Source organism: Argopecten irradians, chromosome 14, assembly GCF_041381155.1.
Source record: "Argopecten irradians isolate NY chromosome 14, Ai_NY, whole genome shotgun sequence".
Taxonomy (NCBI): domain Eukaryota; kingdom Metazoa; phylum Mollusca; class Bivalvia; order Pectinida; family Pectinidae; genus Argopecten; species Argopecten irradians.
This window is the reverse complement of record NC_091147.1, coordinates 6,540,508-6,607,414: the sequence shown is the minus strand read 5'-3', so window position 1 is coordinate 6,607,414 and position 66,907 is coordinate 6,540,508. Positions and strand designations below refer to the sequence as shown.

General features: G+C 35.3%; 2 protein-coding genes across 2 annotated transcripts; one reads left to right on the top strand and one right to left on the bottom strand.

The window, feature by feature from the left end:
• Window positions 1-23,642: 23,642 nt before the first annotated feature.
• Window positions 23,643-46,297, top strand: LOC138307485 (uncharacterized). The gene is made up of 28 exons (XM_069248261.1): window positions 23,643-24,622; window positions 29,712-29,997; window positions 30,307-30,324; window positions 30,684-30,802; window positions 30,989-31,056; window positions 31,260-31,304; window positions 31,667-31,830; window positions 32,032-32,145; window positions 32,377-32,490; window positions 32,839-32,952; window positions 33,621-33,734; window positions 33,987-34,100; window positions 34,574-34,687; window positions 34,885-34,998; window positions 36,088-36,203; window positions 36,489-36,559; window positions 36,684-36,957; window positions 37,162-37,232; window positions 37,498-37,777; window positions 38,138-38,205; window positions 38,469-38,653; window positions 39,128-39,240; window positions 39,748-39,815; window positions 40,042-40,274; window positions 40,941-41,053; window positions 41,628-41,695; window positions 44,009-44,203; window positions 44,581-46,297. Exons 1-27 carry the CDS (start codon window positions 24,521-24,523, stop codon window positions 44,187-44,189), a joined length of 3,441 nt encoding a protein of 1,146 aa, XP_069104362.1. The 5' UTR covers window positions 23,643-24,520; the 3' UTR covers window positions 44,190-44,203; window positions 44,581-46,297.
• A 3,172-nt stretch (window positions 46,298-49,469) lies between these two features.
• Window positions 49,470-65,013, bottom strand: LOC138307486 (uncharacterized). Its single transcript, XM_069248262.1, has 8 exons — window positions 64,484-65,013; window positions 55,773-56,490; window positions 55,502-55,522; window positions 52,381-52,493; window positions 51,771-51,838; window positions 51,095-51,471; window positions 50,500-50,841; window positions 49,470-50,225 (listed from the first exon to the last, which is right to left on the bottom strand). The coding sequence occupies exons 1-8, from the start codon at window positions 64,610-64,612 to the stop codon at window positions 49,843-49,845; spliced, it is 2,151 nt and encodes a 716-aa protein (XP_069104363.1). The 5' UTR covers window positions 64,613-65,013; the 3' UTR covers window positions 49,470-49,842.
• Between the last annotated feature and the right edge of the window lie 1,894 nt (window positions 65,014-66,907).

The window sequence follows — 66,907 nt, the reverse complement described above, 5'->3', positions numbered from 1 at the left end:
TTATACAGATACAAAGTAAGTACAAGAGAAAAAAACAAGTTAAAACAGTAATGTGATAATATTTTGAAATTTCAATTGTTTTTCAATCAGAAAACAAAAAAATAGTTATATACATTTCTTTGTTTGTTTGATTAATTAACGCCTTTTAACAGTTAAAGTCATGTAAGGACGGCCTCCTATGTATATGGTGTGTAATGTATATGTAGTGTGTGCTGCTTGTTTTGGGAGACTGCAGTATATTCGAAGTGGAAGTCTTGTTCCTTTTATATAGTGTTATATTACTGATCCATGCCGCCGTAGACACCAAGCAACACACTCCACCAGGTCACATTATACTGACAACGGGCGAACCAGTCGTGTTCACTCACTTAATACTGAGCGCTCAATAAGCAGAAACTTCTACTGTTTTAATATACTGTGTCAGATGTGTCAGAACAGAACCTAGAGCTACCTCACAGGGGCAAACACTCAACAAAAGGCCAAAAGTGAGGCTGTGGCAAGGGAGACGTTTGGAAGAATAAAGTTAGTTAGGAAGGAGAGAACAGCTAGATATCCTAAATTTAGTTGTCTTTAATTGTCATGCAATAGGGCAGAAGGAATGCGGAATGAGATTTTGAAGAGTGAGAATAATACGTAACCCGCCTTATTATGAGGTAATTCCATGGCTTCATGGCTCTAATCTTGACGGAAAGATGCTTTATCCATAGTGTTTTTGTCAGTTTTATATTTAAATTACTGTCACATTCTACAGGTCTATCCTACTACAATGATACTAAATATACCAAAGAGCACACTCCACCGGCCACTTTACACTGGCGACGTGTAACAATGAATATTTTCGCCGCTTTTCCGCTGACGCGGTGATAGGCAACTAATGCGCGGTTATTTTGACGACGGCAGGGGAAAAAGACGACTCACGTTATGAAAGTATAACTTGTAATTTATTGTGAATAAATTATTTCAGAAGATGCTGATAAGTGTAACATTAATGTTATGCTAATATACTTTGCTTCTCTTCAAAATAAACGTAGTCCAGCGGATTCGTGCAGAAATTTGGTCAAATTGTGCACTTTTTGATAAAAGCATGAAACTTGGCACATATCAAGAACACAATCAAAGGAAACTTTTTAGCACCCGGGCCATTTCCCAAAATAGCCTATGACGTCATGGCGGCCATTTTCCAATATGGCCGCCACACATATTACTTATATTCCATAAACATCATGTCATAGTTATCAAATTTTATTTCAGATTGAAAAATAATTTATTTGATTTGACATCAAGAACGAAATCAAAGAAATTTTTTAAGGACTCGTGTCATTTCCAAAAATAGCCTATGACGTCATGGCGGCCATTTTCAACATGGCCGCCACACACATTTTCACTTATTGCATATGTTCATATTAAGTTAAAGTAATCAAAATTCATTAAGATTTAAATATAATTAATTTGATTCTTTATTCATGCGACATATTGGTGAAATTGGAAGATCTCTGCTCTTGCTTAGAACACAGCATAAAGTGAATTGGACGACTGGTTTGCCCATTTGCAGTTTATGGGTCTTTGGCAGCATATTTCAGTGAAGAAAATCTCAGACAAGAAAATTTAGAATGAAGAATGAGTGATATGTGGTATGGATAATCCATTTTCAGGTTTCCAATGTCCTGTATGAATTTCGTAATGGTAAGATGTATCGGCAGAGGGATCAAAGGTGGATACCAGATACCAGTTCAAATAGGAACACAAAGAAGATTTAGGTACCTTATCAGTGGTGAAGCTTCTTACCAAAGGAATTATTATAAGTAGTTTCAGTACATACGACGACGCAGACATGGCCCTGCAGGTAGGGCGCTAGAATTGTACCTGCTGCCCCTATTGCATGACCGTAAAAGGCGACTCAATTTAGGATCTTATCTTTTTTCTTCCTAACGTCTCCCTTGACACTGCCTCACTTTTGGCCTTCTGTTGAGCGCCCGCCCCTATGAGGTAGGCTATGGGTTCTGTCCCCTGGCCGAGACACGCCAAAATCTATAAACGTGGTAGTTTCTACTCCTGCTTAGCACTCAGCATTAAGGGAGTGAGACGACTTGTTCGTCCTTTGTCAGTATAATAAGGAGTACCTGTGCCGTCCTACATACACGCAACACACTACATACATGGAAGGCCGTCCTTATATGACCATAGCTGTTCATAGGATGTTAATTAATCAAACAAACAAATAAACGACGCAGACACAAGCATACTAGACAGCGCTATTGTCCTTAACATACTCTGTACTGGCCAACTATGCAGAAATGGTTTCCCATCCCTTTGTATCATTTTGAAGCATCAAACACCGAACAATGGTGATGAGGCAGACACAAGGATGCTTTATCGAAGAACAAAATTGATGTCATTCAATACAAGAATTATGGATGGCATTTTGTATAGAGGGATATTTTAACCATTGTCAAGGTCTGTTGTTCTGAAAGATTACCATTAAATGGGGAGTGTGGTAGAACGTTGGTCACACCCTCGGAATTTTGTGTCCCCGAGTTAAAATTAGAAGCTATGGAGCCAAAGATGGCTCTAGTTGAATGGCTTGTTACAATTGCATATTGGTTTAAAAGAGATTTATAGTGGTTAAATCTGCTTATATAGAAAAACTGCTAGCTCAGAAAATCCATGTTAATCTAGAAGGTTCGATCGATGGAGACTTCCTGATACATTAACCTTAAACACATAGCGAATTGCGTTTCATGTGGGATATTGCTGGGACAACAGACAGACGAGAACTTGATGGCTACACCCTCCATTAGATAACTCTGACAGAGGCCTCAAAATCTTGAAGAATAACTTTTAAAATGTGGTGGCAAGAGGGAGTCAGAGATCAGTACAAAGCTCAGCCTTTGAAGACTTTAAAAATTTAAATCACGCATTACATGTACAGTTTTGCTCGTGAAATAATATGTTTTATTCCTAAAATGATTGCCAATATTAAGAACAACATATAATGTAATCCTAAGACCCTATACCAATGCAGATATCAATGTCAGTTGGTGAGTACAGATTTGCCCCATGAGCATCTTGAAATTCTGGAAATTCCTCTTTACCTATAAATATTTACCCATACCAAAATCAATACTTATAATCCAATATCTGTGTTGAAATCCATTGTTTAGATAATGCATGTAGCATTTCACAACATGCAACAACACCGGGGTACCTTAAAGGTGATAAAAACAGAAGGGACATGGAAAATGAGATAATACGCTAGAAACATTTGTATGTCCTATTAAAACATATATTAGTTTGATATTTGCTTATATTTTGTCTCTAAATAGTAAAATTAATGAAATCAATCTTCACATCTTTTTGACGACAGATGTTTTTCAATGACTTACCTCCCTTGAGTTCCGATGAGTTGTGACGTCATCTGAGACAATCAACTACCGGAAGCCGGTGTGCCGATCGCGGAACTGTCAACATGCATATGGATTTTAGCCACAGGTCTTAGGTCTTACACACGGAGAAAATATGTTATATTCCGACTTATTGGGTAGCATGTTTATCCCCTACATAATGACACATTATTGACGTCATAACCTATAAAATGACGTCACTATATGTAAATGATGATGTCATTAATGTCGAGTACATATATCATGTAGAGTATCATGTGGGGGTTAAACATAAGGTCATTTTTCACGAATGAATAAGTATTACTTTCCTATTCAGTCCATCCTGGAGTAATACGACTGTGCATGTATGTAATTTATAGTTTACACATAAAATTAACCGGGGAGTTTTAATATACATACTGGTCATTTTATGTGCAAAATAAGATTGTAGTGAAAATGGACAATTATTGCGGCCCACCTCCTTAGACCTACGTTTTGATCATCCGTTACAAACATACGCACATGATTAAAAGAAAAAAACAAAGGGTCCTCCTGCACAGTTTTCATACTTCCTTTTAGAGATTCTACTACATGTATTTAAAAAAAATGTGTATAAGTCTTAGCAAGACAATAAATTCATTATTAGATTTCTTTGTACATGTACTTTGAGTTACACAACAATGTGCTGATGGTGTGAAGCCGGTATGTTCAGATCGAGCAGGGTTGCATAATGATATGACGACATTCACAATGTTATCATTATATAAATGCAGGTAATATAAAATCGAAAAATTACAATGTTAAGAACGCTTTAAAATCATCATAATACATCGTAAAAACTCGTCACAGCCATTGTAAATAGTATGCTCGCCAATTTCGCCCGCAATTTGCGTGCTCATTAATTTCCTGTTATATTCTTCATAGTATACTTGCGTATATGTAGAATACGATTTTTACCGATTTTTTTTATCTAGACCCCTAAATCGTCTCATAATGGTCAATAGGCTATCTAGCGTGTCCATATTGATACAAACTAATTCTCAAATCCCTGTGGTCTGTTCGTATACTTTTGAAATTTTACAAAACTGCGCACGGTTAGATAATACAATGAAGCGGTCTTGTAAATGATTTGTCTTTTATAAGAAATAGGTTGTTTCATGACCCTGTGTTAGTTGAACTATTAAACGTGCATATCTTGTCCACGAGTACATGTCATGCATATTTGGCCATTGTATCTAGTATCTATGTTTTGTCCCGTCTTTTTTTATCGGTCGTGCGTGCATTATTACTACTGTACATGTTATTCTATTTTTCGTACACGGAAAGCCCCCGAAATTTTGTCGAATAAATCCGTAAAAATTATTACAGAACTTTAAAAAATAAATAAGCCTAATCCTTTCTGTGCGGTGTTCTGAAGGATTTCCAAATAGGAAATCGAGGTATGTAGTACATACATACATGAGGCGGGAAAGGGGTAGTCCGCTAAACCTGCCTATATCATTAGGCTTTTCCGGCATTGCATGGACGTTATATTAGAAATATACCGCTGACGTAGCGTAGGCCAAATCTGTCCTAAGATTTCACATTTTTAAGAGGTACCGCAAGCTGACTATATATTAGGCAAAAAAAATTAAAAAAAAAAAAAAAGCGTAATAATATAGGCAGGTTTAGCGGACTAGGAAAGGGGCACGTTTGTCGCGGTATGATAGGGTTTTAGAAGGGGTATGAAGGATGTCGGGGTCTACTTTTATAAATATCCATTATATGTATGTACATGTAGCATATGTAGTGTCATTTTTGTTTTGGTCCATTTTCTTGTAAACTTTTATTTCTTCTTGTTGATATTAACTTTAAAGTGTATGTTTAGAGTTTTAATTTACAGACAAAAGTCAACCGCAACCTCCTCGAACCTGAGTTGACACACACGGACACGATGTCAAATGACTTCTGACCTAAAGAACATAACAATTTTATAGCCCAGAATATAACGATTAGAATGAGTAAACGATCGTTTTTATTATATCAGGGTATGTTATAGATTGTATACTATATATATACGGATACATTTCCACTTATCAATATAGCAACTACACGTAGCGCGACTGTTTTATATATTTATAATCGCCAATACCGCAACACGTGCACTGTCCCATTGAATTTCCCGGCTCTTGTCACAGCTGTTGGTCTCAGATGACGTCACGAATCTACGGCCACCTGGTGATATCAGGGGCGATAAGCGATGCGATCGTTCTAGACAAGGGTGTTTATGGACTTCGTTTCAAGCGCCAGTATATTGGTAGTAAATTCCGGATCCGCATTATCCGGAATTGGTTCCTTATATTACTCTCGCCTTGATGACGTCATTACAAGCTTTACAGTCTGCGTTTGTGTTGTGATTTGTCTTCCAACGTTTAGCCTAATATTGGCGTGGTGGCAGCGAGATTCTTACTCACACCTTTTCATCAGCAAACGGATGAACTTTTGAACTGTAAGAGACATTTAATCACAGCGTATAAACATTATACCCGGGTCGCAAGCGTGGTGTGTAACTGTGTAAGTCAATTCGCCCAACAAAAATGGCGAACCAAAATAGAGCACCAAAACAGTGGTGTCTGAGTAAAGTGGAGACAATAAACTCTTTTGGAAAATTGGAGGCAAAACCTGGTGTACACGTTGTCACTGGATTCTAATTTTGCCCCATTTCTTGTTGAAGGCGTGCAATGGGAGAAAAAGACCAGAGACACTCATCATAGAGGTTTTGTTGACGACGATAATAATGTCCCCCAGGCACGGAGGAAAACACGTGCACAGAAAGTCAGTGCACTTGAAATGATGTTGGGTCAAATCGCGAATTTTTGTCCTATAATTTCACGAAGTACCATAGTGAAGAACTCAATTTCTCTCCCGTCAATCTGGCAGACAATTCGCTTGCACTTCGGATTTCAATCGACCGGGGCTCACTTTATCGATTTCGCGTCAATAACACTCGAAGCTAATGAAAGGCCGGAAGACCTGTTTCAGAGAATAACGGCGTTTATTGAGGATAATTTACTTCGTCGCGACATGGGAATCACTCATCACGGACAAGAAATCGCTGACGATGAAGAACTGTCTCCCACCATTGAAAACATGGCAGTCTTAACATGGCTTCGCCTAATAAACCCTGAACTTCCTCGTCTTGTTAAACAGCGGTACGGTACCGAATTGAGAACACGAACTCTTGCATCAATTAAGCCGGAAATATCGCAGGCTTTAGATTCATTGTTAGATGAAATAAGAGCTAGCGACGATGCCAAAGTGATGAGAGCAGCGATATCGAACACTCGATCTCAAGGTCTCGCGTTTCCGCCCAAGCCCACCTCGCGTCCACGCGCTACCGTTTCATCGAAATCGTGCCCCCTCTGTAAGGAAACAGGCCGGCCAAGCACACACTTCCTCAGTAAATGTACATTTTTACCCTTGAATGATCGAAAATATCTCGCTAAAGCGCGATGTGTTATGAATTCGGATGCTGCACCCAGTGATGAAGAAGACTCCGATTCTTCCAATACCGCGCGTGTCGAAGTTAGTGTGAATAGGGTACAAATCCGCCAATCACCGTATCTCGACGCCTTTTATGGACATCACACAGTTCGTTTAACGATTGACAGCGGCGCGACAGGCAACATGATTCATTCGTCAATAACTGCTAAGTTAGGCGTACATGTAAACAAGTCATCACATGTCGTGAGTCAGGCTGACGGTATCTCCGCATTACACGTTATCGGTGAAACGCGCTTCTCATTTCATCACAATGGTCATGATTTGTTTTTCGAAGGTCTTGTTGTGGACAATATCGCGACAGATGTTCTCGCGGGTATCCCGTTTATGGAGAAAAACGACATCTCTATCCGACCATCTCGACATGAAGTAGTCATAGGCGATAACTACGCGTACACGTATGGTTCCCAGCTACGAGGATCAAACCAACACATCGTACAGCGTGCACAAGTTCTTCGTGCTCCGGTCGCCACAACAACCACTGTATGGCCGGGCGAATTCCTTGAAGTGAAACTCCCTGACGATGTTGCGCCTTCTGATGAAACTTTCTCTATAGAGCCTCACCCCACGACTGATGAACCGTTTTCCTGGCCGCCACCGTCTCTTGTATCTAGCGTGGCAGGGACAATCAGAATACCCAACCTTACTACTGAACCTCAAACTGTTAAACGAAACGAGCACCTGTGCAAAATCCGATCAACATTTTGCCCCGAACCGCTCCCACCGTTAAGTAATATGAACATGTCAACCAAAACTCAAACTCAAAAAGCCGGAAACGTTAGGTATTCTGACAGTGTAAACCTAGACCCTGATAATATTCTGTCTGGAGATGTGAAATCCCGCTTTCAAGACTTGTTAGGTCAACACGATAGTGTCTTCAACCCTACCTCTCTGGTTATAACGGCGCTGTTGGTCCATTGAAGGCTACGGTAAATATGGGCCCGGTACAACCCCCTCAGAGGAAGGGAAGACTGCCCCAATATAGTAAACACCAGTTGGATGAACTTCAAAATAAGTTTGACGAGCTCGAGGGTCTGGGCGTTTTTCGTCGCCCCGAGGATGTGAGCGTAAATGTAGAGTATGTGAATCTATCCTTCCTCGTAAAAAAGCCTAACAGTGGCTTTCGGTTAGTTACCGCGTTCGCCGACGTAGGACGGTACAGTAAACCCTAACCATCGCTCATGCCCGATGTGGACTCCACGTTGAGACAGATCGCACAATGGAATTACATCGCCGTCACAGATCTGACAAAATCGTTTTACCAGATCCCGCTTGATAAAAACTCTATGAAGTACTGTGGTGTAGTGACTCCGTTTCGAGGCGTCCGCGTTTATGCCCGGTCTGCCATGGGTATGCCCGGTTCTGAAACGGCTTTGGAGGAATTGACATGCCGTGTTCTCGGTCATCTCGTTCAGGAAGGAATCGTTGCGAAAGTAGCAGCAGACGATCTCTATTGCGGGGGAAACTCGGAAGAGGAATTGCTATCAAACTTCGGTCGATTACTGGATGCCTTAAAAAAGTCTGGCTTGAATCTCTCCTCGACCAAAACCGTAATTGCACCAAAGGAAGTCACAATCCTCGGATGGATTTGGCGTCAAGGAACGCTCAGAGCATCGGCACACCGAATCGCCGCACTCGCCTCGTGTGAACCACCGACAACAGTCACTGGTCTGCGTTCTTTCGTTGGAGCCTATAAGGTACTCGCACGCGTCATAAAAAGCTGTTCGTCTTTAATATCGCCACTCGATAGCGCTACTGCTGGAAGGGAGTCGAAAGACAAAATATTATGGTCCGATGAACTGTTGTCGTCTTTCCGTAAAGCTCAGACCGCTTTGAGCACCAACAAGTCCATAACATTACCGCGATCAAACGACCAATTGTGGATAGTCACCGACGGTGCAGTCAAGTGTAAAGGTCTGGGAGCGACTTTGTACATCGCGCGCGGTAATAAACTACTGCTTGCCGGCTTCTTCAGTGCCAAACTGCGACAGAATCAGAGTCCATGGATTCCCTGTGAAATTGAAGCCCTTTCGATTGCTTCCGCTATAAAACACTTCAGCCCTTACATTATCCAGTCTACGGCTTCGGCTTGCGTGTTAACAGACAGTAAACCATGTGTGGAAGCTTACGAAAAACTGTGTAGGGGCGAGTTCTCGGCTAGCCCGCGTGTCTCCACATTTTTGGCTACCGCTAGTCGATATCAAATTTCTATCAGACATGTCGCCGGTGCTGCTATCTTACCGTCGGACTTTTCTAGCCGGAATGCCGCAGAGTGTGAAGAGCCCAACTGTCAAGTTTGTTCGTTCATTCGGTACACCGAAAGCTCTGTGGTACGCCACATTACCACAGAAGATGTGTTGAACGACTCGGTGAAGCTGCCGTACATAAGCAGACCTGCGTGGATATCTATTCAGAGTGAATGCTCTGACCTGCGTCGCACACATGCCCACTTGAAACAAGGGACACGGCCGTCGAAAAAACTCACAAATATCAAGGACGTCAAACGTTATCTACAATCTGCCTCAGTTGCACAAGACGGACTTTTGGTTGTGAAGAAAGATATCCCGTTTGAACCACAGCGTGAACGAATAATCATTCCGCGCAACGTATTGGAAGGTCTTCTGACGTCGCTCCATATCAAATTGGACCACCCGTCAACTCATCAACTCAAACCGTTGTACATCGCTATTTCTTCGCCCTAGACATGGACAAGGCAGTTGATCGAACAACATCCGGATGTCATCAATGTGCGTCACTCAGCAAAATTCAGCGTCACACTCGGGTGCAAAGCACTGGGGATCCCCCAGCAAAAATCGGTCTGATGTTTGCGGCGGATGTTATGAAACGCGAACGCCAACTTATTCTCGTGGTTCGCGAGTACGTCACATCGTTCACTGCCGCGATAATATTGGAAAACGAACGACGCGAATCTCTTCGTGACGGTCTGATCTACTTGTGCTCGGAAATGCATCCGTTAGACGGCCCATTCTCCGTTATTCGAACAGATGGCGCGCCTGGGTTTTCCGCTCTCGTGAACGACAAGGACTTGTCTAAACACCGATTGAGGATTGAAATCGGCCGTGTCAAAAACCCAAACAAAAATCCTGTTGCCGAACGCGCGATCCAGGAATTGGAGGACGAAATCCTACGACAAGACCCTACGTGCAGAGCAGTAACACCTCTCCTCTTAGGACTCGCTGTGTCCCGGATGAACACACGCTTTCGAAACCGAGGGTTGTCCGCTCGTGAAATGTGGACTCAACGAGATCAGTTCACTCACCATCAAATCCCAGTTGACGACCAGCAATTGATTTCGCGTCAACACGATCTCAAAACCGCAAACCATCCTTATAGTGAGAAGTCGAAATCACCGTCCAACTGTCTGCCTACGCCTCCGCAAAGTCGCGTTGGAGACATCGTGTACGTGAACGACGACCGTAATAAGTTCTACGGAAGGGACAGATATATCGTTGTATCTTGTGACGGTCAGTGGCGTAACATTTGTAAGTTTGCAGGATCTCAACTCCGTAAATCGTCATACCGCGTGAAGGATTCTGACTTGTTTAAGGTTCCTTCCACCACTTCGACAAGAACGGAAAGAGAAACTCTCGCGTCTGACAATTCTGTACTCAACGATGAGGACGAGTCGGACTCGTGTAATGAAACATTGCCAACTAGTATTGGAAACAGACCGATGACATTTCGCGAAAATGAGCAACCGCTAGAAACTCCTTAACCACAACCACTACCCGAAATTCCTAGCGTCATATCGGAGATACCAGCGCATGAATTCAACCCTCAGTCGACCCTTAACGATGGACAAGAAACTTTCACAACCCCGATCGTAACCAACAGGCCTCGCTGGGAAATCCAACGTCCCAAGTATCTGGATGACTATGTGACTGATTAATAAGTGAACCTTTTTGATTGAACGTGTTAGTTATGGAGTGACTAGTGACCATGTACCAGTAATGTTTTTCCAACGCCTTTTAATTGTTTCTTATTTTTCTAAGTGCCAAATAGGTAGCTTTGTAATAACTTTTCCTTGTCCAATTATCGGATGTAACTTTGAACTCTAATGATCTTTTGAATATGTTAAGTGTGTATTTTTTGTGAAAATAACCGGGGCAGAATAATCCCTTTACACGCACGAGGGCAGTCTACCCAATGAGTGTGTTCATGTTTAAAAGTATATACTATAATTGATGTTCTCTCTTTGAAAGAAAAAAGCGGTAGCGCCAGTATATTGGTAGTAAATTCCGGATCCGCATTATCCGGAATTGGTTCCTTATATTACTCTCGCCTTGATGACGTCATTACAAGCTTTACAGTCTGCGTTTGTGTTGTGATTTGTCTTCCAACGTTTAGCCTAATATTGGCGAAGCACATTTTATTGAAATTACGTCAAATACAACCTGTATTTTTTGTTGGAAATCATAAAGTGCATCACAATAAACAAATATCAACACAAAAAAAGCATATTTAAAATCTGTTTTTATCACCTTTAACCTGGTAATTTCGTCCCATTGGGCATCTTGAAGTTATCAAAATTCAGCATTTTCTTCCTACCCATCACAACACTTAATAACACTGTGTTAATGTAGAAATCAATGTCAAATGTTACAGATAACTACTACCCCCCTCCTCAGTAGGCTAGTTAAAAGATTGAAATATATTCATATCGTTCATGAAAATCTTACTTCCGAAGTTTTGCAAATATCTATTCCTAAGTTTTGGATATTAACTTTAAATTAGTATTTGTCCCGTATTTATCATTTGAAGTAATTCTGTTAATATTACTTCTTTGAACCTTTAGTATATATATACATAACAGTTTCAGATTTTTTTTTTATTAACTAGTGGCCATCTTGAAAAATGTCTATTAGAGACTGCCATGTCAACCTAAGTTAAAAGTATAATTTTCGTACTTAAATAAATGCGTATGTTCATCAAATTAATACAAAATGTGTTAAGGTAAAATACACATATTTTCAATTACAGACGATATAATGATGTTTCCTTATTCATTATAAATTGGCGGCCATCTTGGAAAATGTCTATTATAATGCCATAAGTCAACTTATTGGGATGAAAATCATGATTTTATTTTCTATCAAAAATTACTGAAATGCTTCAGTAAAAATACCACTAAATATGTCAAAGTCCGACAAAAAATAGTCATATATAGCAGATATACTGATTTTTCTTATAAATTGGCGGCCATCTTGGAAAATGTCTTTTATAATGCAATAAGTCAATTTAAGGTGATTAAATCATCAAGTTATGATCTAATTCAAATTGCTAAAACACTCCAGTAAAAAATACCACTCAATATGTCATAGTCCAACAAAAAATAGTCATATATTGGAGAGATATTGATTTTTCTAATAAATTGGCGGCCATCTTGGAAAATGGCCGCCTTTCTATATTTTGAAAAATCTGAGGTGGCCCGGGTTCTTATTTTGTTTCCTATATGCTTAAGTGTATTTGTGCCAAGTATCATGCTTTTATCAAAATGTGCACAATTTTTTCACGAATCCGCTGGACTAACGAACTCGTTTTACGTTCCCATTCTAAACATTGAAATAAGGCATGTACATTAGATGTTAAATACCGTTAAATAGTCCATGTGTACGAGCTACAACATTATAGCTTTAAAGACTTCCAGGCAACTTGAAGGGTGGTGGTAGAGAATGAAACGTAATGAAGGACGTTTTAACGGAAGTGACTGATAAGACTCCATATTTAGTCGCCTTTAACATGATGAAGTAATGCAGTATATTCATGCGCGTCAATTTGTATATGTTGATTGAGTTAATGACAATGAAAATAGACTTTCTGAAACATGTTAAGATTTGCAATTTTTGCAGAAGTAAGATTAAATTTCACACACTACCTAGATTTCCCGGAATTATTAAATTAATGATTCAAATAGCCTTAATATTATAATTCAAGGGTCCTTCCTTCCTTCCTTCATTTTCAATGCTTACCTAAATATCATACATAAAGGGGTAGGAAACCAGCATTAACTTTTTGTATTTTTTGTTTGTTCTTATATCTATAATACAGAATTGCACTGCACGCAAATAAACAAAAATTGATAATTAATTTAATTACGCTAAAATCTGTAATTCGATTATTGTGATATTTTTGGTATTAGGATACGTATTACGAGCAGCATTATATACGTGCATACGTCGAAAAATAATGCGTTCTTTATTAAGCATAGGAGGCTACTGGTTGATGTGTTATGAATTAAATTGTTTATTTTGAGTGATTGTTAATATTTAGGTTGTCAAACCATTTGAGAAAGGAATTTTTAGTGTTGAGCCTAAACTTTTAACTCATACCGCATACACAATGCACTGGCTCCAGGCGATGGTCAGGGTATGGCAGCTGTCTTCAGTCAGTCAGTTATATAACAATACACCAGACAACAGGTAAAATAAATATTTACTTACCTGGATAATATATCATATAGTTTTGTATTATGTATGTTGTTAATTGTATGCTTGACAAAGTCTGAGATAGCTTAGAATCTCTACAGACAACAGGTAAATTAAATATTTACTTACCTGAATAATATACCATCTAGTTTTGTATTATGTATGTTGTTAATTGTATGCTTGACAAAGTCTGAAATAGCTTAGAATCTCTATGATGTTTTTAATCAGAAACCAACTAACTTCATTTGAAGACACAACATAAATATACCGCAGTCTCCCAAAACACGCACCTCGCACAACATACACCCAACACACCGCATGCATGGGAGGCCGTCCTTACATGACCATAGCTGTTAATAGGACGTTAATTAATCAAACAAACAAACAAACAAACTTCATTTGATTAAAACAGTCACGTGTCCCAATATAAAATTAAAAAAAACAGTGGAAAGTTGGCGATTAACTATCAAATAATGTTAATGACGCTCAACTCAACAGAATTGAAATAACAAAATTAGCAATAAAGTTGTGTTTATTTTTGTGTTCTGACATAAAATATTTTTTCTGCTCTGACATACAATGACAATGATCGAGTGTGTTGTAGTAATTTACGCCTTTAGATATTAGAATGATCGTAAAAAGGCGACTAAATTTAGGATCTTATATTTTCTCTTTATCCTTACTGACTTTATCTTTCCTAATGCCTTCCTTGGCACCGCCTCACTTTTGGCCTTCTGCACTCAGCATACAGGGGGTTGGACGAATGGTTCGCCCTTTGGCAGTACAATGTGACCATGTGGGGTGTGTTGCTTGGTGTCTTCGGCGGCATACTTCAGTGATATAGCACAATAAAAAGGGCAATAGTTCCACCACACAAGAAGACACAACATGAGTATAGCGCATTCTCCCAAAACACGCTCCTCGCACAACATACATGACCATAGCTGTTAATAGGACGTTAATAAAACAAACAAACAAACAAACAAACAACATACACGCAACACACCACATACATGGGATGCCGTCCTTATAAGACCATAGCTGTTAATAGGACGTTAGTTAATCAAACAAACTAAAATCCTTGGATGTCAACATACCAGCAGCACCATTTTGGAAACTGAAACCGCTACTGGCATTGTACATCGGTGTAAGGTGGAAATTTTACGATAATTTAATGTGTTTGCATACAGACGAACACGGAAATATGTGATGTCCGAGTAAACCTCGGGCTATAACCTTAACGTTTGAATTGTTTTCATTTCTTTTATTGCTTTATTGATTTAACCACAGTGATGATGACCAGCAAGCTTTTTATTTGTTGATTTGACATTCTACCCGACATTTAAGAGTACAACATGTTAACATAAATGCTGCTTGTACAAAATAGCATTTACATATATAACTATTAGACAATTAACGGAAACGATTAGTCTTGTTACTGTGAGCAGAAAGTATAATATACGTGACTAATGGTTTGCCTTTTATCAGTAAAATGTTACTTGGTGGTGTGTACTTCTTTGATGTCTTGGGCAACATGCTTTAGTGGAAGAACACTATAAAAGAACAACCGCTCCTTTTTTTACAAAATCCACAAGACGAATATACCGCACTCTCCAAACCATTCAATTCATACTTTATTTACGCAACGCATCGCATACATGGAAAGCCGCCTCAAACAAGACTTCGTCTGTATTTTAATGTCTATTTAGTAACAGATAACAATCTCCCAATAGGACATTGATTTTTCCTCTGCAGGGTAGTTGGGTAAATCAAATTAACATTTATTGTCTTATAGTGCAATACATAAAGAATAATTAATTCTCAGATTAGATTTCATAGGTAAGGATTTTTGTTTGCGACTTAAAATGTAATCTATTTAATTTGAGTATTGGAGTAAACAAATATCAACAAGTTAACAGATTATAATTGTTCATAAACAAAATGTTTTAGCTCCCATTGAAGGCATGTGCATTTTTTTTTTTTTTTTTTTTTTTTTTTTTTTTGCAAATGCATAAAATTTATCCATTTCATTATTGTCTGGTTAATATATTAGTTTTGTTTTGATAATGTCGAGCATCCTTATAAGATCTCGGAACTCGATATTTTTATGTTAACACAATCATCATGTACTAGCCGACATCAAAACAAAACGCACTTCCACTATTTGATAGTTTTCCACGACGTTTGTTCATTAATACATGATACATATTGAACAGTTCAGCCACCGATATACATATGCCATTACCTTGTCAAATTAAGGTTCGAAAACAATGGTGTTTCGTTGAGAAATTTGTGCAGGAAAATGCAAACAACGCTTTTAAGAGCTTAGGATCTGTATCTTCAAATCGTGAAGCGAAAAAAGAAGGAACATACTTCTCAACAAATTGTTCATATTAAGGATACTAGAGTCCAGAAAAGACGAGATATAAACTGACCGATTTCTGTTACCCTATTAGTAGTTGGAGCAATCAACAATGACCAGTTATGACCCGCTGCGAGAGGTTTGTTTATCTGACTGTCGATAAATAGATATATTGCCAGACTAACGTCAGAGAAGTGGTCAAAACAACGGATTTTTTATGTTTACAACACGATATTTCCCCCTAATGTTGTTGATGTCGCCTCGCTTTCAATTGATATCGTTATGTACTCAATATTAAAGTGGTATATTGTTATGATGGACAAAAGGAAATCAGAGAAAACATTGTAAGACTTAAGGCAATAACATAAGTATGACACATACTTATAAAGTCGTCGATGATTGTGCGCAGTATTCAACTACTTTATTTCCATTTTTTTATTTTTTTTTTTTGTGTTTTTTTTTCTCTAAATGAATGTGGAATTGATGCTTAACTCTGCAGATACTGCATGTAAGTCAACAACATTTCTTCAACAAATTAAGGTATTTTAAGTATTTTCCGAATGTAAAAATCCCCTTCCGTATCCAAAGGCAATGCCGATATCGACATTGGAATGTCATCTTTGGAACTGAAATTATTACAACCTGGACCCGATCAGACATCTCCAGCATGTGTAGTTTATTTAAAGAGAATCTGTAAACGAGTCCCAGTTTATATATATATATATGTCTCGGGACCAAGTGCTTATCTATAAATAGCGTGATTTATGTCGTGCATGTATGATCTTTATTGATTGAGATACATCTGCAGTAACCAATCACTATCAGTCGTAGTTATGATTTGGTATACACAAACATATTAGCTAATAACGTTATATACATCATATATCTTAGATATACAATTCATGAAATTACAAACATATGAGCTAATGACGTTTTATAGATCAAGTATCTTAGATATACAATACGTAAAATATTACAAACACATTCGCTAAATATGTGTTATACACCAAAACTCTAGATATACAATACATAAAATTACAAACAAATGAGTTAATTACGTTATCTACATCAAATACTTTAGATATATAATATACAAAATTGTTATTTTACCATTAGGCAACGCATGCCGATTAATTTGCCATAAAAACTTCATGTACTTAATAAAAACTAGTAGAAACGTAATAGAAAAAATTGCTCAAAATGAATCCTAAAAGGACGTTCAGAATATTGATTGTCATCCGCTTTACAGGCCATAACTTTTTTATCGATACCGAAATCACCTTAAAACCGCAGAACAAGCCAATTTGAATATGTCTCTTAAGCGTCCTTTCGTTTAGCGGTAAGTTTAATATAGTTTTTGACATGTTAAAGTAGAGTTTCATTATTCTTTGTATTATATAACATAAACTGACGTATTGACATTTACATTCGTTGATAATGCAAAGAACACTGATGTATTTTCACTGGAGCATATGCTTTTGCGAAAAATATTCAATATTGCAGAAAAACCTGTTACATTTAATTAAGGTCTCCATCTGTGTGTTTTTTTATCTATATTTATCCATGATTTCTTCTCGATGCTGTTAAGGAAAATCCTTTGTTTTTCTAATTGATTTAATTAGTTGTAATGCCTTAGTCACTACAGATATTTCATCCTGAATGTAAGCTTTTAATTTGTCACTCTCTAGGTTTGAACTCTCTAATTAAAAATTCTTAATCTCGATTACGAGATTAAAAAAAAATTCAAAAGTAAAAATCGTTTTAACTATCACTGAAACTAACATACTTAAATTAGCAATCACTCGTAAACATTATCCAGTGGACAAGTGATAGGCAATGGCGGTCAATTTAGACGAAATAGCCCGAGGTGTTTCATGTTAATGGGTTCATTCATTCGTGAATCTCGGGAGCCATCAGTCACTATCGAGAGACAATATTGTTGGTACATAAATATCTGCCTAAAGGGAAGGAAATCAACAAAAACAAACGACTGGAAAGTTGAATCAAGAGGTATCACCATATCATATCAAATTCCAGCTACCATTTGTTGTGGTCAGGTTAAAGACGGAAAAAATATCGTATATGCCGGAGAACAAATTATTTGGTCCCTTAGCTATTTTAATATAATATTTCCTGTCAAGGTGATCACAAGTATATATGAAAACAGGGATACACGATCCCATGTGTAGTTCTTCTTTGTATGATAGTCAACACCAAAAACGATTAGTCTGTCTATGTAAAACAGAGCTAATGAGATACTAACCAAATACATAGACTTAAGCTTTATCGATATTATTTTGGTGATTGAGTGAGACAGTGGTTTATAAATGGCCTTTCACTACGGCGGCATGGGTTCGATTCCTCGATAGTGTATACACTAGACAAATTTAATCTTAATTGGAAATACTTTATAATTGTGTTAATTTGATAATGAATAACAATGACATTTGTTACTTTTGTATGATGTAAGCAAACACGACCGAATTATTATCGGTAATGTAATTGCAGAGACCGACGACAATGAAATTTAGCAGTTAGCAACTTAGCACGCTTAAACAGCCATAACACAACACTGGTTAGGTTTATTGCACTTGACGACCTAGCAACAGTTAAGGCCATTATATTACCTTCTCCTGCATCCAATGTGTTGCATGTTTGTATATTTTAGGAGGCTGCGGAATAAATATGATGTGTCGTCATGTGGAACCCGTGTCCTTTCTCATTTACGCATACTGCTGAAGACACCGAAAAAACACACCTCACATTATACCGACAACGGATGAACCAGTCGTTCCACTCCCTTTATGTTGAGCGCTCAGCATAAGCAGAATAACTTATACTGGGCTGTGTCTCGGTCAGGTTTGGTTTGGTTTGTTTATTACATTTATGTCCTATTAACAGCCAAGGGAGGCATTAGGAAAAATAAAGTCAGCTAGGAGGAATAGAAAAGATAAAATCCTAAATTTAGTCGCCTTTTACTATCATGCAATAGGGGCAGCAGGTACAAATCTAACGCCCTACATGCAGGGAAGAAGGAAATACCCGCTCCTTTTACACATGATTGTAAAAGAAGACGAAATTTATGATATTATATTGTTCTCATCTTCCTAATGCCAGCCCTGCAGGTAGGGCGTTAGAATTGTACCTGCTGCCCCTATTGCATGATCGTAAAAGGCGACTAAATTTAGGATCTTATCTTTTCTTTTCTTCCTAACTGACTTTATCTTTCCTAATGCCTTCCTTGGCACCGCCTCACTTTTGGCCTTGCGTCGAGCGTTCGCCCCTGTGAGGAAGGCTCTGGGTTCTGTCCCCTGGCCGAGACACACCAAAGTCTATAAAAGTGGTAGTTTCTGCTCCTGCTTAGCGTTCAGCATACAGGGAGTGGGACGACTGGTTCGCCCGTTGTCAGTATAATGTGACCGGGTGGGGTGTGTTGCTTGGTGTCTTCGGCGGCATGCTTCAGTGATATAGCACTATAAAAAGGGCAACAGTTCCACTATACAAGAAGACACAACACGAACATACCGCAGTCTCCCAGTACACTCACCTCGCACAACATACACGCAACACACCGCATACATGGGAGGCCGTCCTTGCATGACCATAGCTGTTAATAGGACGTTAATAAATCAAACAAACAAACAAAATCTTCCTAATGCTTCCTTGAGACCACTTTACTTTTGGACTTCAGTTGAGCGCTCGCCCCTGCAAGTCTAAAACGTCTGTCCCTAGCCAAGATACACCATAGTCTAAAAATTGATAGTTTCTACTCTTGCCTAGTGTCAGTATTAAGGGATCAGGACGACTGGCTCGTCCGGTGTATTCGTGCGCATGATTCAGTGATATAGTACTGTAAAAAGCTCAATAAAATACGCTCTACAAGAAGATACAACACGAATATACTACAACAACACGCATCACACACTCCATACACGTCATTTCCTGGCACATCTGCCTCTTCACAAAGCGAAAAATAACTTGTTTCATTGTGCAGTGGATAGATCGAGTCCATTCGAAGAAATCAGCGGCGTCCTGAAGGATGAATTTGCCAGATGATGAATTTGCCAGATTGTACAGCCTCGTCAGCCATTCGTTTAGTTGATCCACCGAGTCCATCACACTTTTCCGTGGCCTGCTCCGAAGAAGTTCCATCTTGCAGGCATTCCAAATGTTGCCTGATGATTGTTCCTGGGACGTAGGACTATCAGTCCAGTATTGTATGCAGTTCACGTCTGGGTCACCACTATTTACATCATTCACTATCTCTTTCAGCAATGTAACTACAGTGGTGGCGTTGTGACTCTTGTCATCTGATATAATGACATAACTCTGGTGTTGTATATCGGACATTTCATTTTATATCTTTTGATGAAGAATTAATGAAAAATCAAGCAGAATCATACTCATTTCACAATTTGATTTTCTCTTGAATGTTCGCCCGTTGTCAGTATAATGTGACCGGATGGGGTGTGTTGCTTCAGTGATATAGCACTTTAAAAAGGTCAACGGTTCCACTATACAAAAAGACAGTTCACGAACATACCGCAGTCTCCCAAAACACGCACCTAGCACTTCACACACGCTACACACTTCATACATGGGATGCCGTCCTTACATGACCGTGGCTGTTAATAGGACGTAAAAATAATCAAACAAACAAACAATTTATTTCCTCTTTGTGTATCCTTGTAATTATTTAACTTTTTCCTATCTCACTGAAACTTCAAACATATCGAACTGCACACCTAATACCATTGTGGTGATTAGCGTTCGTCTAAACTAACACTAGCTAGTCGTTTTGTCCATTTTTCAGGAGACTTTCTCATAGGTGCGAAAGCCTACGTCGAGGCGGTGTTACGGGAGATGTTACGAAGACGAAAGTCAGTTAAAAAAAAATACAAGGTAATATGCTAAATTTAGTCGCCTTTACAATCATGCAAGAAGGCCAGCAGGTACAATTCTAATACCTTTATAACTGCAGGACAGAGCTGTTAACAGGACGTAAATAAATCAAACAAACAAACAAATAATAAGATACGTGTGTAGATGTCTGCATGTGTGGAGATGCTGGAGTAAATTCGTTTTTAAACACGTATAGACACTCGTCCCACAAGAGTATAGAAACTATCAATTTGTTGTCTTGTTTAAGGGACAAATTATTACGCTCGACGTGTGGTCAAAAGCACGGTTTTAAGATGAATTGGAATTTGGAAGGAATAAAAGAAAAATATCCAGTATCCCAAATTTAGTTGCCTTTTACGATCACTAGGGTAGAAGGTACAATTATAACGCTTTGACCTAGCACCGCGTGCGTCCCGTGCATTCAAATTCACGTGTACATATTCAATGTCGTACAATACAAAATGTACAGACTCAGACAGTATGATTGACAGCTGACGATCAAATATCTGCAGTGAATGATAAATAATTAGATATGATAATTACAAAATAATGGATAACCACATATTGTTTCCTTTCTACCCTAACTCGTGATAAGAATGGCGTTGTGATGGTCTCTGTCTAAATCTTGTCATCCCGTACGTTTCGTAAACACAGATTGATAGTATCATACACGTCAATTGATATCTAACCGTAATTCCTTTTATTAGTTATTCTGTTTGTAAACAAATATTTATTTACTTTGTATATCAATAGATCGTGTTTGCCGTAAGGAGAGCGCGTCTGTTTGGCCTACGCACACGTGTGATAGTATCTCGTGGATAGTTGGTCACGGTTCGCTGATTACTGACCATGTATGGTCAGCTTTAGGCATGGACAGACACGAAAGACAAACTAAGAAGTTGATCAGTAATAAAATATTTTGACATTAAATCTTTTATTTTTTTCAGGGTCTTAGTGCTCAAGACGATATAGAAATTTAAGTTTCCATTTTTTGTTCTTTGGAGAAACAAGTAATTTATATACTCGAGAGCACCATATCAATATGTCAGAATATCTAAAGGAATGTCTAACTGATAAGAGACTATTTCCCGGAAATGGTAATTAAATTTAACGATTTGTAATAGGTCGATTGGGTACAGATGACAGAACTTTCGTTTTTTCTTTTTTGTTAAGAGTTATGCTTGATTATTATTTTAACGTGAAAAGCAAACTAAAGTAATGCTTTTTATAAAAGAAAACAAAAACAGAAAATTAAAAAACAACACTTACGCTCTTTACACTCCGTATGTTATTTTATTTTCGCTTTCAAAATAGTCGACAACTGCATTATATTGTAGTCTTAACAAAAGTACGCTGTAGTGTTTTTTTTAAAAAGCGCATAGTGAACAGCACCATCATTGTCATCATTAATATGATATGGACAAGCGTAAGGTGGCGGAGGGCAAACAGTTAATATGTAAAATAAAAGAGCTTCATATGTAAGACGTGATCACTACAGAAACAACATTGAAACTTATGACAAATAACCATATATAGATGATAACTAAAGCAAATACATAATTTGGCTTCATGGGAGCAGGGCCCTTGTTTCTCTTCTCTGTAGCACGAAACCATATTCAAAACATTTTAATAGTGAATGATTCTACATACTTATGCTCATTTGGTCGACGATAACAAAAAGGTATACAAAGATAACACTTAATCCTGCGCTTTTCTTGATACAGTAGGTAGCATATGCATTTTGAAATGAATGAGCGATGCATGTAAAAATTAGGATGAACATTTCACGAATGGGCATTTTAAAGAAAATTCGGTAGTATTTCCCTAAAGATATATGTATATATATATCTATGATCTTTGTATGGAACAATTAGCCTAATTAACCATTAATTTAAATATTACTGTTATTTACATGGATATAGTACAAATAACCTAATAATAAAAGGGGCATATGATAAATGTTTCCTTTGTGCTTACCAAACATATATTTAAAGTTTGTTTCTAATTTTCAGGTGAGAATTTATCAAATCATGCCAATCAGTAAAAGGTTTTTTTTAAACCAAGTAAAATAAAGAAATCGATGCTTGATGTATGGAAACTTTAAATTTTCACTTAAAATTATGAACACAATTGATAATGATTTTAAGCATTTGTAAAGTGGCGAAATGATGATAGTTTGAACACTTCTTCTTTAATGATTTTTTATTGTATAGATGAGAAATAAAACTGCAAACAGATACATATGTTAACATGTTTTTTCAAATACCTAGCGATGTATCCAAAACTGCAATAAATGCAAATCGCTTCAACCAGTTGCTGAATAAAGAACAATGAAACCTGATAGATCAAATACGAATAGGCGTAACTCGTCCACATCGTTAAATTTGGAGTATTACGGTGATCATTGCTATATTCAGGTTATATGCAAAATGAATTATATTCCATTGTACGGTTAGTTTTAATGATCTGATCAATTGTACGGTTAGTTTTAATGATCTGATCAATGTCGACTAATGGGGTTTTAGGTTTTTGACTTCAAATCACAAATACATTGTATGGCGAGTATATGGGATAGATGGGAACATCAATTTGATGTATTGATATGTAAAATAAAACTACTTTTAAACAACCGGCTTATCTCTTAAATCATACCAAACTCACGTTAAAACTAAATAAGCAATTAAATAGTTCAATTGCAGACAGATCAATGTGACGCTACGTTTTTCTATTTATGTAAAAAAAGAACCTGTCAAACTTCTACCACGGTATCATACATAGACAATCTGTTAGTCACAGGACCTACAGTACATCTAACCACGCAGACGCGAGGTCAATCCTTTTGTCCATTTTGACCCGCGGTCATTCAAAATGTGATTTTATCACTACAGGAGCGACAGACAATGTCGTAAATATGTTCATTTCGTCCAGCATTGATGACCGAAAATAAAAACATCTCGCGCCGGACACGGTCAGTGCTATAGTCATTCGACCCACATCTGTCACGCTGTATGACTGGACATACCACGATGTCCAACAGGAAACTGTCCATATTTTAACTTGGAATACCCGGACCTATTACCATCACCAACGAATTCTAATAAGTAAGAATAGGTACAAGGAACAAATTGACCATTGTTTAGTTTCGATTGGTAGTATTAGTTGTGGAAGCTGTTATGCGTGTCTTCTCGTTCCTTTGTGTATTGGCGTGATATTGACGGCTCCCAAAAAACTGTATTGACCGATTTATTGACGTGTATTGAGTGATTAGCATCTGTATGTTCTGGTGTTATACTGCAGGTGTCCGGTAGTGTACATTGTACCACAGCACTGATGTATACGGTGGTCAGTTGGTTGTATATAGAATCGTGTGGTCATAAAGTCTTACCTATGTGGTTCAACATTGTCCGCATTGTGTGAAAGATCTGCGGAGAAAGGATAGTGGTGAAATTCATCAAATAACGAAGGACTTTGTTTTAGAGAGTTAGAAGAATAAATGTGTTGATCAAATCCAAAGCAGCTGACGGAAATGGATAAATGACGACAGGTTTTTTTTCGAAATTGTAAAGCAAAATTGGAAATGTCAGTCACACAAGCAAATCCACAAGGATTTGTAATTTAATTCGATGACTCCGAGTTGAACTATTGAAAGTGGTTAAATACATATTGAAACGTTTGGTGTGGTAGATCAATGTATATGATTTGTTCCGTCCTGATTTATGTCATTGACTAACAAGTTGGATTTATTTTCTGGGTGTTACTTTCGTTTTTGAAACAAAGGAAAACTGATAAGAAGCACTACTGATACCACAACGAGAAAGATTCCGTACGGTTTATGTCCTCATAAACGAGATTAATATCAATTTCACTTCACTGAAATATCAATTCCAACTATGAAGGAATTTGACGAGACAACTGAAGGTAGACTAGATGTGGATGCTGGGTCAGACTGGACAAAAACTATGAAAGATGACATCATATTCAAGTCTGATATGGTACGTATACGTATTACTATGTGATGTAATGCAAACTAAAAAAAATATATTGGGTTGGTCAAAACATAACGGTTACTGTTATTTATTTCTTCGCAAGTATGTTTTCGCAAAATTTCATTTTGAAGTGTACTTTCTCGTATTCCCTTTTGTATGTGTAAGCGGGGTTATCATTGACATAAGAAAGAAAAACCTATTTGAAGACAGGAAAACCTGGCCAATTAAGCCGGTTGCCAAATCGATGTGACTGGGGTTGATAAGACCAACGCTGAAATTTGACTATCGGTAGGATTATTGATAAGACTATTAGTGAGAAAACAAGAAAGAGAGAATCAAGCATCACTATACCAAATGTAAACGAAGCGATAAGAATACGTTTTTACAGTGGTAAGTATTAATACTAATGCCTAAATCATGCAAGTCATTATTCATCTTCTTCACTATCAAGTTTTTTTGTTTAGTTTTTTTTTATCTACAAAACACGGTTTTCGACTATCAATTAGATATCGGAAAAATTTAGGGCTTAATATCACATATTCGTCCTAATTCTGTGAAGTAAATTATAGTATTCCCCAATTTTAATTTGTTTTTTCTATACATAAGCAGTTCGGATTTAATCTCGATTTTTAGCGAACCCAGATTATTTGATCTGGAATCCCTTGTTTTAGGAAATAAAAGGCGTTGGGAAAACAGGGGATGTATTAATTTACTGAAAAATGAAATATTAGTCATGCCTGTATTAAACATAAAATAAGTATAATTATAAACCAAAATAAAAAATAAGTGTCCGCTAATGCCTTACTTATGAATGTTTCTTGTTACGAACAAATTTGTTTGCGTAAAAACGCTGGAATCATCTTAAAGCATTACGTAATCATCTTAAATCGTCAATAGTTAGCTGATACAACGACGTAAGGAGATCATCAAAAAAATCAAATTTATATGTTACTATCAGTATTGATTTAATGATATCGTTAAAGCATAGTTCCTCGACGTATAGTGATAATACATACAGATTTTGTGTTATAACATTACAACATACAATACATTCATGTTAATCCTCATATGGTGCCTTTATTACGATTCTTATACACAATTCATGTTAATGAAATCACTTTCAAAATGGAAAATGAATATTTGGCGCAAAATTGGTGTCTGGTTGACTGAAATAGACAAATATAAAATCGAATATCAGTAGAGGTGTATTGTAGTTTACATGTGTTTGTTACAGTCTTTTTCCATTTCAGGTTTATTGTTGATGGAAAGCAAGGCCAAAATTTGTTTGCGTTTCTGAACTAAAAACTGCTGTAAGGTTAATACAATCCACATTTGATACAACTATTAGGGATAGTAACGCCATGTCAATACCCTGGATATGCTTCGTTTCCTTCTCATTTCCGTTACGTCACGTGACATTTAAAGATCAAAGATGGAGAAATTTACTATACAACTTAAAAGGGTAACTTCGTATCAGTGAATCATACTTTAGAGTTCAGTGTTTTATGTTCTATATATAGATTATGTATCCGTCGTATCAAACATATCAATTGTCCTAAGGCATTATGCATTGATTTACAATTAAAATAAATATGTGTTCAGAGTTATAAATGTCGATAAAACGTATGGCCTAGAAATTCCAATCGTGGTCTGACACTAATGTTAATTTCTTCATTACTTTTTACAAATATTAGAAATCATTAGACACTGACGCAAATTATACATGTCTCCTAATAGATTTACAATTTTGAAATGTTATTGTAGACAATTAACCCAAATCTGTTTATCGTGGTCAAAAGTCTAGCTCTTGTATAACAAAATATCCATAAAAGTTGTTATTGAGTCAAACTTTTACCAGGGTGGCATTTTTTAAATAAGGCGCAATCTGTAGTGAAATATCCAAACATTTACTGTTTCTATTTGTTTTTTTTTAATTTATTATTTCGATCTTGAATTGATATCAATATTACTTATGTATGATTATCTTTCAACATTTTTAATATTGGAAGGATTTCATCATTACCTGAACAATCAGTGATGCCCATAATATTATAACTTTAGCATATCTTAAGTACAATAGGTCCATTTCAAAAGTATAATTTGAAATGGGTTCAATATCTCCTATAATACTATGTACATCCGCAGTAATTTATGCTGGTTTTTTTTCTATTTTCAAGATAAAGTTATCATTTTATGTACATAATACCTTAAAATAAGAGAACTCTAATTTGCTTCATAATCATCAATATATTGTATCCTTTCTCATTTAATTCAATACGTAAACTGAGTAGCATATAACTAAATTGTTGTTCCAAGATAAATCATATTTTTGTTTTGATAATTCCTTTTGTTTTAATTAATTTACTTTCTTTTTCAAAAGTGCATTGTGCATTTTCACTTTCAATAACACAATCACTTTCATCCTCATTCATCCTCATCTTCATCATCGTTTTGATAATAAATGGTATCGGTCGCCTGCTGTTTCCTGAGGTTTTAAAATACATTAAACACTCGGATATCACGGCAGATTGTGAGACTAGGTTGACGGTTATAAACTGTGATCTGACGGACGATATGGAAATCAATAATCAATGTCACAACCACCACTATTACAGAAGATTTTGTATTACTATGGGGAGTTAACTCTACATTAAATGAACCGTGACAATATGACGTAAATATTGCTTGGGGTCAAAGTTCGATTTACACCTGTGATACCTGGAATGTCTGTCACTTATTGAATAACTCTACACATAAAATAGGTATTCGATAGATAGGCTACATGTACACCTAAGGCAGGTCTAATTTTATTGTATTTGATCACTGATTACAGAATGTTAACAAATGATGGCCGTTTTTCCGCTGTCCATACCATAATGTGATAACAAACATTACCATTGAACACAAGGACTGGTTTAGTTTTGATGTAAGAGGGGGTTACATAGTTCGTATAATTCTAATCTGGGTTTTTTTCAAATCCATAATCAATACCACTTACTTACTTATAATGCCAATTACGTCCCAAATTTGGTATTTACGCAAAGCCAAAAGCCTAATCCGCTAAGGGATAATGTTTTATTTTAAATAAGCTGGAAGGGGGACAAAAAGTGATGAACCCATATTTCAAAATTAACTGCCCGTTTTGGTCACCGTTGATTGACAAACCTACGATCCATCCTGTGTAGACACACCGTTATGGACAGGACTGGTGACTGTAAAGTATCAGACGGTACTAAACGAACTAATGTTACCGTTACATTATCACGAATAACTCTTTTTTGTTCGTCCGGAATGTCAAGAGCGACATTTTACATGCGCTAGCAGATTCGGACAGGTAACGGTGCTGTTCCCACGGTAATGACAGTACGGCGTATCACTATCATATCTCTCACTGACTATAACATACCTGTATTGGTAGGGGATTCCTGTTAAACTGGGACGCGTCCGCTAATAAAACAATGCCAACGTCAGATACATATACGGAAGTAGAACAACTTCCTTAATTAGTAGTATAATATCAAACAATGAAAATATACAATTGTTACAATCAACAGTGAAAAATATAAATAAATTATATCCATTATACCTGAAGAGATTTTTAGGCAGATAACATTATCTGAGTTCTACTATATGAATAATATATTCCTATAATTATCCTAAATTGATCATAATGCAGGTGTTAATTCTATACTATCTTTTGATGCAAAAAGTCAAAAAATATAGGATAAAACCAATTACGTATAAAATGATTCATAATTGACAAATATAAATAAAAGAAATTATTCAGATAATTGAATCCTCTGTTTAAAGCGTCAATCAATCTGAAACCGTGCATGCAATAAAACTATATAATAAATAATTGCGAAACATTAATACTTCAGTATATTCAATTTATGTTCTTTGAAGCTTATGTATTGTGGACAGGTTGGTATGGTGATTAGCCAGCGACAATAGGGCAGATTTATTAGCCGTATACGTGACCGCTAGGATGATATATGTACATGTCGTATGGCATGTTCAGTTATGTTTGTCTGTCACGTCGTTGCGGAATAAGATGATGTATTATCTTTTCGTCAAATTGTTTTGCATAATTCAGAAGCATTTCAATTTTCGAAGGTTTGATAACTTTTGAAATTTTTGAAAATAGGTTTGATTTAGTTTCTTCACAGCGTGATGTGTTTGGATTTAAGTATTTCGATTGATCAATTGTTTTTTCTAGATAATGAATATCAGTCAACTCCAAGAAACGTAGATCAATATTACAGTAATAAATGTTAGGACATGAGTATTAAAACAAGTAAATTGGAAATTAGGGACATGAATTCTAAAATAAGTAAATTGGAAATTAGGGACATGAATTCTAAAACAAGTAAATTGGAAATTAGGGACATGAATTCTAAAACAAGTAAATTGGAAATTAGGGACATGAATTTTAAAGCAAGTAAATTGGAAATTAAATATATTAATGTTGACAAGCGATCCGTTCGATATGCGATGACTTGCACATATCTTGTGCATTGCATATGAGCGTTTAACCAAGATATAAGTAACTGAGCGCATGTTTTTTACTCCCGGTGATATTGAAGATTAATCTCATTTGATTCTATTTGTCCTATTTACAAAGAATTTAGAAAAAATAATAAAGATATAGTATTGAAAAAAGTCAGAATTTTACATACTACAAATATAAAAGAGTTGCATGTAAATATGCTGAGTAATTTAGTGTATAATGCAACCTTCTTTGAGTAAATCATTAATGTAATGATGTTATGTTGTTCCAGTCTTCATTGCATAAGTGCGTGGCCCTTTATGTACATATGTATACAAAATTGTAATATTTATTTTGAATTTGACTCAAACATATAGCTATGACAATATAACACGAAAATTGACACACAGATGAGCTAGGTTCGTGAGTTGTTGATACAAACCAACATATTGATAAATGGCATCTACAAAACAAATTGGCAACACAGCGAAGCAAGTTTTCGAATACATCTTTTAAAATGCTTAAAAACGAAACTGATTAGATCTTTATAAATACTGTAATATAAATTGTATAAAAATATGTACTAAAGCTACCATCTATTTCCAGTCCCATCGTCGATTTGAGGATGACCTTGGAGAATTTACTCTAACTCCTGTCATTCTGAGGGAGAAAATATACGACCATAACAGCATCCATGATTCGGAACTTTACGACCGTTTTTCCGGTTCCGGATACGGACTCTCCACGAGTAGTTCCCGGTCCTTTCTCGGACGGCCCCGGAAAGACAGAAGAACTCAGGGCCGAGTCGGACTCATCCTGGTCCTGTTACTTGGCGCTCTGCTCATTGCATTCGGCGTGGGTCTTCTTGTCCACTACTGGCTCATGATGCAAGGTATGGCTAACGTCATATATTATGTGTGTATTGTTATATGTATATCAGCCAATCAGAAATTTTCATAACAGTTAGAACATAATTGATTTTTAAAACTGACTTTCATATATTGCAAATATATACCATTTGCTGATAAACGGAGTCGAACACCCATTACTGAGACATTTCGATCAGTCCTTATCTAAGTCTACTGCAGCAATGTTTAAAATACAGACGCTGTGTAAAGATTGGTAACCTGAAACAGAAAAGTAACCCATGTATGTAAATGTCTGATCACATATTGACTATTGTGGGTTTTTCATGTTACAGAAGAGAATGCGAGACCAGGTAAGTAATAAACTTGTCTCAATACAAATATATGGAGCTAAGGTGATCCTTGAACTTCGACCAGGATATTTTGCTGACTGAATTTTGATATATATTCTTTGGCCGTTTTATACAAGATCAAAAACAAATGTTTTAAACAATTAGATATTCTAAAGAAAAATAAAAGAGAAATATCAATGCCCCATGCATTCAGTTGTTCTCGCACAGTTCCTTCTTTCAGCATAATCACAAATCAAATACTTTCATTTTTGTTTTCAAACAATATAATGCGATGTGTAATATTGAAAAGTAGTTTTTTTATTGTTTTACATACCTTAGATTTTTAAAGCTATCAATAATAATTTGTTTCTGTCCTACAGCAGTAGAAGCGTACTCAGCCAAACTTTCAGTCCCAGTACTCAACCAGACTTACACGCGCAAGTTCCAGGACGCTTCCTCCCCGGAGTTCAAGGCGATCGCTCTCCCTTTCTGTAGAGAGGTATTGCACCTAATATTGCTAATAATAACACATTAAAGACAACTGGAAATGTAGCAGTAATTATAATCATAATATATTTATGAACATTAATTCTATATTGGTAGTTTCTATAAAAATAAATATTCGAAAAATAGAATACCTAGATGATACATTATATTATCTTTACTCTGTGCTGTTAAATTTCAGCTGGATAAATACTTTAAAAGCAGTGGTTTGTCACCTGATTATCATGGCTGTCAAGTGCGGTCTATTAGGTAAGAACGCTGGGAACAGTACAAATGGAACTCGGAAACATTAATAGTTTAGACAGCATAACGAATATGATGATTTGTCTGAACAAGCATGTAAATCCATATCACAAGGAGATACAATAGATTCCTTATCAATTTAATTTTTAACATGGTGTCCATAGCTTGTGTCGGGAAACCGATGATGATATTTTAACTTTCTGTTTTAGACCTGAAGATCGTCCGAAGACGTGTCAATGTGCAGGCAAAGTAAGGTTAGTTAGGTACATCTACAACTACAGATGGACACATATCAAACTCTTATGTTAACTTAACACAATTAGTTTTTTCAGGGGATTAATCATACCAACTATTAACGAAATAAGATATTCATTAATTGTACTCACATCGATACTGTCCAATTACTTGTTATTGTTCTGATCACTCACGTTTTCAATCTAGTTTGATATGTGGAATATATAAACCTTCTTCAGATCAGTTTATTGGACAATTTATAGAAACACAATGCAACATTATGCACTGTTTTATGTTCCTGCTTAACGTCTTACTAAGCGTAATTTGTAAACAAAATTTTATAACATGTTTTATTCCTTTCTTGTGATTGCTTCATCTACAGTGTGAGTGATTCGGCCTTGACCCTAGACATTGACCTTTCTATGACTGACCCCACACACAGAGCCCGGATACTGGACGTCCTCAGGTCTAATGCTGTCAAGGTCGACGTTTCTGGACTACGATTGGCCTTTATAAATAACTTCCTTGTGGAAATATCCAAATTTGGTAGGTAAAATAAAGAGTATTGGAATGATTAATTTGGCATCCATTGGAAATACCTCCGTTATTTAAGTACTACATATTATCGCTTTTGTAATAACAAACAAACTATTCATATATACATGTAAACTGTAACGGCGGACGATATTTATATGATACTTGTGTTTACAGCAGTGACGTCATTACCCCTTTATTGTGTAATTACAGATGGTGATGAATGTCTGTCCGATCCCTGTTATAATGGCGGCACGTGTATCGATAGAGTCCAATCGTTTAGCTGTATCTGTGGTGACGGCTGGACAGGGCCAACGTGTCAATTAGGTAGTGTGTTTTTACTTCTCTATTTTAAATTTAATGGGTATCGTAATTTGATCGGGAATTTGCTCTCTCCAACGAAATCAATATTATGTTTGTGTACAAATCTATATCTTAATGACATTATATAACGATTTTTTTCTATAACCTTAGCCGAATATTCTAACGAAAAACACGACAGGATTATAACATCGTTCCTTGTACAGCTATATCTACATTAACATGATTCTCATTTAGATAAGAATGAGTGCGAGGATGTACCCTGCGCTAACGGTGGGAGGTGTAACAATACTCTGGGATCATACACCTGTAGCTGTAGGGCAGGCTGGTCAGGGCTGGACTGTAAGACAGGTAATCATTGATATCAATACAATCATTAGTCATGGCAGCTCATTAATCCGCTTAATATTTAGATATTAATGAAAAAACTTATTATCTCAAAATTAAAACAAAAATCATAATAACGTTTGATTTTGATGTAAATATTGTTTCTGTTCTGATTAATTAGGTTTTCTTCCTAATGTAATGGTCAAGGACATATGTTTAACAATCTTCATTTTCATCTGTGAATTAAATATTGTGTACATTTAACTTAAACCTAAAACATCTAAAATTATATGGGATTATTCTAAAGACTATTACGATGGTTATATCGCTATACAGTGATTATCTCCCCTATATTGTGATGTTTCTCTACAGATGTGGATGAGTGTGTGATCCTCCAGCCCTGTGCCCACGGGACCTGTATAAATAGACAGGGCTCCTTCCAATGTGTCTGCCCTACTACGTGGAAGGGTGACCTTTGTGATAAAGGTAGATTCGATAAGTCTATGTTTAGGTTGAGGCCTTAATAATCTTACATCTACGTATTATTGAATTTATTTTAAAATATTCCTGGTTTCCTAGCTATGAGATATACAGGTATTTCTATCATACCTTTGGGTGTAATACTTTTTAATCCATACAATCATGCCGTTAGAGGCTATATTATATGTCTATTCATGTAATGCAACCTTGTGACGTTAGTACGTTAACAAAATTAAATGTTTATTTTCTAGGTAACGTTATTTTAATAAAATGTTGATCTTAATATAAAGAACACTAACAACGGAATTAGCATAATTCCATGTATGGCGAATTGATTCGCAGTAGTGGTTTTCTTCTAACTTTATTCGAAATGGCGGAATATCTTGCGTTTTACAACATTGTGTAACCATCACATAGGATATCCTTATCCTTCATAACCACATATGAAAGAGACTACACTAGGAGTTCTTGATGGAGATTTGAATCAATTTGGGTTACATATATCCATCACGTAACGTCTTGTCAAGATTTTCAAGATATTTCATAGATATCTTAGTTCGAGTTAATACCATGTTTGCTCTCAAACAATATTCTACGAATCTATCATCTTGTTCAGAATCTGTTTCCGGTAAGTATGACCATATGACCATGAACATAATCTGCTATATTTGCAGATGTGGACGAATGTAAACTTGATCCATGTCGGAACAATGGAACATGTACCAATCTTGACGGTACTTTCGAGTGTACCTGTCCCAACGGCTGGGCCGGAAATGTATGTAATGAAGGTAAGGTGATAAACAAATTTGTAAATCAGATTTACGTAAGGCAGAGTTTCATTAAACGCTCACGAAACTTCTGAAATCAATAAGTTTATAGATAGTTGTAAAGTCAAATTATCTTTATTAAGGCTACATCTAACAAATGCAAGATTCCCTTCACAAAGCGAAGACTACGTAAGTTAGACTTAGGTGGGCTCATCAATGTTTCTTCCATTACTTTTTTACACATACATTAATGGTACTGCTACGCCATTACAGATATTGACGAATGCTACTTTACTCCCTGTCAACATGGAGGTACATGTCATAACATTGCCGGTACCTATGCCTGCCGCTGTAGTCCGGGGTGGTATGGACTCAACTGTGAGAACAGTAAGTTGTTGATACCACACGTTACCTGTGATGATAGAGTTTACTATATTAGATATGCTCCGATTTTCCACTATTCTCATTGGTCAATCCATAGTCATGCTAAACATCGATTCCTTTGTGAACTTCTTTGCCCAACATTGAGTTCTGAAGGTTGGCGTTCTATGGCCAACGTTTCTCTGGTAATTAACATGCACATCCGATAGTTTTAAGACATTTATCAAAGAAATAACACATCTGATGTAAACCTTTATGAATATTTACTTGAACAGAACAATGCCCCAAATGTAAAATTTAGATCTTATCAACTTCTATCTGGACTCGTCATTAATGTCTATTTCCCACAAGCTTTTGCCTGTTTTCGAGATTTACCGTATCAATTGTCCTTCAATATAACCAGTAATAAACCTGGTTATCAATTAAATAAGACACACATCAGAACTTTTTATGAAATGATAGATCATCTATCTTTGTAGACTGGAACGAGTGTTCGCTGTACCCTTGTGTTAACAATGGGACGTGTGTTGATACTGTGGGTTCCTTTCAGTGTCGGTGTGAGAGTGGCTGGGCAGGACAGACATGTGCAGACAGTAAGTATATATACTGAAGAGCAGTGGTAGCTGCGAAAGCGCTAGGGACTACAGATTTGTTTAGTTTTTTTTCGTATATATATATATATATTCAATAGATAGAAATTGATTGTTATAGTCTGAGAAATGCTCTGTAAGTATTACTCAAAGATCTGGAAGAATGAGTATTTGTAACTCAATTCCTCATGTCGTTGCAGATATTGACGAGTGCCAGAGGAGTCCCTGTATGAACGGAGCGACATGTGTGGATACCCCGGGGTCGTATACCTGTCAATGCCCGCCGGATTACACCGGGCCGGACTGTGGTAACGGTATGTTAGAATAACTAGTAGGGGAGATAACTCGTACAGACATGTCCACTTGATTCTAACGGGCCGGTGTGTGTGTGTGTAGAATAACTAGTAGGGGAGATAACTCGTACAGACATGTCCTCTTGATTCTAACGGGCCGGACTGTGGTAACGGTATGTTAGAATAACTAGTTGGGGAGATAACTCGTACAGACATGTCCACTTGATTCTAACGGGCCGGACTGTGGTAACGGCATGTTAGAATAACTAGTAGGGGAGATAACTCGTACAGACATGTCCACTTGATTCTAACGGGCCGGACTGTGGTAACGGTATGTTAGAATCACTAGGAGGGGAGATAACTCATACAGACATGTCCACTTGACTCCAACGGGCCGGACTGTGGTAACGGTATGTTAGAATAACTAGTAGGAGAGATAGCTCGTACAGACATGTCCACTTGATTCTAACGGGCCGGGCTGTGGTAACGGTATGTTAGAATCACTAGTAGGGGAGATAACTCGTACAGACATGTCCGTTTGATTATAACGGGCCGGACTGTGGTAACGGTATGTTAGAATCACTAGTAGGGGAGATAACTCGTACAGACATGTCCACTTGATTATAACGGGCCGGACTGTGGTAATGGTAAATTCATACAAACACACATACAACAGCATAGTACAATTACGATGTCCCATTTACTTCAGCGAGCAAGACTGTGGTATTGATACGTCAGAATCACTAGTAGGGGAGATGATCCATACATAAATGTCCCACCTATTATACTGGCCCAGATTGTGGTAATGTTTGGGAGATATTACATACAGAAATGTCTCACTTATTATACCGGGCCGGACTGTGGTAATGATACGATAGAATATCTGGTAGGGGAGATAATTAGTACAGAAATCTCCTCCTCATGGTACCTCTTCAATTGTGGTTATCACCATGCCTTATGTTTAAATAACCATACTCTGGAATCGGCTGACAACCATGCATGCAAGATATTATTACAGGGAATTACCGTTAAATGAGTTTAAACTGTCATTTTTGTCGTGAAGATTGATTCCGCGTTGCTTATCGTTATTCTGAAATGTATTGATTTCAGATTTCGTAGTTGCCTTCCAATACACGTCATTAGTTCTCAATAGAACCTTCACAGATCCCCTCCTTGACACAGACTCCCTGGACTTTCAGAAACTCGCCAAACCTTTCATTTTCCAGGTAAGTCATATTTCAAGATATGCATATATGTATCACGTATATATATTTTGTGTCTACTTATTTTCTCCCTCTTTTGTTTATAAAGAAAACGCATGAGCATGGAATTCAATTTATTGTAGCATTTGTATGTAGCCGTAAAATATTTTTTTTATGTTAAGATCAACTTTCCTGTACTTTAACGTACTTTTATAACTTATATTAAGGTTACATCCATCGATGTTTCACAATGCTAAAATATTGAACTCGAGAACAATTTGTGTCATTCTGCTTCTATTCTTCATCAAGGCGACAGTGTCTCTCCTGGAGAATCCTGGACTTTTCCCCAGATTTAAGGAAGTAACTGTATCATCATTTAGGTAAGTGCCAACTCTTGAACTTTAATACAAACCAGCGTATTATACAAATGTATTTATAACGAATTAATATCGCCTTCCTCAATTGTACTTTACAATCATTATATTTTAATTTTTAAATTTGCAGAGATAAACCATTTTCAATCGACTGGGATATACATTTCTACGGAAATGTGTCCTATCCTGTCCGACAGGAGGCGCTGAACGCCATTATGACCGGAAGTCCACCAGTGATATACAAGAACACTATAAGTACCCGGATCGGTGACCTGTTAGTGTTCCTCGATAATTACACTGCTACAGAAATCAGACTTGATCTGCGGGTGTTAAACATGACCACAGATGTATCTGACCCCTCCTCTATCGAGTTTAAGTGGTATGCCCAGGAAGTCTGTGAGGACGTAAGTATAGGAACACAGATATTGTCGATTACATCCATAATTGTATAAACATCTGGCCACAATTCGAAACTGGAGCTCCGGAGTGATAGACCAAGAGCTCTTCCGACAGAGGTTAAATTATGTAAAAATCACATCGACTCGCTAATTTCACAGATGTTCAAATACGAGTCTTTTTTATATACTTTTCTCATTCTTTCATTGCAGATAACGAATATACTGAAGAAGAATTTAACTGCATATCCCGAATTCAGAAAATGTGAACTAGTTCGAATCATGTAAGTCACTGAAGATAGTTTCTACCCTAAACGTATATAGTTCCCATCTTCCATAAAAGCTATGCTACTCTCATTCCTGATAATGATATGATATAAAAAAGCATGTATACATTAGTATAACTGCTGATGCAATTCAGAGCTCAGAAAAATTTTAATTTGGAATGGTTCTTTTGGAAATTAAAACCCTTTTGGAATCTGAAAGTATTTTAACACAAAATACAGTCATCGCCTTGTAAACATATAATTGAACATTATCTTTATACAGAAACGACTCAGCTACAATGGACGTAAAGCTCACTTTCGAAGGCGAGTTTCCAGTAGAGGAGCTCCGAAGGGAGATTAAAGAGTTTATAGTGGGATCCTCACAGCTCGTGGAATACCAGTATTCTATTGTGTATTCTCTCGGGCCTCTTCTTATCCATTACAAGGACGTGACGTCACAAATATACATGACCTTCCAGGTTATGAATCTAACCTGGTCCTCCGACCTTCTGGATGTGACGTCACAGACGTTTAAGCATCATGCTGATCTATTTGGATTCGATGTAAGTCTTGATGCCATAGGTAATGATAAATTAAACCAAGAATACATTGTTATAATGATGCGATTGTATATGCTAATTCAGTTGACTTTCACTATTTTACTTTTATTTTTCAAATGTATTTAATTGAATTATGCAATAATATATTTATGATATCATAATATATACTTTCTGGTATTCTAAGAAATTATCTTTACTTAAAGAACAAAAAATATTTTAGGCTGTTAAAAAAATTTAAATTTGAAAACCTGCTCACGAACTAATTTAATAAAATATTATATCCAGGACAATTGTTTATTCATGAATATCAATATAAATAATAATATGTTTTGTATCATACAATTTGATTATAATCACCTTCAGATGACGAGACTACTTGTGTCACCCTCAGGATCTTATCCCTTCAAACAAGTAGAAAGTCTATTCTTCCTGTAAGTATTATATTGGCTCGATTAGCCAGAAGGTAACAACTACACTAACTAGATGAAGACGAACATCAAATGTTCAAAAGCATACGACTTATAGAAAAGTTTGAAAATGTCCACACAAGGAAAATGATTAAATCGGAAAGAAAGAAAAAAAAACAACGTTTCGGAACGTAACAGTGCCTTTTCACAACTTGGCCTATATTATCTTTACTTGTATACATAATTACAACACACATGATATATAAATGAAGATATATTTATTTCAGCAATAACCCAGTTAGTATAACCAGCGTGTTGACATTCAAAGGAAACCATTCCGAGGCAGAACTATTGGCCAATACTTCGGACGTGATATTCCAGAACACTCCCCAGTATTCCTACAACGGCAAGATAGTGAATTTGATTGGAGATTTACTCGTTTTCTTTTCAACGTGGGACAACATTCTTCATGGTATTTATACACAAAACATCTTGAGAGGCAGAAACGGGAAACCCACATTCCCACATATTAAATCAATGTCCTAATCTCAAAGGATAACCCAATAACTGAATCGGGCATCAAAATGTGAAGATTATGCCATGGGAGTTTTTCCCAACACAAATTTATCTCAAATATAGCATGTGTCAGAACAAAAGTTACAAACATGTTTTATGAAAGGCACGAATTAGAGATTGAAAACCATAAAAATAAAGTATTCGATTTAAGCAGCTTTGGAATATAAAATATATGACAAGATGAAGATACCAAAAGGGCGACAACACGTACGTGTGCTATACCAATACAATTGCTTTTTGAAAATATGGAACATGGTTCCCACCTAGGCGATTAAGGATATCAATACCACTAGAAACATCATAACAATGTTTATATCTTATCTGATGACTTGTGCTTGACGATTAATAAACATATTTACTCCATTTACAGACGCTTGGCTATCGAATATGACATTGTCTGTCCACGACTTTATGTATGATCCAGACCTTGCTGATACCACGTCTCAAAAATTTAAGGAGTTGCAGAGTGTGCTTTGTAACGATGTACGTATTCCCTGTTAGTTACGTTGTCTGGTCAATGTACTGTATAACTTACATTATATAATCTTGACCCTGTGTCTTACAGCATATCTATATGTCATTTTCCTTCTTCATATATAGTAAATAAAACTTTAATGTATTATCCGGAGACTTGATCCGTTGTGTATGTTTTATATTTTCATGATCATCAGTGGCGTAGAAAGTTTTACAATATTATCAATCATATTACTCGTTATAATGTAATATATAAAATGATGTTTCGAATAATTTTCGATAAGAATATTGTGCATACAATGTATGTGTTTATAGGACACCTTAGGTAAAAACACTTAAAATACTTTACCATTTGATATTTTGAGGTTTTCCTGTTTTATTACAAACAAATTAATGCAGACTTTCATGTATATGCGTGATAGCCTAATACTTTTTTATAACTGAAACCTCGTGTTCAGACTGATTCTCATATAAGAAATGTCTCAAAGTATCACTTTGTATGACCTATTCTTACAGATTGACGCGTTTATGAAAGCCAGCGAGTTCGGAGATCGATACTACCGATGTTTTGTCACAGATATTGGGTAAGCTTCAACAACTTATAACACAGATTCTATAATTTGTATAGACTGTTTTGATATATAATAAATATTGATTTACAGGAAAAGAATCAATGGTACAAAACGTTTTAGTAATTTTAGAAAAAAAACTTTCGGTGCATGGAAAGACGTTGAAATCTATTTTCATGGTTACAGGCAAGTTAAAAACATATTTTATCAAATATTCATGTTTGACTTTTAACACTATTAGGAATACAAACCCGGCAACCTTGAACTTTAAGATGGTCTTTAATGGTACTGATGGTATCCCTGACAACTCCCTAAGGACTACCCTAAACAATAGTGCCCAGCATGTCACTATAGCAGGACTGGACACCCTGTATATCGGCAGTAACGTTTTCACATTCGGGGATGTAGAGAGGGTGGCTGTTAACATATCCGATTTCACCACCACCACACTCCCTACCACTACCATGTTATCTGGTAAGTATAGCTACCACTACCGTGTTATCTGGTAAGTATAACTACCACTACCGTGTTATCTGGTAAGTATAGCTACCACTACCGTGTTATCTGGTAAGTATAACTACCACTACCGTGTTATCTGGTAAGTATAACTACCACTACCGTGTTATCTGGTAAGTATAACTACCACTACCGTGTTATCTGGTAAGTATAACTACCACTACCGTGTTATCTAGTAAGTATAACCACCACTACCGTGTTATCTGATAATTATAACTACCACTACCGTGTTATCTGGTAAGTACATTGTCTGCACTCTGTCGCTGAAAGATAAAATGTCAATTTTCTATTATACCATACTAGTATAGAATCATTAAATATTGAAAAATCTCAAAATCTATATACAAACAGTAATTTCCTGACATGAATGAGGGATGTTAAATGAATGCCTTCCTGTGAGAGGGCATAGTTAGACATATAGGTAGTTGGATATATCGTATAGATTGGTTTGTCTGGATTATTTAGGAGATAAAAACTACTGTAATTATACGCACCACAATTGTTTCACTTTTCATGTAAAATAAATGAGCACAATACTATATTTTTATTTCAATTTCGGTTATTGTCATCATACTTATTACAATATCATTATCTCTATTTCTGACTTAATGTGGTTTATTACAGTGGACATCTTGTTGAATGTCTCCTTCACTGTGTTGAACTTGAACTACAGCAGCGAGCTGGCTGATCCCACATCACCTGCCTTCCTCAACATACAGAAACCTTTCTGTGACTTTGTAAGTTACATTAAAACTAGTAAATAGTTCAAAAATAATGTTTAAACTGATAACCGCAGCTATAACAATAGCCGGAATAGCGTAAGATTAAACGTTCATTAAATGCCAATTGCAATCATTTACTTACATATGATGAATGATAATCCAATTACAGAATGTATTTACTAAGTTTGTGATGTTTAACATTTTTTCCACGAAATTCATTTTATAGTTTTAATGGATATATATCTATATTTGTTTACTTTTTATTCAATATACATATAAATATTGAAATATTGAATTAATAAACAATTATAATAATTAATTTTTACCACTATTACATGAATCTAATGCAATTATGCGTGTAAAGAAACTTTAAGTTTATGCCTATAAAGGGCGCAATGATTTCATAGAAATGTACCCCCAAAATGAATTTGGAATTTTGAAAAAAACACATTAATGTAGATTGAATAAACAAACTAATTTGAATATTTTTTCGTGTCTTTGAGATGTAAGTCAAAACATTCATTCAACTTAGTCCTTAAATGAAATGAACCACTTACTTCCTTTCATTGTTATTTTACTTTAATTGTAGTTCGACAAGTTATGTCAAGACAGATACCCCGATCAAAGATATGATGGTTGTAAGATCAATTATTTTACGTAAGTATTATCTCACAGTATGTTAAATGCTTTTACATAGACTACAGTGTTAAATTGTATTAAAACAGCTGAACAATATTTAGTTAATGTGTTCTATAACGAAAGTCTTGGGTCTCATATAACACTATATAGAAAAAGATGGGGTTATTCAGCTTAAACACCAGCAAGGGTATCCATTATGAAATATGCACTGAAAATTCCATCAATTCTAAATGTTTTTACCTATTCTTTTTTAGAATTGATATTTTTGAAATACAATTATAATCTAGATTTCCAAATCCATATCATTGTTACCTAGTTATAATTGTCTGTCAAACAACATTACTACTTTTGGAATTAATAATTAAAAAGTCATCAAGTGTCCGTGTCAAAGTTCTACATAGTGCTTATTTTTATACACTGAGGTCATTTCTGAGGTTTTTCACTTAATTGGTTGTTAGCTATCCCATGAGCAACGAGCATGGTGTGCAGCAAAGCACTAATATTTCTTGTTGCAAATAATGTTCAATAGCAGCAAGTACAATGAATAACAATTATATTACAATACTACCCACAAAGTATAACACATGTAGTAAAATGTTGTGAAAAAACTAAACTTTAACAAACATGAAAGAAATTAAAATATGCATGAGATATCGAGATTACTTGAACGTCATACTTTCTATACGAGTTACCTCCCTTCGGAAAACGTTAGGCATACGTTTGATGATACAATTGACTATATGCAAATGAGCAGCACCATTCTCATGCAACACAGTTATTTTATAAGAAGAATTACACGGCTGGTGGGTAGGGTGGGAAGTCAGATACAAACACTTCTTACTCCACTATTTGGTGTTATGATCTGCTGAGAACATTACTCTGGATGGCACTGCAATATATGGAGTTTAGAGTTTCTTACAATCTATTATTATACGAAACATAAGTTGTTAATATTGTTCATGTGACCAATGTATATCGTATGCTTGCTAAAAATATTGTTCACAAACCAACTACTTCAAATAAATACTATTACAAAACAAGGTACTACGTATTGTATATACATAATGTATGACATTGATTTTAAAAAAAACTACCAACACATCAAACATGAAAGAAATTGAAAATATCACAGGTCGACATTAATTACATATGGAGAAAGCGAGAACGAAATCAAAAATTAAAAACAAATCAGTGTGATATTTCTGTACGAGTTACCTCCCTTCAGAAAACGTTGGGTAAACGTTTGATGATTTATAATATGCAGATGGGCTTTTACACTTTCATTCAATAAATCGGCAGGTTAGGATGGTGGGATGACAGATAGAAATAGCCGTCAACCAATTCCAAATTCTTTGTCAATGAGCTAAGTACTGGTGCTACAGTAGAATCTTTTGGGAACACTTGTCTGGTAATCATTGCACTACCACTAAAACACCACGGCCATGTAATCCGAATTGGTCTTCCAAAGTGATTGTTTTTGGAATCAAAAGTGGTAGCAAGATATTTACTAATGCATTAATAATTGATACATTACAAAGACCAACGAACTATATCTTAACATAGACCAAAGTGTTAAAGTGTGTATCCTCCAACCAGGGTAGCTAGTTTGAAACAAAATGTGCATTTTGCACTGAAATATCCTGAATTTTGAATTTTTCTGTTCACTTTTTATTCATTATCTAAATTGGTATTTTTAACCCAAATTTCAATCTAAATTTTCAAAATATATGCCATTGTTACTACTAGGAATAATCATCTGTCCAAACACAGAGCCCATTTTAATGATCACCATTTTCGTTAAGTTGATCGTTTTCTACAATATTACAATGACATTGTTTGTGAAATTTCATACATACTTTTACAAAGAAGTCGCTATTTTCTTTCAAATATATAGAATGCGCTATTTGTTTTCCTTCTATTAAATATCAATATAAACGATATTTCAATTTCTCATTTATTTTTGTCTTTTATCAGCAAAGTTTATAAAAAATCAATAAGATCATCGTTGTTCTGATAATAGAGGAAAGGAATGATATTGATTTTGGATGGGAATATAGCCATTCGAATCTCGGTCCACGTGCTTTTGTTTTGTTATTATATAAAGGCATGCCGATCATATATGCACGTACAAGAACTGTGATTGTACGTATAATTAGAAATACAAAGATTCATTCAATAACAGTACATGCAGGTGATATAAAATTGAGGCTAAAATGATGAAATGGCTTGAAATAAATGTCATTAAAATAGTCATATAATAACATAAAACTAGCCATAAACTTAACGTTGCCTTATCGATGGTTTATCATAATCGTATCCTTATTTTCTCAGACACAACCCCGATATGGTGAACTTTGACCTGTCCTTTAATGGAGTACCTGACCCCGAGTTACGGAACAACACGTTGATGGCCTTGGTTGAGAACGCGCCCAGACGGGATGTGAGTACCCAGATAGCCATCATGCTTGGTCCTTTAGCTATCTACGAGAAGACACTGATCACCGGAGGCTGATGGAGACCATCGAGGTAAATAGAAAGGCTTTACTTACATATTATATATGATGAATTAGCTAGTTGTTTGGTGACATTTTCAGTAGTGCAAATTTATCAATTATATTGCCAAATTACATTAGATTGGGTTTTTTCAATAAATATTTTATCTGATTTTTCCTTAATATATCGAAAGTGTCGATATCACGCTTTCAATTTGGGGCCCAATATCTCATGGTTTCCTATAAAAATCGGGGATTAACATTCCTAGAATTCAAGAGTCTATACAATGTTGTTTTCTTAGGTATAAATTATCTTGGCACTCGCTTCTTTTCCGTCGTTTCTTCTCCATACCTTCCGGATGTTGTATCTATGATTAATTTTAATGATTTTTTTTTTACTTTTTATTTCAGGGATATGACACAAACTCCATCCCATCATTCATAATAACACGCCCCTGTGTTTTTGTTGATGTCGCATTTTGTGGACAGATTGCAATCATTGTGACGAGTTCAGTGTTCTGTTGGGTTTTTTTTCTGTGGTTGACAGTGGATGTTGTTACAACATCGTTGTGGTTACATAGTCAAGGGAGATAACTTTGTCTATACACTGGTATTTGACACCAGTTACATTTCAAAATGCCATTAATGGACGTGGTTGGTCGTACAACTATAAATAGACTAAGGTGATATTTGTATGTGGAATTTATGACTCATCATTTGTTGATTATTATTTATTTCATCTTTCTGAAAAGTTGCATCGTGTAACATATGCGCCTTTGAATGTTTACTATATTTAAATTGTCAATTGTTTGCAAAATGTATACAGAGTGTAAGTTATAGGAACTTTATAGAAATATATTATTTATATTAAGCAATTCTACGAAGATAAAATTAGTAGCATACACAAAGAGAAGTGTTCCGTCTATTGTATCGTTTTACCTACATCCGTATTCATATTGTATCCATTCTTCATTATAAATTTTATATCCATTGATTAATGTTTTGCTTGTTTTCACCTTCATGATATTTTGTGTATTTGTAAGTATATAAATGATTTCATCATTAAGTTTCACCTTTATCATCCGCGAATTAAGATATGAATATAATTACACCATATAGATGAAATAAAACCATATAAATAAAATAAAACCATATAAATAAAATTGCACCATATAAATTGTATTCACACTTAGTTATAGTAATACATGAAGACATTATTCGTACGGGCGTCGTACGTGTATCCGGTTATAAATTACGCGGAGATGATATTTTTGCTGTTTCGGGGGACAATGATTTCACCGCGAAAATTTGATTTGCGAAATATTGAGAAATAGTTGGTTTATATATACCTTAAGACTAGATTAGGAAAAGTTTTGTTAGATAAAAGCAAGTTTTCTCGTTTTTACTTAAATCGCAAACACTTTGACGCGCGTAGAAACTTCACTATACGGTATATATAACACTGGACTCGCGTAGAAACCTCACTATACGGTATATATAACACTTGACTCGCGTAGAAACCTCACTATACGGTATATATTACACTTGACTCGCGTAGAAACCTCACTATACGGTATATATAACACTTGACTCGCGTAGAAACCTCACTATACGGTATATATAACACTTGACTCACGTAGAAACCTCACTATACGGTATATATAACACGTTGCATCAATATTGTTATGAAGATAGAAATATGTAAGAATAAGTACGTTTAACTAGTCGTAAATCTAGGAAATGATTTAACTTATGAGACTGATTGTTGTCTATTTAAATGCTAAAATAGATATTTATTTGTGACACCATTTCCATACATTGACTACGTGTATTGTTGTTTATGGTTATAATATTTATTATGATCATGCTTCCCCATTAATTATTATTCCGACACAAATATGTATGTTTGATTGTACCTAAATTATATCGACGTGTCCATCATGTCACGACCTTTGATGTAAATCTTGTGTATATCTGTGTGTGCATCAAGTGCTAATACATATGTCGGTGACATACGTAGTGCTATCACTCCGACAGTTGCATGTGTAATATATCATTTTTATTCACCATCACTGACACTTGTATATGTGGAAACAAGTAAATAAACAGCCATTGTATTAAAGTGAAATATATTTTTTTTATTTTTCGGTTTATTAATTAATATATATTGTGACATATTCACTGTGGAATATATGATTCGGCACCCGCTGTATAATACACAACTAGTTTGACTCTCTATTTGCCTATTTGAACAAAAACGTAATTACATGTTTTGCGATAATAAAACAATGGAATATTATATTATGAAAACAATTTTCTTTATGATGAATTTATTAGGTTTTTTTTTTTAATATACCAATATGTAGAAAACAAGTTTTATTCACCATTTACTGTACAATTTTACTGGTGATAGAACTAACGGAATGTAATAGGTAGTGACAAGCACGTAAACAATGTATTTCCTTCACACATTTTAATTACGATGTGGTGAGCCTTTCATTTCCTTTACATCGTGAATTATATTGAAACTAAGAAACCGCGATTGTGTGGTAAATAATGAGACTGTTCCTAATCTGTCTACATATGAAGATGTGTATTAACAAACCACATTATTAAGTTAATAAAAATGTTTCAGTTGTTATATCAAATAAAAGCATTTCTTACAGCGAATATAAACGCCTACTTCCCAATATCAATGGCTAACATAATACTGATGTTGCAGCGACTGAAAGGAAGACTAACACAATATGAAATTTGTATTTAATTTATTACCTAATACACAGCACCGTCTGTAAATCTTTCACAACGTTGCTCCTGCGATCGTTCTACTTTTCAGCTTTTATTGTTTTCTTTTCAGACCTCAAAAATGTTTAGTTAGAAAAACATGGTTGTTTATCACAAATAATCTAATATATGGTATCCATTTCTATTTCTCGCCTATCTATAACCTCCAACACAAAACATATGTCGTGATTAATTCACTAAAATTTCATGTTAAAGTTCGTAATGTTGAAAAATAAGTTTGTTATGAAGAGATATCATTGAAAGACATCATAAAATTATCTACAAAACTTAAGTATGCAAAATTAGAAGTAGCATTTTTACCTTTAGGAAACAAATTACAATAATATTGCTATCGAGTGCTTGAAGGATATACAGACATGGTTAAGAGTGATTAAATACTCATTAATGAGGTATTGATAAAGCATATAGCATTCTGATATAGAGAATTGATGGAGCGTGATCACAACCGTCATAACACTAGTCAAATGATTGAAGAGGATGTTCAAAATTGTATAATATAATTAAAATTACATCCATCGCGAGCCGCCGTGTCATAATACATTTGTCTAGCTCAATTAGAGTCTTTTTTAAATCATAAACTTCAACATTTATTTTGATAGATCTTTGTCACAGGTATTTTTTTTCATTTGAAGATAAATTTCATTACCTCAAGAAAACATTATGAGTTACGCATTGATCACTTTATTGTGCTGTATACTGTCACTACAGTGGATTTGTGTGTTAGAGCGCCGTGGGCGTCTCCCTTAGTTGGCTTCTTGTGCTATGACATACCGTGTCACAAGGCATCACGAACGCCACAAGTATAGCACTTTTTATACAAACTAATTCCATTCATATATTCACAGATAAGACCTGTCCTCTTTGCTAGGACAGTTACTTGTAATAAAGACACCGATATGTCTTAAAACACGTAAATCAATTTTTAAATAATATACGATATAAATGAGGTGTTTTTAAGCTGCAATTATTAGTATCATTTAGCTAATGTAAAGAGTATTTAGGGTATAAATGTATTTTTACAGTGCCTTTACAGTTAACTATATTCCTGATATATATTTACTATGATAATAATTCCATTTCAGAACACAACTGATAATAAATGCAACCGAATAGAGTGTTACATTACTCTTTCAAAATAATTGCTTGAATATAGAATATTTTCTACAAACATATTGTTGTGGGGTAAATGCCTGGTACACCTTACATTACAAACTCAGAATGTTCACAATTCTAGGAAAAGTGCACGTGCTACAAAAACGTGTGATACACAAGTAATTAGCAATTATTTCTAAACGTACCTGCCTTCATCTCTCCATTTCTTACATAAATACCATACCACAATATTTAATAAATGTTCGGTGAATATAGTAACATATATGTGAGATTGTCAATAATGAAGTGTTAACAAATACTGCACAACAAACTATCACAAAGATGGGATACAACAATAAATGAGGATGTGACGACAACATTAACATATTACGCACGATAAGTTATTGTTCCTTTAAGGAAATCACTTATTTAGTTTGAGTATTCATTCCTTACGGAAACAAAGCAATGAAAATATAATAGTCATTGTAAGCATTATAGGCCATTGGGTTTACTCAATGTTATGTTATGGCTTTTATATCACATACTTATCATGTATTTGATGTAATATATATATATGGTGTGTTACCATATATGTTGGGTTACCATATATGTTGGGTTACCACATATAGTGGTTTACCATATATAGTGGGTTACCATATATAGTTGGGTACCATATATATGTATAGTGGGTTACCATATATAGTTGGTTACCATATATAGTGGGTTACCATATATAAACATACTTATGTAATGGGTTACCATATATATGTATAGTGGGTTACAATATTTAGTGGGTTACCATATATAGTGGTTACCATATATGGGGGGTGACCATATATGGTGGGTTACCATATACATGTACAGTGGGTTACCATGTATGGTGTGCTACCATATATACAGGGTGACGTTCTTTCATATTTGAATCAAATAGCTGATTTTACGTTTAATTGCCATTGTTTTTTGTACATTGTAGTAAATGTTTCTGATGTTATCCATGGGAAAGATGATGAATTTAAGAAACCGAAACAATGATAAAATTCCATCTCAGACTCACGTTCTCAGTTTGCTTGACTTAATAACAACGTGGCATTAGCTATCAATTTCCTACTAATAGGTTAGCACTTACGTTTAATTAGTAGGCTTTTAATTAAATATGTGACATACAGGCTAACAGATTGTTAAGGAAATACCATTTATATGGTGAATAACAAAGGACAAAAACATTAATCTAGTCAACACAATTACAATTTTTCATTCTCAGATTCTACACACTGTACTAATTGGAATCCAACACGACTGACGTTAATATTCCAATTATACATGTTGCACATTAACGTTCATCAATTATTAACCGTTAGAAATGTATTGTATATTATAAGTCTTTAAAGTAGAAAGGCATACCAATGAAGATTCAGATAAGTCAGCACGAGGCTTTCCGAGTGCTAATCCGTTTATTGTTTTCAGGGAAATTAGGATTATACTTTATCTACTTGCTGTTTTTATCATTCATTTGGAAGAATATACACCGCTACATATCTCCATATGTCCAAATTAATGACAATGGACTATGTATGGTGTCGTTATTCCTCATCTAATTCGATGGCTTTCAATACAATGCTGCACACTGCCAGTTATCAAATCTATTTGACTCTGGCGCAATGTTTTCATTATATTCTTTATACGTTAACAAAAAACAGCTGTTGTTTCCATATGTATAAATGGTATCCCATTCTTCGCCGATTTCTTGTGATTGATAAAAGAAAATAACTACTACGTTCACGTTGGTTTGGTAGCCGTCGGACAAATGCTTGCTGGAGTCCTAAAAACACATGAATTAATTACCGGGTCCCACACCAAGCCGGTATTACATGATTGTATAACCTCACTGCCGGACTCACATTGTATGTACTTAGAACAGTTGAACGGGTGGGGGAAATAGCCCCTGACTATTCCGTCACAGGGAACAAGGTCTGGACACAGTAGTTCTAGATTCCGCGGGAATATACAGGCCATGGCTTCCGGGTCGTACACTAGGTCAGTAGCACATTTCTGGACCACGCCCTCGTTGGGTCGGATACACTGAATAAACTTCAGACAATTTTCAGGGTGTGGAAATAACTGGCCTGGTTTCCCTTTCTTACACGGTGTTCTCGAATAATCTGAAACAACGTAAAAGCAAACTGTTGTGAATGATACGGTTGGTTTAATATCACAAATACATATTAACATATCAAGTATAGACTGACAAAACAATGTCGACAGGCCGAAACTGAATGATACAAAGAATAATCGTCAGTACGGTTAATACTGAAACAAGTATTGAAAACATATATTCTGATAAAAGATAACATTATTATGCATTGAGCATTATACCTATAACTTGATAAAGGAGATAATTTATTACGTAAATATTTAACTTTATTTCAAACTTACCAGGTCGTGATGGGTAAATTGATGACGTCATTGAATTGTTTTTGGAGCTGACACCGCTACTCGTGTCTGCTTCCGTTGTCCTTTTGACGACACTTGCCGCTGTGGTCGTAGATTTGACCGGAGTAGGGGTAGTCGGAGGAGCTGGTGGAGCATCAGCGGCGATAGGACAAACCAGATTCGCTCTATCCTCTACACAGACAGCGGAAGTGACGTCAAATAGTAAATCTCCAGTACATATTTGAAGTCGAGAATTCCCGTGCTCACATTGGAAATACTTGTTACATGATATAGGATGGGGGAAGAAAGAGCCTTTCTTAAAGGCACATGGCGTCCACGCTAAATCTGTTAAGGCGAAAAAAAAATGAAATTCATACTCGGAAAAAAGAGCAACATTGACAGAAGATGACCCCAGAACAACACATTTTTATATACGAAGTAGTAGTTAATGAAAATTAACATTATGACAAAAAATGTTTTAAGACTGTTAATACAAGAATTCTAGTACCAGTCACTCTTCCCCTTTTTCATCTTTATTTATATCAATACATATGTTCAAAACTTGAACTGGTCAGCAGCAATACCCATTATTCCGTACCTGTTTTGGAAGGTGGTGCTTGGGTTGGTTTGTGTGTTGTAGTAGTTGTTGGTGTTGTTGTCGTTGTTGTAGTCGTGGTCTGTACTTTAGAAGTGGGCCTTTCAGCAGCGCCCCCTGTTGAAACACCTCCAGCTATGTTATCATTCAAATCTCCAGCGGTAGGTGGTATATTACTTAATTTGCTAAATGAAACAGGAGTCCGTTTGTGCTCGATTTTTATTTTGACATTTTCTAGTTCTATTTCAAATTTATCCTCTACAATTTCTCCTTGACCTGACGTATCTACTTTCGGCACCGCTGTCTCTATCACCGATATGATATCTCTCTTGGTTGCATCCTTCTCCATGAAGAATAGTGTGAAATTTATATTGTCGTTTCTACAAAAAATGAACGAAAATCGACGTTACATCTCATCACATAAACGGAATATTTCATGGGCGATATCTTCAAAGTAAATCCTCAGAAATGCCTAAGTAATTGAGTGTAGTTCTATAACCCACTATAGAAAATATCTATTAAATCCTATACAAAACGTATAAAAATAATCACAAAAATAAATGAGTCCTCCCTTATTGTGGTCTTCATGACTGATGCTTCAGTGTGATATGGTATTAAAGTTTTTATAATCATCATACCCCAATATTTATACAGCAATCCTTAAAAATCTCTCACTTACTTGATCGAAATAACTTCACACCCCCTGTATGTTGTTTTAAAATGACTTCGCTGATAATACCGATCCATCTGTAACAAATTAAAAGATGTTACATCGTATTAATCAAGCAATTACGTGTTCATCCAATGTACGATTAATGCCTAACATCAACTCAGAATACGTATAAGAGCAAGGTTGTTTAAATCAATAGTGTTGCGATAAGTCTATGTCCTGTTTATATCGTTCTGATATTATACTTTCATTAGAAAAAGACATGATTTTGATATAATGATACACCTTTATTAGATCATCCGTAGCTAAGCTATATGCAGTAAAGGTGTATTTCAAATTGATTTTCTTGGCAATACATGAGAATGATTAAAACATATTAAAAGTTTTGTTTGGTACCTCATTCTTTCTATTCTTTGGGGACATTCTAGCATTTAGCATTTAAATGTTGCTAAATACAAGTGTACATGTAGATTATATCTATCTTTGGCATTGGATATTTGAAATATATGAATATGAAGTATAATGTATTACTCAAACAGTAGACAACAATATCCCCAAATTGTTTTATTATTGTAAACCATCTAGAACAATGTTTATGCAATAGATATCTTCAGCTTACCTGCTGACAGTAATCTAAGGCTAGTCCCTTGAAATCCGATTGCATCAGTTCATCAAGTGGCCTTCCGTATCTTGTATTCTTTATTTTTACTGCTAGATTGGCACGTAACATTTCTGAATTAATAAAAATATATTTCAGGGTAAGTAAATTATTGCAAAATCAGAGACGTACAATACACATTTGTACATATATCATAGAGATTGTTACAATCGGGAGAGGCCCCCTGTATGTGCCAAGGGTTTTCTGTACTCCCTAAAGTTACGCTAAGGTATGTTATGAAAGTTAAATATGTTAGATGGTGTATGCATAATTTTGTGAAGAAAAAATGATGTTCTTAATGTTTAATCATTACGCAATGCACTTTCGGTTTTCAATGTTTGAAATGACGAAAATTAGTTTCCTTAGGGAAGAATTTCCTATATCTCTAATATATGCAAAGTGGTTATATGTTAAAATGAAACAAAAAAGTCTCTACTCGCCTTTCCGTGAGGCGCTACTCGCCTTTCCGTGAGGCGTAACATTGGATGGAGATCACTACTTTTTGTGTAAAGAGACCCTCAGGGTAACGAACACTATAGGAATAAACACAACATTCTGTCTTTGTATTATGCTATCTAACTCTTTTAGTATTTCTTTATGTTCTAAATGAAACAGACAAGTTGTCAAAATGATGTTTTCGTTATGATTTATTTCTCAGAGAGTTTTACACATGCGTATCTTTACACTTAAAAGTATTAATTAAATGTCATTTCTCAGCCGCTTTTCAAAAGTAATCATGCAAGATCGATGCGTTTTCCACGTTTTAGTAATTTAATGGTGCGTTTTGCTCTTTCATTTACTAAGCAATGTACACAACAATTAACTATGCACGTCTTTCTTCTAATCAATCTATACAGCGGTTCGAGTTTTAACCTTTCGTTTTACTCTATAATACATTTGATAGTTTCAGCATGACTTTCTCCATCACAATGTGTAACAATTATACTCATATTCACCTATGGCATTAAGTTTATAATTAAAAAGGCTGATGATTTAATATCTCTCCTCCCCGAGGTCACAGAAAGTGACAATGTCGGCACGCCTCGTGTCCCGGCAACAATATCACATATATTAACATGATAACATATTCAAGCTTATTCTCGAACTGTTGTGTAATTTAATTTCATATGTTACAGTTATATCTATCGATAAGAAGTTTTTGGTTACTTTTTGCATAACCTTACAGAATTGTACGTCGGGTATTATGAAGTCATACACGAAGAACATTTCAGGAAATTTCAAAAGCGACACAGTCATTTGCCAAAGTAAAATATTGAATAAGATATCAATGCTTTACAACTAAATTTATAAAGCCATAGACAAAAACAAGGACTTTTCATAGATGCTTCGTTAATGAATAGACCAGCCACCCTAGCATTAGAAATGGCTACTGTTTGATATAGTATTAATTTACCAAACACGCAGATATCAGTTTTTATTTGGAACCTACATTATTATGTGTCATCGTTAAATTGTTTATCTTTAAAATATACTTATTAGTACACATATAGGTGACTAGTTGTGTTATGTTACATTTGAGCGGAAGGTGTCAACTGGTGAGATGCGTGCAGGCGGGACCAATGACAAGTTTAGTATCATAGGAAAATATATCATACTTCTAAATATACTCTGAAAAAGGTTTATTTATAGGTACTCCTTCATATAAATACGTCTGAGCTGTGTGAGATTGTAATACTAGGTTGATAAATATATTACGATTTCCCAATTGACGACAAGAAGGCGAGGGCGTGTGGTTTTAACATCAATACAGCAGTTTGACTCGAAAAGTGATGATCTTCTCCCATCAAAATAGACAAATCAAAAATTTCATTTTTTGTAAAAACGTCCTTTAAACACAACAGCCGTGATTTGACACAAAAAGGTAAAGCATGTACTATATTGTTTTACATAATATGATTTGAGTGGCATCAGCGATTGGTTTGTTAAATCAAATAAAAAAGACGCGATATTTAGGGTTGAAGGTCAGAAAATAGAATGTTTCTTATCAGCTATTTCCGATGGGTTAACATACATTGAGGAGGGACGAGGTTAAACATACGAGATGTCGATGTTTGCGTTTTCACCCATTTTAACAACAATGATTATGTGACAAACCCAACATCTTTTTATCTGTATGTAACCTATGGTAAAACATTTTTTACACTTAATGGCATTCAAAGTACGCATACATGTATGAAATTTTAAATATCATGTCTAATATCACGGAACATTGGAATGAATTAAACTAGCTGACGTTCAGCAATATATCTAAATCTGTGCTAATAAGTCGGCTCGATATATGACATAATATGAGCATTGGCGTTCACACACTAGTCAATAACAATCATACATGCACCGTACGACATTCTACTCGACCAGTCTATAAAAGTGGTTGTTTCTACACCTGTTTAAAGCTAACATGTTATCAGGATAACGTGACAATGCTTCAATTTAACATTAAAATACAATGCAAACATAATACCGTAGTCTCCCGAAACTCACAGCCATTCACGCACACAGCACATCAGATGCATGTGAGGCCGTCCTTAAATGACCTTAGTCTTGAATAGTACACCAAACCAACCGACTAAAGACAATAAAAACATTATAATTGACAACTCTCATCTCTCAGGTTATGTGATGGTGTATTTATATTTGTGTATGAGCTGACACTACAGTACATTATTAATGAGTATACTGTACTTTATATAAAGCATGTTTGTTGTCTCATCGTGTCTTCTAATCTGCTTTATATATAGCCTTTTAGTGCATGTCAGATTTTGATACCAGAGAAAAATTGGATATCTCGGGGAACAAACGACGTATCTGTCCAAAATTACCACGCAATGTAGAATTTGACCTCGACTGTTACTGCATGCATGGATAGACGAGTTATACGTGATATCATGATATATGACTGTAATGGAATATTTGAGGAACCGTTGCATTATCCTACGTCATTTCAAGCTTTGTAATGGCTATAAAACGAAAATAAACTGCGTGGCTTTATTACATTATTCTGGTAATAACAATGAATTGATGGTCAGTTATTAGTTAGTGGTATATGAGAAGGCAGACTTACCTATTTCATCTTCATGGGTTTCTGCAAAGTTTAAAAAATAATGAAAATTTACAGATAGTAAAATGAACATAACATAACGGATGTTTTTTTTTAAACAATGATATCTCTTTCAGCATGATATCACTGTTAATTTATCACATTAAGTTATAGAATAACGATATGCTGTTGCTATTCTGTGTTCTTCTTTAGTTCATTTTAAACTTAAATACCTTACAGTTATTATGTTAATTAAGACATATAGTTAAGAATCTATCATGTCATATAAACTTACTTTTTAACTCAATAGCAAAGTAAATAGCAGCACCTAGACTGGCGGCTAGAATCAGCATTATCATCACCCCCATACAGGGCCTCAATGTCTTCCGTAACCGAGTACTAAAGGACTCGGGTACAGGTTGTATAAAGGCGAAGGGATCCGTGTGTTCTGTAACACTCGCACGTTTTGTCTGTGATGTATGAGTATGTGATTTTGAATGGGTACTGCGGTGAGTATGATTGCTCCTTGCACTGCGGCCACTATGCAAACTCCCGATGCTTTCCGCAGTAGAATGAGCTCTCGGAATCCTACTCCCTGCTCTGTCTAAATCCGTCCGCGAGGACTCTTTGGAGAGTTCACGTACATGTTTACTAGAATGAGTTTTTGACACTTCACTTTCACGTCTAGTCCTAGAGGTGGAAATTTTACTTTTATCACTACGATTTTCAGGCGTAGATTCACGTCTTTTGCCTACATACAAATGCTGGTGAGGATTGGAAGATTTTCTACGCTCTCCTCGTTTAGCGTTAGTTTCAAACTCTGACATTTCACTCAATGATGTCGTACTATAGCCCGATGTGTCGTCTAATGGCCGTCTCCTTTTCTTCCTGCGTTTTTCTTCCTCCGCCAGTGTGCATTCCGACGGAATCGTCCTGATACCAGAAAACTCCTTGTCCGTGGACAGCCCATCACAGTAGTCATTAGAGAAGGTGTTCGAGTGATGTAACGATCTCTGAAATGACATCAAGGACACAGAGTTAAGACAATGCAAACACGGGCAACCATCCATTACTAACCTTAATCAGTGCATTAGACATTCAGTTGTATTTTGTAAGCAGAACTACAACCCAATTGTTCTAAGTGTAAATTGCTGAACATGCAATATGACATAAAAACAATATACGTTTTAATTACAATTGGTTTTAAAGCATTGTATTGTTTTACAACAGGCCTCAAGCCATTACGATAAAAAATTGCTTAAAATGGTTTTCAAGGTATCCGTCATTGAATTTCATTCTTATTCATAAGTAAATCTATCTAATCAATGCACATGCAACTATTCGAAATTGTATATATGTTACGATACGGCCGAATACGGAAACATAACATGTACCCGACCTATATTACGTAAACTCTAACACTGCTACGTCTGTGTTATTGCATCAACGTTAAAATTCAACAGTTTATATACATGTGTACCACTTACATTGTAATGACATTAAAGTGAACAGTCGGACAAGGATGGCTAAAGTCGGTAAAAATGGTGTAAATGTATCCAGTATAATTTCTTATGAAATGGAAAAATAAAATCTCTCGTCAAAATCTGTCTGCGTACGAAGAAATTAATTTAAAGTATGGGAATTCTAAAACGTCCTCCCGGCTCACTATGTCCGTGGTTACATTTCCACACAGCCTCGCTTTCAATGCTTTCAACTTTTCTTTACTTTAATGGTCAGAACTGGGAAACTAAGCAGAACTTGACCGTCGTATTAATATGTGAGAACTTTTGGAAGGCCAATGAACGCATTTAGACTGGTTTTCTTTGCCCGACTATTCACTTTAAAGTACACCTATATGCTTTATTGATTAATAAGCGAGTATCGAATTGGAATAGATGAGAGCGCGCGCGGATGTCGATGTTACAATTGTATAGCAATGACGGAAATTTATATCAGTCTTTAAAAAGTAATAGACGCAAAATAAAAAATGTACGTGGTAGATTATAAGACTCTTTCATATGTGGATATGAAGGATAGGGATATTCTACCCGAGGGTCACAAAATGTAGTTAAATTCTAGGTTTGCCGAGGGTTTTGCAACATTTTGTGATACCGAGGGTAGAATATCCCTATCCTTCATATCCACTTATGAAAGAGTATTTTTCTTTCATACCTCGCGATCGACGTCTTATTGCAATTTTACAACTATAATATCCCGCCATTTTGAAATAAATTCGAAGAAATCCACGGCTGAAAGTCAATTTTTCATACAAAAAAATACGTGATATTTTCAACAAAAAAATCCGTTAAATCAGTCAAGTTTGTGAAAAATTTTTAAATTTTACCGAGGAAATAGAAATTTTGTTGACGCTGTGACGTCACGAGGCTTTATTGCATGGGTAGCCATGCCATACAGCCTCAGGCGACATGAGTGTATTACCCTAGACCAGCCAGTATTACACCTGTAGGTATGAAAGAAATATTCTGTCAACGCCGATCAGAGGTCAAGATATCAAAAGCTGCGGTTATGAATTGAAACTAGAAAATTATATCTCATAAATACAGTTTATGACGTTGAAAGTTAACATTATCAAATATGAAAATAGCAAACACGTATAGAATTGGAGTATGCCGATGAAATGATGGTTGATATAGAACTAGTCAGAGTAGTTAACTGTAGTCAGTTAAAAGTATGCCATAAATAATATCGAAAATTTGAGTATTTCTTATATGATATCATTAATTTGAATATTTTTATAACATATATTGAAATTAATTCAAAAATAACTTAATGTCTAACACATTTATCAATTACACATATTCGATACACATAGTATTTGAGAAATTTAAGATGAACATGTATTGTCCATTTCACAAATAAATAAATATGTTTAGAGGAATATACAATAACTGGTAATTTAAATTTGTAAACATTATGACACATTCACAATCAATTAAAATAACACATGATTAATGGATACAATTATCGTCGATGCAATTAATTATGTATTTTTAATTGACTCAAAGATTCCAATGACTGCAGCCAGTTTAAAGTTATATAGAGGGTATTAACAGTTATATTTGATAGAGTAGGATGCAAAGCACGAGTGAAAAATGTCAGTTTTCACTTCGCAAGATGAAATATAACTGTTATTTATCAAGAAACAAGGAATATTCTCTTTATTGCATTTAACGTCTCTGTTCGAGGTCTAAACCAAGCCAACTGATACTAGATAGTACATATATTTCACTGTAAATGCTGTAGCATGATAAGTCAATATTGAACGAAAACTGATTTTTTCACTCGGATGAAAAATACAATATATATTTAGACCAAAGAAAACGTAAGCTGTAATATAACCATTACTTACAACACATAATTTATGCACTGAAAACTTATTGTTTTGTTATGTCTTATGTATGTTCAGATGGAAACATACCTACATAAATCATTTTATAATTATTCAACACTGCAAACATGTGATATAAAATGTAGATCACAACTTGGTTTCATAATCTGCCCATATCTACTCATTGTATTTTACAAGATGAGCAATACTTCCATAAATAATTTTCAGCACTAATTTGTACTTGTAGAATTAAAACCTATGCATTGTAAGTATTGTTATTCTCAAAATAATGGTAATTGTTGGTGGTGAATGAAATATTATAGGCTCTTCTTGATTCGCTCGTATGGAAATTAAGGCACATTTCACTCAATAAAAAACCCGTTCATGCTGTACAAATAGAAAGTATCTTTACCATGATTGATTTAAACCGTTCTTATGTTCATACTACAATACATTATCTCATACATCGAAAACAAATCGTATTTGTTTCAGGATAAGCGTCCTTCTGTTTATCCATTACATTGACGTAAAATCTTGTGTCATAATCTCAGACTGGAACATTTGGGTAAGGGGGGGTCTACGTTATCTTCTTTATTGTTCCAGCAAACAGACAAAACACAAGTTTTATCACCAAATATAATTTGCCCTCACACAAAACACAAAATATCGCTTTATCAAAAAGATTGTAACGTTTGTCCTCACATGGAATACATAACATCGTAAAACAATAGATGTAATAGAGATGTTTGTCTCAGTCTTTATTTGGTAAAATTATTAGTCCTTTTACAGACTAACATCCTAGAAGATACGAAGGCTTATCACAATAAGCTTCGTCCCCAAGTTATATTTAGGCCTTACCTGGAGCCACAGTCGTGGTCTAGCTGTCATTGACGCTGACATTCACCAAGTACAAAATGTCAGTGGCAGGAATGTTGAATATTAACTAGTCGGTATCAACAGTATGTTTATCTCTCCACTTATTAAGGTAATGTTTCCTTGTAGATATATATTAAAATAGCAAGATTAAACCATATCAACAAATGATCTTCTATATGGTTATAAATGGTAAGGAAAAGTATATATGCTATGTAAATCTCGACTAAATAAGAAACATTTCCTTGTAGTGGAACTTCACTCTGGCCACCACACGATATACTAGATTATCTCCCCCTAGTTTGCAATTGAATGTCGCAGAGTCAAAAATTATCATGCAAGGTGTTAGTGATAATTTTCATAATCAGGTGGTCAGTCTAGTGGTACTTATAAATAACTAGTTTAAAACTATGGTGGCATATTTCTGCAATCCTGTTATTTTAGGTCGAGTTATGTAACGTAACTTTGCCGAGATAATTGTGTCGACCTGTCGAGTTATATCATGAGTTGTTGAGATATTTATGTCGGCAAGTCGACTTACATCACGGAAAGTCGACTTATATTGTAACTCGACTTTCCAATATGAATATGTGGACTTGTCGTGTTAAAACTCATCTTACCGACATAAATATCTCAACAAGTTATGTTATAACTCGACTTGTCTAGTCAAAGATGAGTTACCCTAAGTCGACCTAAATTAACTCGATGGCAGAAATATGCCACCATATAAAACACATCAACGAATGAATCTTCATTTGGTGATAAAATATACTAAAAGTATGTGAAATGTATGAGATGATTGGATGACGTTGAGTACATACTATTTACAATGTATGACTATCAATGAGTGAAAGAGAGAACGTATTGTCAGGAATGAACACGACGAAGCAGTTACTTTTTATAAATGACTAATGATAACAAGGTTTTATAAAAATAGTTTTTTTTTCTCGTTTTTTTTCGTTTTTTTTTTTTTTTTATTTTTTTTTTTTTTTTTTTTTTTATTTTTGAAATTTGAATTGTGGTTTAGATATCATGGATACAAAGAGATCAATTCATTTTGAAATTGATTTTTAAATTATCTTATTTAAGGAACGTTGGAAATGCATATATTTTACTGACATCTATCTGTACTATAATGAACGATATTTTATTTATTTGCAATTGATTCATACAAAAACCTGGTATCAAGGAGAACCACACCGAATTGTTCGCACATAAAAGGTTAACAGGAAGTTGATAAGGTGACATCTAGCTATATGATTTGACTTTCAACTGATGCAATAAAGTAACTATGATATTATACATACAGAAAGATCCATCACAACATTTCAGGCTTCAAACACACAAATATATGCACCGAGCTGACAATCAGGTACAAAACGATGACTTGGCAGGGAAATTGAGGGAGTCATCCTCATTAGGTGGGAGGATACCGCAATCAAACACATATACTTGTCAGTTAGGAGATGGGGTCACGCCTCTCCCGATATCGGTTTACGACCTGAAGGAGACATTACCTACCTACTGTACATAACACACCTTATAATCGAACGTTGACAGACATGTCCCTTCAATCTTACAATCGATTGTTAATCACCATTAGGTCAGTCAGAACAGTGGACAGACAGTGCAATCTACCTTATCATCACTACTCCTATAAATATAATATGCATAATTTCCAAATATTTTTGTCATTATCAATAGATAAAAGATTGAACTGACGTATGTTTTTTTTAATCATTTGACGGCTTTAGTAATCGTCCACTCGCCCTATTTTAAGCTAAATATGTTGTCAACCAGTTTACCCCTCCGCTCCCAAAATGCCACTACAATATAAAGAATTTGGTGACAAGAATAGAATTTCGGCTTGGTATCATGTGAGTATTTATATAAAGGCTTCTGCCATAACGTTTTAAAGATCAGTTTTCGTTTTATTTTGATATATAATGTCTTCAGCTGAATAACTTACTGAACGAATGTATTGACCCAGTAATGTTGATATATCTTGGATGATAATGTTATTTAGAAAGTTCGGTTACAGTTATGCTCATTTAGTTAATTAACGGACTTGTTCTTTAATGAACATTAATTGCCTGACGTAATTCATTCTATTACACTAGCAATAGGAATGTTGCCGCTCAGGAAGAAAAGTATGAAATATGTATTTAAAACACAGTGCAGTTGAATTAAGCATATGTTCAGGTTTTCACACGGAAACTGGGCAGTACAATGAACCGTGCTGGGCGTACCAAGCAGATACACATGAGCGAATTCCTGACCTTATAATACGCTTGTGGTCAACTCTTACTCAGCTCTGACGGAAACACATGTACAGTGTCGATATTGTATTGGTGTGAATGGTCAGCCCTGGGGATAAGGATAAGTATTCTACACGTATATCTGGCGATTTTATCAGATTTGACCTCATATCACAGTTTCGAAAATGAAATCTTTCAGCATAATTTGTCATTGAGACGAAGTTTCCACATACTGTACACACACTAGACACGAGTACATATAACGGCATCTGACTTTTAAAGCATGAATATAAATGACCCATTGTTCAGGAAGATCTGTATATGGTAATTTATCTCAAAGTGACATTATCATAATTCAACAACACGTCACGTTAATTGGATATCTTTATAATTCAATTGTATAACCGAAGTCTACAAGCTAATATGACTATATCATAGATATAACCCACAAAAACATATGGTATGGTATTTCTAAAATTTTCTGTTGATATTAAAAATGAAACTCGGCACGAATGTATTATAAGATTACGTAAAACTAGTATTGAGTTATGATTCGTGTCTGTCAACTACACATTGCTGAGGAGATATGCGTATGTATATATTTGCATTGTTTTACCATTTCTGTGTATAATAAGTATATAAATTATAGCAGGAAGGATACATGTTGATAAACTTGACTTGTTTTTACACTGGGCTTGTTATTATAATGCTGACTCTATAATTTATAATATCTAATTTATATTCATGATTTCTGTTTTCCTAAATACACAATGTATCTATCGAAATGATTGTCTGATTTAATTGGAGGTTTCATTTTCTCCATTCGTGACTCAATAAATTCAAACAATGTAAAGGATGAAGGCATATCAATAAAATGTATGTTAACTCCTAAAAGTTACATGTGCCATAATTTCCATACTCGCGAACCTTCTTATGTGTTATTAACCACAAAGTAACCGAATGTAAGAACTCAAAATGAATCTTGGCTGTACTGCCAAAAACCAAGATATTCATTTATACTGTTCAGTAAAAAACTACACACAATCACACCAGGAAGCCGAGTTGTGGTCTACCATTTTATGTCACATTTTACAGTGACAATATTAATTTTATGTGACCTCTTCACAAAAAACAGGGTGTCAAAATTGTTTGCACAGTTATGGTACATATAATTTCAATATAGGTGCAATACTGCCAAACTGTCGTCACACAATGTTTTAACAATTGTGCAGGGAGGCCTGACCAACAGGACTATTTAGTTCGGTTTTATATTTAACGTCTCATGGTCATATAAGTATGGACCATATATGCGGTATGTTGTGGTGTGTTGATGTTTGTATGTCTTGGGAGGCTGTGGTATTCTCGTGTTTGGTCACCTTGCAATAGTATAAATCTTGCCCTTTTATAGTGCTATTTCACTGAAGCATGAAGCTAAAAACAGAACCAGCAACTCCGGTACAGTGTGTGATAAAGACCAGGATGATTTAATTAATTGCTTACTATGTTGGAGGATCACCTTGGAATATTCATCGTTTTTACATATACATGTAGTCTTTTTTATTTTGTGTACTTTGATTGTCCATCAATAATCATATTTAGCATTAACCTTACGAAATACATCATTATTTTAAAAACACACTTGGTTTTACGATGCTTAGCTATGACACAAAACCATACTTCTCAAAACACTAATTTTGATTAAATCCATAATTTCGTAAATATAAAGATTCGAATTTAACATCTATTATGTTTGAGTTTCACCATCAGTGCTTAACGTTAAGATCCATAACATTTATCATCCATTCACCGCCGTTCTCGTTCTTCAGAACAGACACATCGGACTCCGGGTTAATATCAACCCATTCAGGAATACAAGTAATTACCATTACACTGCTCAACAACCTACCTACATATACCATGGACGGTTTGTAATATTGTTTTTTTGTCTCAATGTGCATATTTACCAGTAAAGTACCTCAACCATGGCCATAATGCTTACTATAGTCCATTAGCATATACATGTAGTAACATCGGTAAAGGTATGTTTATTCACAAATGGAACATTACATTGTGCTCACATCGAGTTTAATTTCTATCAATGTTAAAATCATAAAAAAGAAGAAATATTATCCAATTTGATAATGACCGGAGATGTAAAACACTGTATCCCTCTTAATCAGCATCGAAACAACGTCGACATTTTATTCATTCAGAAATAATCATGTAAGATTACTTCTAAATTCACCCAATAAATTTAACCATTTGGACACGTTTTAAAAATACTAAGTGGATTAAAAAACACAGAAAATATGTTTTCATTTAAACCTCGACGGAAATGGGAACAGTACGTGAATATTCTATCTGCCGTTCCTTTTTAGTGTTTAATCGATATCCCTATTTTGTTAAAGACAATAAACTTATTACAATATTATTCTACAGTTATCATATCGTTGATTTAATTGTTTGCCTTAATTTCATTCATAGAACCCAAAACACAAGGTTCGTTTTCTGCTGTCCCTAACTTACCAAATCCTGGTCAGACAAACTGCCTATACTCCACGTTGTAGTGTTCGTATGTTTTGGCGTTATACCACATGAGGTATGTCGTGAGTCAGGTTCGTCATCAAAACGTTTTACCCAGGCCGGTGTTTCCATAATCGAGGATTCTTAATCACAAACAATATTAAATTCCTTCCGTTCTTGTACATATTTATCCATTCTTCCTTCATTTAATCTGTAAATCCGAAGGGATATAGAATCAGGATCCATCATTCTATCTGTGTAATCCAGGTAATACCTGTTATCAGCGAACAAATCACATGTCATCAATGAAATACCAAACGTATTGTCAATAACAGTACTTCTACACGACGCCTTAGTCTGATCCACCAAATCACAAGTAGTTGTATTTTGATAAAACTGTTAACTTTCCTGTCTTCTACACTGACAGCATCACATTACTCAGTCAACCTTAGCATAGTCCACCGTTGAGAAAATAACGTTCCTAGAAGTATTGTCTCACTACCGGAGTCAGTCATGTAGAACATGCCGGGGCCCCGAGAACGTGCGATGAAGCTAATTAACCTTCGGGGCATGAACAATAGCGCACCGTGACGATATACCTGTACAGGTATACAGTATACATACCTGGCGGCTAGGTGGCGCTAATAAAACTCATGTCATTTGTTCTATTTACGGTCATAGACCATCAGTGGTGATCATACACTTGCTGATTGTCCAATAATAGTTATTAGCTTACTAATTGAGGAGACGCAACATTCTTTGGAGTTCACTTGTAAATATTCTCGCATAATTACGTACACTACTCGTAAAAAAGTGTATTATCAACATGTCCAAAAATAAGCGTTCAAAATAAATACTTTTTTGCATGACATATCCTATTTGAATTAATCCTCAATATCATTTCCCTGAAAAAATATATTTTCTTTTTTTTAATCTAAAGGCTCTATCGGGTACCAAATTATAGTTATCATAAACAGCTTGCGCATCACAGATATTTAAACTATGCGTTTAATTATAACTTTTCCTTCATCATGGACTTACAAAGCAAATATGAAGGATTCGACTGCTCATACCATCACTGACAGTTACTTTCACAGTTCACTACAAATATAACTTACTACACTAAGTGATACTATAATGATACTGGTAAATGTGTTTGATACATAGACTAACTAGTACACAACAAATTCGATAAGATAGCATGTATAAACAATTGATATAACATAAATATAAAGACGAGGAAGTAATTCCATCAATGAAGACACACTATATGTAAAGTGTCAAACTTTCAAGGGAGACTGTGCCCTTTGTCAAGACAAACATCAAACAATCACATGATATAGAATTAACAATAGAAAATACAAAGATATTATTTATAAATATATTAGTACTTTCATTTTCTTTCTTTCTATCCTGCCCTGTCTAAATGGTATTACTTACACTTAATCACTACATCTCATTAATATTTACATAATCTCTTTGTGTCGAAAAATAAATTAAAAACTAAACATCCGAAAAATGTTCCATGTGGCAATCAAAACTGAGCTGATAACATATTGTTCTTGAGTGCTTAAAAAAGAAATAAAGACATATTGTTATAAAGTTAAACGCAAAAACCCGCTCTGCGAGCTACGACTAAGTGTGGAATCTAGCGGGCTTTGGTATGAAGTTAATGCATATAAATAGATAAACAATATATTTAAGGAAATTATGTTGTTGGTTTGGTATGTAACCTCCAACAGATTATATTTTTATACTTTCGGTATTAAATATAGCAGTGAAGTGTCTTAGATTCCATTGAATTACATTTGGATGACACCTGACGAATTAAGATTTACCACAAACGATTACCAGAGGACTTAATTCATTACTTTACTTTGATCTGTCTACAGTTTATAGGTCATAACATTCCTCGCCACAGCGATTTTTATTAATTGAACGACAGATTGACAGCTAGCAGGATTTAGAGTAGCGCCACGACAGTTAATTATCACACGTGGGAAGGTTGTCAGCATTTTTCTTTTGACTCCCATTTTTACCATACTTATATTGTTAGGATATGAATGACGTTTCCATTTATATGTCATTTGTATTTACATAATCATCGAGTCTCTACATACAAAGCGAAAACAATTGATATCGTTTTATTAACATGACGCTTGAATTTGAATTTGTTTTAAAAGTTATTCTGTTTTAGATAATTTTACATGTATTACATAATATATCTTTTTAACCGTTCGCTAATTATGTTGAATTCTACGGAAGTTTTTTTTTCTTTCTTTTTCTTTTAGTACATGTAAATTAAATTTCAACAAAATTGTATTTCAGTAATAAATTGATAAAAGATTGACAAATAGTCAATGAATGCCTATGTATGTTAACTCATAAACATTAGGTAACAATGTGTATAGGTACAAACAAAGTGAA

Coding starts and splice junctions, on each gene's coding strand:
- LOC138307485 (XM_069248261.1), top strand. CDS start 24,521: ATGAAGGAATTTGACGAGACAACTGAAGGTAGACTAGATGTGGATGCT. Junction 31,305..31,666: donor CAATGTGCAGGCAAAGTAAG/GTTAGTTAGGTA, acceptor CTTCATCTACAG/TGTGAGTGATTCGGCCTTGA. Junction 32,146..32,376: donor AGGGCCAACGTGTCAATTAG/GTAGTGTGTTTT, acceptor ATTCTCATTTAG/ATAAGAATGAGTGCGAGGAT.
- LOC138307486 (XM_069248262.1), bottom strand. CDS start 64,612: ATGGAAACACCGGCCTGGGTAAAACGTTTTGATGACGAACCTGACTCA. Junction 55,523..55,772: donor CTTTGCTATTGAGTTAAAAA/GTAAGTTTATAT, acceptor TAAACTTTGCAG/AAACCCATGAAGATGAAATA. Junction 52,494..55,501: donor AACCCATGAAGATGAAATAG/GTAAGTCTGCCT, acceptor TTATTAATTCAG/AAATGTTACGTGCCAATCTA.